Source organism: Juglans microcarpa x Juglans regia, chromosome 5S (genome assembly GCF_004785595.1).
Source record: "Juglans microcarpa x Juglans regia isolate MS1-56 chromosome 5S, Jm3101_v1.0, whole genome shotgun sequence".
Taxonomy (NCBI): Eukaryota; Viridiplantae; Streptophyta; class Magnoliopsida; order Fagales; family Juglandaceae; genus Juglans; species Juglans microcarpa x Juglans regia.
This window is the reverse complement of record NC_054603.1, coordinates 27619430-27680377: the sequence shown is the minus strand read 5'-3', so window position 1 is coordinate 27680377 and position 60948 is coordinate 27619430. Positions and strand designations below refer to the sequence as shown.

The 60948-nt window shown below is 36.1% G+C and overlaps 3 protein-coding genes and 1 pseudogene across 4 annotated transcripts; 3 read left to right on the top strand and 1 right to left on the bottom strand.

Moving 5' to 3' along the window:
- Nucleotides 1-7339: 7339 nt before the first annotated feature.
- Nucleotides 7340-7967, top strand: LOC121267269 (annotated as a pseudogene).
- A 5691-nt stretch (nucleotides 7968-13658) lies between these two features.
- LOC121267268 lies at nucleotides 13659-14084 on the top strand. The gene has a single exon (XM_041171116.1). The coding sequence runs from the start codon at nucleotides 13659-13661 to the stop codon at nucleotides 14082-14084; it is 426 nt and encodes a 141-aa protein (XP_041027050.1).
- Nucleotides 14085-19180: 5096 nt separating this feature from the next.
- On the bottom strand, nucleotides 19181-39972 carry LOC121266942 (spermidine hydroxycinnamoyl transferase-like). 2 transcript variants are annotated; one of them, XM_041170804.1, is made up of 2 exons: nucleotides 39784-39972; nucleotides 19181-20563 (listed from the first exon to the last, which is right to left on the bottom strand). In XM_041170804.1, exons 1-2 carry the CDS (start codon nucleotides 39889-39891, stop codon nucleotides 19379-19381), a joined length of 1293 nt encoding a protein of 430 aa, XP_041026738.1. In that variant the 5' UTR covers nucleotides 39892-39972; the 3' UTR covers nucleotides 19181-19378. The 2 variants fall into 2 exon arrangements, with proteins under 2 accessions (XP_041026738.1, XP_041026737.1); XM_041170803.1 differs by lacking the exon at nucleotides 39784-39972 and having other exon boundaries at nucleotides 19181-20827.
- Nucleotides 39973-60049: 20077 nt separating this feature from the next.
- Nucleotides 60050-60793, top strand: LOC121267267. The gene has a single exon (XM_041171115.1). It carries the CDS (start codon nucleotides 60050-60052, stop codon nucleotides 60791-60793), a length of 744 nt encoding a protein of 247 aa, XP_041027049.1.
- The last annotated feature ends 155 nt before the right edge of the window (nucleotides 60794-60948 follow it).

Here is a 60948-nt window from a genome sequence, read left to right as displayed (position 1 = left end):
ACTGAGTCTAAACTGAACAAGTTATAGAGCTGATCATGAACTTGATTGGCAACTAAATAAATGGTGCCATCAGCACAACAAAAGCCATTTGTTTCATAATAGAATCTTTTTGCTCCCCAATATTTACAAGATGGTACTGATAGTAAGAAATTTACTTCAAGCGGCACAGTTTGTAGTATTTGCCTAAGGCAAGCGGATCGATAATGCTGCCTTCCTAGGAAAAAAACCAACATATATTAAAGACTAAAAGCAAATTCTTACATGGTGCAAATGATTACATCAAACGTATCATTGGCCAATATATAATAAAAGGATGAAAAGGGAGGAAGAACTATCACCCATTTGTAAACTTCTTTCTTACCCCGAGAAGCTGTTGATGTCGTTGTTTCGAAATTTGGTTGGTCTCGAATAAGACAGGCAACCTATCGAATAAGACATACAGCCTATCAAGTAAATCTTTTGTCATGTAAAATTAAACAAATACAATAGTTGACAAAGAAACAAAACAAAGAACAAATGATGTACAATACACCTGTTGAATTAGAACTTGATCAAATCTATTTGCATTCTATACATTTGTAGTTCTTACACTAAGTGGTAAAGAACTTGTGGAACTACTCGTTTGAATAGCATCTTGTTCCATAATGATAGATGCATCATGTGAATAATTTAAAGCAAAAGCATCAACATTTGGACAATGATCTCAACATCAATGTCAGGAATGCATTGCCCTTGATTCTGCAACAGTTGGGAGATTTCATTGTTGTGTTGAACTTCAAGATTACCGTTTGAAACACTTGGTTAGCTAGAAGTAGCCATAGGGCAAAATAGAACTTGCCCTTCATTCTGAACAACAATCATGGTTAGACGCTTTGTTTAGAGCATATCTCTCTCTTTTCCTGCTATGATAAGCCTATTTTTGTTCTTCTGATATTAAATTATACCAACTCATTTTTTTGGATATCCTTGTTTTGAAATTTGGTTGGTCATGAATAAGACAAGCAGTCTATCGAATAAGACAGACAGCCTATCAAGCAAATCTTTTGTTACGTGGAATTAAATAAATACAAGAGCAGACAAAGAAACAAAACAGAGAACAAAGGATGTACAATTTGTTCTTTGGAGGACATCTCTCTAGCTTCAACATCAATGTTAGAAACACATTGCCCTTGATTCTGCACGAGTTGGGAGATATCATTGTTGTGTAGAACTTCAAGATTACCGCTTGAAACACTTGGTTGGCTAGAACCAGTCATAGGGTGAAATAGAAATTGAGATTCATTATGAATAGCACGCATCATGCTTAGACACTTTGCTTAGGGCATATCTCTCTCTTTTCCTTATGCGATAAATCTCTTTTTGTTCTTCTGATATTAAATTATACCAATATATATTTTTTTATGTTTTCCAAGACATTCGGGAATTTTTTGAAAAAAATTTAAATTATCAAAATATAATAAATTTCCTTGAAAAAGTTTAGATCTATGTTTATGATATTTTGAGGAATCTTACCACTTTCCATCTAGTTATTGAAGAGGAAGTATTTCTCCAACAATTAGATTATGTTGACAAAGAACTAGGAGCAACGGAATTGATGAATAGGATGTAAAAGGAAAACTTGACTCTAAGAAAATAGAAAATGTTACAAACGGATTGATGGAATTTGATTAATCATAATATTTAATTAATCATAATTAAAATTGAGATTGATGCAAATAACTTTTTTTTTTTTTAAATAAAGGGAAATATAGTCATGAGAGCTGTGGGATACAAAGAAAACAAATGCATATATGATTGATAAAATGCCAAAAATGAAAATCAACAAACACAGGATATGAAAATTATAACTGCATGCATACACTTTTCCTCAGTGTTAATAAAATCATACTTTCTTATGGAAATAAAAACCAATTAGAATATATGAAATGTTCGTATGTTTAATAATTAATTTAATTGCAATCATTGATTAAAAGTATATATATATATATATATTTATATCTATGTTAGATTTCTTGCATCTGTTAATTTTTACATTATTTAGATTCAACTTTTTTAATCTGTAGAATCTTTCACATCTGGATACACTATTTTTTATTGAAATCATTTGAAGTAATTCAATTAGGTTTTTCAAAACCTATTGTCCATAAAGAAAGTATAAAGATTGTTTCGAGAGGAGCACTTACTGAAAGAACGTCAGGAAAGCAACAAACTATAAGCAACTGATCATGAACATGTGATTTTTTTTAGTATGTAATCCATTTTTTCATTCATTGGTTTTAAGCGCATACTTTTCTCTGGCTAATTGTAATAAAAACTTGTTTATCGTTACAAATAGAAATCATCTAGCATATATAAAATAGCCTTATGTTTAATAAATAAATTCATTGCAATGATTCATTGAAGTACTATATATATATATATATATATATATATATATATATATATATATATAAATTCGATTTTGGAAGTTTTCTATGTTTTATCTTATTAACAACACACCTCTCTAATTTACAGAATTTTCACAAGTAGATATATTATTTTTTATTAAAATTCTCTGATCTGATTCACCTATCTTTTTCAAAAATTAATTTCTTTAAACATAATCAACCATTGAAGGACTATATATATAAATTTGATTTTGCATGCTTTTATCTTTTGATTGCTTCTATCAAATCAGTGTTAATCACATCCCAATAGAATATAAAAAAAAGACCAGTGAATCCATCAGGACTAGGAGCTTTAGAGGGTATTTTGGATGGCTGATTTACTCTCAATATCATTAGGAATTGATATTAGGGATGAAAGTTCAATGGATGAGATTTTTTATGGACATAGGTGGTCTAGATTTTCAGGGAGTGCTGGTTAGAGGTTGTGAAAATGCTCCTGAAGTGTTCAATGAAAGAATTTTGGATGATTGAGGGGTCTGAGGACCACATACCTAGTGAGATCTTCAGGCTATCAATGGCATTGCTCCTTCTTTTGATGGTGGTTGACATATGAAAAATCTAGCGTTGAGATCTGTAGTGGTAAGCCAAGTTAGGCGTGATTTCTGCCTCCAAAGTTGTTCTTCTCTAAAAAAGAGTTCATTGAGGTTTGATTGGAGGTGTTCTTCCAAAGTTCTATCAATAATGCCTAAGGGTGAGGATTGAACTTCAATGAGAGCTTCATTGAGGAGGTGAATCCCAGATTGGATGTTGCCAAAAGAGAGCTTGTTCCAAAATTTCAGGGCTTTTTTTGTTGCTCTCAATCTTTTGAAGAGGATGAGGGCAGGAGAGCCATAATTGAGATGGTGCCATGCTGGTTTTACAACTTCTATGCTGGATGGATCTCTGGTCTAGAATTCTTCAAATTTGAAGGGTTTCTTTTGGTTTTTTGGGATAAAGGTTGAGAGGATGATGAGTGAGTGATCTAAGTAGACCATTGGAAGGTTAGTCAAATGTGCATCAGGGAAAAGGGTTCTCTAGAGATTGTTGGCAATGCCCCTGTCTAATTTTTCACAGATGTTAGCAAGCCCATTTCTCCTATTTGACCAAGTGAATTGGTGTCCTGAAGTGCTTAAATCAATCATACCATTTCGTTCCATCAGGGAAATGAGGTCTAAGGGTTGGGATGAGCTAGCAAAGGGGCGGCCCCCTCTTTTCTCAGTTTGATTAATAATGCTATCGAAATCCCCTAGTCCTAGCCAAGGCCCTAGGAAGGAGTTGATGATTGAATTGAGCTTATTCCAGAACTCAATTTTGTATTTTTGTTGGGCTGGACAATAGATCAAGGTGAGCAACCATGGATGATATACAGGGTCTGAATACAATAAAAGAGCTATAATATTACTACAGATATTTACAAACTCCACATCCAGACCCAGTTTCCACATGAACAACAAGCCACCCTTTTTACCAGAAGGAGAGGGGGGGGGTATATGAACCTAGAAGTAAAGCCTAGACTATTTACAATAGTTTGAGTATTTACATCAGACAAAAGCGTCTCCATTAAGAAGACTCCATCAGGGTTATGATTCCTAATGTTGGCCCTCAGACTTTGCATTGAACGGGGTCGGGAGATGCCCCTATAGTTCTAAGCTAATAACTTCATTTCTTTGAGGGTAGCGGTTTTGGGCCTACCATCGTGGCCTCAAAAATTTGGGGGGTGGGGGGGATTGCATTATTGGGATATAAGGGTTGATGTCCACTGGAGAGTTGTCATGCTTGAGATATGGCTTGTATCTTGATTTCTTTAAGGATGGATGAGATTTGTTACCTGGTTTTTTCTTCTAAGAGGAGAGATATGTTGACAGAGTGAGATCATCACTGAGCGAGTTCTTTGAGCATGGATTAAGATGACCTGATGAACCTTGTTTTTCGTGTTTGCCATAGTTTTGTTTGCCTTTGGTGTTTGGGGTAATAAGTTCCGAGATCAACTTGCAGTGTATGGGAGCTTTCTCTATACGTGTATGGGAATGATCTTCTGCATGGGTAATGAGTTGTTTTTAATTGGTAGGGGTTAGGTGAAGGTCTATGGTATTGAACAGTAGGGGGATGGTGTGAAAATTGCCTTTGTGGTTGATGATTGGGGGGAGCAAGGGCAACATCGGTTTGTTTCAGTGATGGGTAGTGCTAGTAGTTGGGGGTAGGGGTTAAGGTGGGGAGCATAGGTTGGGTCGATAGTGGGATATGTTGGGTTGGGGTCTATTAGGGTTAGGGAGAGGATGGATTTTCCAGATGGGCTTACGAGCAAGGATATTTATGGTTTGGGTGATTGATTTCTGATGAGCCCAATATGTGTTCAAATTGTGATATGATGGACTTGTAGAATGAAAGATGAGTTTATGTGCGGGAGAGTGGGATTCGAGATAGTGAAGGGAGAGATGGGCATTATTTAGGTTGCAGAACATTTGTTTAGAGATGGGATTTGGAGGCTACAAGGGATCACATGGGGAATTGGTTGATCAGAATGGGTGGCTGGATTTGCAAGAGATAATTGGGTAAGGGATAAGGAATTTATTTGGATTATTTTTTGTGGGCTCGGTATTGGATTTGGGGTGATACAAGGAGACAAATTGGCAGGAATTAAATGGGTATGTTTCTTCAACAGAGTTTGGCTACATTTGGCCACATGGAATGGTACTGTTTTCCTACATGCATTATGAGAAGGAGAGGTGGGCTACAATGTTCATGTGGTGGCTTTCACGATGCAGTTCTAGGATGAGCTCCATTTTTTGCTTCCCCTTATGGGACTGGCTTTTAGTGATGATGTGGGGCAAGTTGATCACTTCGCTTGTAATGATCAAATGTGATGGGGGTTGGTTATCTGTTTTAGGGTTTATGGGTAGATTTGGCTGAAGTTGGTTCTCAAGGGTGGGAGGTGTTCTCAGGGATAGGTTTTGACTTTGACAGGGTTTGGGTTTCAACTCTCATCTAGGGGCCAAAGGTGAAAATTTCTGATGGTTTGACTGTGAAGGAGCATTGATGGCATGTATGACCTAGATGTCCACATGAGTAATAGAAATTATAGAGCCTTTCATATTTGAAGATGATTTTCGCATTGGATTTACTCGAATGTGGGAAGTGGAAACCATCTTGAATGGGGGCTGAGGCTTTAAGCTGGACTTTTAGTCTGAGAAATTTTTTTGGTGGACCCCCTAGGATTGAAGAATAGTCTACACAAAAAATGTAGTCTATTTCAAGTATATTTCCTAGAACCGTACTTATTTTTTTGGCATTTTCAGATGTCATGAGCTGTAGAGAGAGGCCATGGATTTGCAACCAGAAGGTAGAGTGCTCTAGGTCTATTTCTCGTAGACTTTGTCCTGGGAGCCAGTTTTGTAATATCATATGATATTCTCGAAAGTTCCATGAACATTGGGACAAGATTCAGTCTTTGTCTTTTGATAGAGGGAAGGTGAAAAGGAAAGTGTTACTGTCTAGATCCTCTATGGTTAGACCCTCTGCAAAGCTCCAGATGGCTTTGATGGTGGAATGGAACGTAAATCTATTTAATGGGCAAGAAGAGATGAGTCTACCTACCAGTGTGTGATTTGAAGTGCGGGCTGATGCTTCAGGTGCAGGGTCTAGTTGCAGATCATTCTAGGAGAGGGCCTTTGTTAGGGAGATACATTTGTCAATGTTAAGGGGATCCATAGGAGAAGGGTGGTTGGTTGAGGTTGATTGGGTGGGTATGAAGGGTAGTTGGGGACATCAGTTGATTAGAAGGTGGATGGCTTACAGTATTTCTCAAAGGAGATAGAGAGAACTGATCACTGGAGGAGTTTAGAGAACAAGTAACCATTCTAAAAAATAATCCTTTAAGTTACCTATTTCAATGCGATTAAGATAAGAATTTGGTTTATTTTGAGATTTGGAGGGAAATCCATCCTAAAACAACAGTGAATCTGTTTCGATCAGCTCAATACAAATTAAAGAGATTCAAAGTAAATTGACTATTGTGCCTGTGTCCGGCCCGGTTTGGATTTATAATCCATCTCAACTTATCTCACTACTATTCACTATTATTCATCAACTTTAACTCACAAATCTCACTACTATTCACAATCCATCTCACTATTATTCACAATTCATTTCAACTCATTTTCGAATCCAAACGTAGGAGATTCCAACTGTGATACCCAAAGGTATATAATTAAGAAAAATGCTAAACGTAACCGCCCCATGTAATTATCGTGCAACTGGCTCCACGTCAGTAAATAGAAGGTGGGATATAATGTTTAATGAACACACAGTTTTGATTCTTCTCCTCCCTTTCCTTCTACCTCATCCTTCTTGATGACAAAACTGTTACTCCCCTTCTCCTTCACCAAAACCTTCAAAATCTACAGAACATAAATTGCTCTGCTTCACTACATTTCTCTCCCTGTTGAGATGAGATAATGGTTAGGCCCTTGAGCTTGGGAAAGCACGGATCCGTGAAACTTGTGCTCATCTACGCGGGGCAATTTAGATTTGCACTTGTCGCTGATTCTCTCTGGGCCTCCTCTTCACTCTTTGCTTCTTCTTTTTCCTCCTCCATCCCTTCCGATTGGGCTTCTTCTCATGATCGCTTGCAAAACACCCTAATTTTTCCTAGAAAAGATTAACTGAAGGAACCCTCGAAATTGGTTAGCTTTGCTGATTCACAAGTAGTCAATTTTGAGTTGCTTAATTAACAACATTTGTTTTTTTATTTTGGTCTTTATACTTGTGTTTTTCTAATTCAGGTTTATGACCTGTATTCTTGTTAAGTAGGGAAGAATAAAGTTTTAAATGCTGGCCTTTTTTAGTCTTTTTATCAGAAAATTTGATGACCAATTTATGTTATTTGTAGGGAGTAGCTGTTGTTAAGAGTAAGGATGGCAAATTTTGCAATACATATGAACAAGATTTGTTCCCTTCCCAATTCAGTATGTGAGATGAAGTCTTTGCCCTGGTTGGATGCTCACTTCAATGAGCTCCATGGCCTTCCTCTTGCGATTGGAAGATTGACTAATCTTGAAATTCTCAATCTTAGCAGTAATTTTAGTGACCTAAAGGAACTCCTTGACACATTTGGTGATTTGAAAAACCTCAAGAAACTTGATCTCAGCAACAATCAAATCCATGCTCTTCTTGATACATTTGGTCAGCTTGACAATTTGACCAAACTCAACTTGGAACAAAATCCTTTTGTAATTCCACCAGCTAAGGTTGTGAGTGAAGGAGTTGAAGCTGTGAAAGTTTGGCTAAATGGTGGCTTGAGATACTGGCAGAGGAAGAAAGGAAAAACGTGCTTGAAATGCAAGAACATGCCCAGACCGGATGGTTAACTCGCAGTACCTCATGGGTGAAAAATTATGTTTCAAAGTGTTTCAGATTATTTGGGGTCTACCAGGGAATCTCCTAGGGATCCTTATCTTGATCAGCAGCTATGATGCTGATAAATTTGATTTTGATGTCTCACTCTCTTTTGCCCGAATGTGAAGCTGATGTTTTGCCTTAAGGTCAAAGAGATGGCCATAATCTGCTACAATCTTCTCGCTTCCTATTTTTCACTACATCCAGTCAACCTTCAGGTAGTTGAGCATCTTCAAATCTTATTCTTTTTCCAATTCAGTTGTTTGGGTATACGAGTTTTGTAGGAAATCTAATAGGTATGGCCTACTGTGACTTTTCTTTTTTTATGATAGTAGTTGATTTGGGTTTGCTTTCTTACTTCCCATCACCACGCTTGTTTGATGGTCATAATTATATATGCAACAAAAGGTCCAAGTTCCTCTCATAGCTTCTTCACCATAAACCACATGATATTTCTTTCACAAAATTTCACCAGCCGCTCATTTGTTTTTGGATTTTGGAATTTCGAGAAGAACTGTCACCTTGTCTTTGTAGCTATTTCTTGAGGCAAGACTCTTATGTCCTCCACACACTGATGCTATGACACGTCGATTCTGCTTTCTCAAACTCTTCGTCAATTCAGTATCGTTATTATTCATAGTCTAGTTCTCTTCCTCTTGGAGTGACAGTAAGTAATATCTGAACACATCGATATTAACAGGGACTATCACATGGATGATACAAGCAAGTAATAAGCAAAATCATAAAGAATTAGGTTTTAGTGATTTTTGTTTTAATTCGAGGAACCATATCTAAACACATCGATATTAACAGGGACTTATCACGTGGATGATATATCTAAAAGAAAGAAGCCTAATATATATATATATATATATAGAGAGAGAGAGAGAGAGAGAGAGATTTCTGGCCAAGCCCATATATTATAAGATTTTAAGTTATAACTCAACTTTTCACAGCTCAATCAGTAAATATTGTTCCAACTCCTTATGCTTTTTCTCCCAAGCTGAATATAGGTTTTGAAACCATGCTGAATATTAGAACAAAATTAATAGGACTCCAACATTCTAGATGAAAGAACTAGTGGGAAAGTGTAAGCTCGTGTATTGGCTATTGGCAGGAAAAAGATAGCAAAAAAAAAAAAAAAAAAAAGTGTAAACAATTATTTTAAAAAGATGTAAATAGTTATAAATACACACACAAAGCACTTGGCTTGTAACCAAAAAAAATGTGAACTGTTATGGATACTCACACAAAGTACTTGGCTGTTAAACGAAGTGTAATAACCTTCCTGCAAGAGAGCACCAGAGCACCTTTTGCATTACACCTAAAGAATACAATTTAAAATAACAGAGCAAAAGAACCTCACCCATTAGCATAAAATGCACTTGATCATACCCTACATGCTTCATTCGTATTTCTAAAATATACAATAGAAAAACAAATGCCCACAACTTGAAGGGCATGAAAGCAAATACACCCAAAGTTTCAGATATCTTATCATGAGGGGAGGGCTCACGTTATCACATTACAATATCTACTCAGCACTGCACGCTAGCAACCTTTTTTATTATTAGGATTAAAAATGGGGGCAGAAAAGGACACAGACATGTAGTGCAGGGAGAACTCTCCCTCCAGAGAGCACACAAATGGTGTGAATTTATTAAGAGAATGAACCAAAACCCATTTAAATTGGAAAGAAACTTGGAACCAAAGATGGTTATGCATACTGATCAATTTTTCTGTATGTTTTGAATTGAACCTTAAGGTTAATGGTGTTGGAAACTCAAGCTTTTCAATTGTTCAATATGATGCAATTTTTGCAAAAAGAAAAAAAAAAAACAATGAAAAAGAATTAGAACAATAATTTCTCGCATCCAAAGAATTAATTGCCTTTCTCAAAGTAGATAACTTTAGTATAAAACTCTTGAAATGGATGGTCTTGTCTTTTTTCTTCCACCCATTTTTCCAAGAAAGACCAAAAGATTTACCGAAGCATGAAAAAATAAAAAAGAAAGCCTACCTAATGATGGCGGACCTAGATTGGGAAATAGATTCTTTTTTCAGTGTTTTTCTGAAAACTTCATATGGGCTTAAATTTGAGCAAACACTACTTAATCCACTATTAAGGAAACACAACGCAAATGGTTTACAGATGAAAGAAACATTTGTAGATGGTTTACAGATGGTACCTCGCATTTTCCAGTCAGATGGTACCTCGCATTTTCCAGTTGAAATGCTGCAGTCGTCTTCTCGGTTTACAGATAGGTCTCCAAATGGGTTTGGGTTTGGGCATTTCTCTCTTCTCAAATGTCTTCTTCCCGTGCAGTTGTCTTCTTTTTTTTAATTCTGTCAGATGATGACGTGGCAAACTCGGTTACCCAGCAGTTGTGCATAGCCGGTTCTACATAGCAGAATTGTTAAATTAAAGAAAAACTTTACTTGCAACCGGTTGGGGGAACCCCCGCCTAATCAGGTGCACCTTTTGATAAAAAAATTTATTTTTTCTACCTCTCTCTTCATTTCGTTCCCTCTCTCTTTCTCTCTATGTCAATTTTTTCCTACTCTATTCTTCCGCTCATTCTCCCTTTCGATTTCGATTTCACTCATTCTCCCCTCCCCGCCCCCTTCTGCTTTCTCAAGAACCGTGGCAAGGAGATTCAGTGTTGAGCTTGCTAGGACTTCTGGGTCTAAGAGCATCATGGCAGGTGGAGCTACGGGGTGGAAGAGTGCAGGTACAGAGGTTGCCGGTGAACCGACCACATACTATGTTTACTGTGTTTTCGTCGACCTTCTTCCTTATAGCATCCATCGTCTGGTTGGCAAGAGCTTGAGCAATTTCAGATTTGATATTGGACCTGTGATGCCTTGACTCCCACGTACGGAAACGTGAGAATCGTGACGTCGGAATGATGACAACACAGGTCACACATGCCAACGATAAGTGCTCAAGTGTGTGCAACAAGCAACAAGAGCACCACAAAAGTCGCAGCGGATAAATTAAAAGTAGTCAACTAAGTACCAGAATTTTTTAATATAAATATTCAAAATAAATTACCTCTAAAAAGTTATACAGTTATTCGTAAAATAAAGTAAAAAGCCAAATACATGGACAAAAGGGAAACAAATCCCGTAATCTAAAAGCAACCACATGTCATTTCCTTCACAGAGCCGATCCCTCAGGCTCTTCGTCCTCATCTGCATCAAAATCTACATTACCATAAAACGGTACCGCAGGTAAGTAATAAATCAAACAACCCACGAGATAAAAGTGCATTAATGCTACCAACATGCATGCATATGATGAAATATGCATCAGATCCAAAATATCATTTTCTCGAAAATGAATGTTTTCCAACACATGCCAAAATCCCATTTTGGCCCAAAAATATAATCTGTTATTTTCTCAGAAAATGATTCACAAAAAATCCAACCATTTATTGGACACTGTAGGCGGGAATCGCATGCAGGACTATACTATCATCCCTGCTTACCACCATCCCTACCGTGTGCACCGTAGGCGAGAATCATAGGCGATACTTTATCATCATCCCTGCTTACCACCATCCTTACAGTCTCTTTCCTTTCTCTCACATGAAAATTCAATTTTCAAATATACACATGAACATGAATGCAATTACACGAAAACCTAATTTTCATTTACAAACATGAACATCCGTGCAAATGCATTGTATATGACATAACACAAATATTTAACAGCCAACAAAACCCAGCATAATCCAATCACACAACTCCATCCTCCAATCCAACCGACTCCCTTACTCCTTGGACTCAGTCCTGCACAACCAACCAAATCACAGTAAATATGTGTTAGAGCAAAAAATACATTTAAATCTCAAAAGTTATTTGAAAAAATACTTACAGCGTTATAACATACTTTTCGAAGGATCACGGAGGTGCAAGAGGTGGCGACATAGCAACGGAACAGTGCAAAATGCACTAGGCCGTGGGTCTTAACAACTCACTTTTGAACAATGACAAATTAAGACTCAAGATTATTAGGGAAGGGCTTAGGGATGTCGGTGAAGCTAATAGTGGTGGTGGTTGGCCGTGGGTGGCGGCGTGGGAGGTGTTTGGAGGCCAAAATGCTCAAATCTAAAAAGTAGATGGTGGAGCTTCACCGGTGGTAGATTAGAGCTGGGGATGGGTGGTTTAGGTCGCTGGGAGGTCGAGGGTAGTATGGTGAAAAGATGGTGGCCAGTGGTGGTGCGACGGCGGCGAGAACACAAAGAATGCCGCGACATAGAGTGGCGCGTGGGGACAAACGCCGGCAAGAGAGGAGATGAAATTAGAGTGGGGTGGTCGTCGGTAGGAGGGGAAGAGAAGGAGAGGGGCGGTGACGGCAATGGGTGGCGCACGGCGGCGCTGAGGGAGGAAGAAGAAAATGCACGGGGAGAGGGAGAGAGGGGCTCGTGCGTGAGGGAAGAAGCAGGGGAGGAAGGAAGAAAAAGAAGAAAAATAACGAAGAAAAAGAGGAAAGAGAAAAAGAAAAGAGGAAAAAGAAAAATGGAGGAAAAGAAATGAGGTCCAATCCTCATAACTTGGGTCACAAAATGATCCAACGAAAATGATTTCAAAACAATAAATTTAAATAAAATAATTTAAACACAAAGACTAAGTAAAATAAAATAATTAAATCCAACAACACAATAATTTTAAAACCCACAAACAACTAATTTAAATTAAAGAACAATTTAAATGCAAAACAATATTTAATATTAAGAAAGCACATCAAAATAGATTTCACAACTTAAAAATCATGAAATAAACCAACGAGAAACCCAATAAATTTTAAAACAAGAGAACCAATATTTAAATTAATAAAATTAATCTTTTAGTTAAAATACATTAAAATACGAGGTATCATAGGACTAGTCTTGCAAGCTATGGAAGTTGCTTTCTCTACTTGAGATGAATGGAAGACTCCTAACTGACTGTTTTTTTTTTTTTTTTTTTAACATAAAAGTTGATCTTGTTCATGTATCCAGGTGCATATGTTGGCATAGGATTTGCTATTTCTATCGCAATGTAGTACATATAGTGAACGAAATCTGAAGAACTTGGCAATTGGCAATGTTCGAAAGTTCTATTTTCATAGTTTTCTTTTTCTTGTTTATCAAACTTTCATCACGGGGTGGTCCATTGTAGGCTCTGCCGCTCTAGTTATGTCACAACTTGTGTATCTGTTGGTAGTGAACTCCCAGATGTTGATCCTCAAAGTCATTTTCTTTGATAACAACATGCATCATCATATAATTAGTTGCTCCTCATTTACGTATCAATATATATATATATATATATATATATATATATATTTCTTCTTTCAAGTGAAAGTTGTTAGAAATGGCTGAGAAGAGTAGAGATGGTAATGGACGATTCTCCATGGCAATTAAGTATGAGCTGGGTCGACTTCTGGGTCATGGCACTTTCGCCAAGGTGTACCATGCCTGAACTTGCAGACGAGGAAGAGATGAAGGTGGAGGGAAAGGAGATTTCAGATGTACGAATCAAGAAAAATGAGATTGTGAAATGCCAACACGTCAGTCGGTTGCATAGTAATTCCGCATGGCCGGTTGTACCTAGCAGAACTGTATAAGTAATATCTATCTGATCTGTTTTATTCTCATCTAATAATTAAGCTCCTGGAAACAGACAAAGAACTTGATAATGTCAACATTACTAACTACAACTTCTCTTAGGGAATGTACATACCCTACCCCTATGGCCTACATAAGGCCGTCTTATTCTATAAATGAGACGGTTTCTTTAAGTAATATTAAGTTCTAGCATTAGGGGATTTTAATGAAGTAATGCGTCATCATGAAAAAAAGAGGGGGTAACCCTAGACCTAAATGGCAGATTACTGCATTCCGAAATGTGGTCAATGAGTGTGAGTTGAAGGACTTGGGAATTAGGGGGCAGAAATTTACTTGGAGTAATCGTAGGAATGCAGTGCACTATGTTCATGAAAGACTAGATAGGGCTTTTGCAAATTTACAATGGTGGTCTAGATTTCCTTTTGCCTCTGTTGTACATGGATTAGTGGCATACTCTGATCATATCCCTCTCTGGGTTAAAACTAATGGTGAGGAGGTCCCTGTGAAGCTCAAAAAACTTTTTAAATTTGAGTCAATGTGGGTAGGGGAGAAAGCCTATGAGGATATTATCACGTCCACTTGGAGGAGGGATGGGGTTGGTTGTAGTATGGCTAAGGTAATGGGTTTGATAAAGGAGAGTGGTGATTAGTCAAGTTGCTAGAATAAAACTTCTTTTGGGAATGTTCAAAAACAGTTGCATTTGGTAAGACAACACTTATCTTCTCTGCATGAGTGTGACCCTTTGGAGGATGATAGAGAGGCTCATAATAGGGCTCGAGAGGAGGTACACAAGTGGTTGGAAAGGGACAAATTAATATGGAAATAGAGATCAAAATTACTATGGCTAAAAGAGGGAATTCAAACTCTAGATACTTTCACTTGAAGGCTTCTCAGGGGCAAAGGAAAAACAAGTTGGTAAGGATTAAGGATGGTAATAGGGAATGGCATTCGGGTGAGGAGAAAGACCATATTATCCTTGACTATTTTAAGGACCTGTTTAGGAGCTCCAATCCTATAGGGCCTCTTGAGTTTCTGGGCCCACTTGTTGGTAAAGTTTCAAGTATAATGAATGAAGACTTATGCAAGGAATACACTAAAGCTGAAGTCTTTGTAGCATTGACACAGATGCATCCCCAAAAAGCACCACGTCCTGATGGGATGTCACCTTTGTTCTATCAAAAATATTGGCATCTAGTGGGTCCTTCAGTCACTAGTGCAGTCCTCAATGCTTTAAATTCAGGTGTTTTCCCTTATGCTATTAATCACACAAATACTACTCTAATTTCCAAGAAAAAAGTTCCTGAATTAGTAGCTGACTATAGGCCCATTTCCTTATGTAATGTGGTCTATAAGTTGATTGCTAAGGTGGTAGCAAATAGGCTGAAGGTTGTTTTACCTTCTGTTATTGAGGAAAGTCAAAGTGCTTTTGTTCCGTATCGGTTGATTACGGATAATGTGTTGATTGCATATGAATTGATTCATTTTCTTAAGCATAAAAGAAAGAGGAAGACATGTTACATGTCTATTAAGTTGGATATGAGCAAGACATACGATCGGGTGGAGTGGTCTTTTATTAGAGCTGTTATGACTACTATGGGTTTTGATAGGGCTTTTATAGAATCGGTTATATTTTGTGTGACCTCAGTTTCTTTCTTAATGTTAATCAATGGGGAGTAAAAGGGTCCTGTCATTCCTAGTAGGGGTTGAGGCAAGGGGACCCTTTGTCCCCTAACCTCTCTCATCTTTGTACAGAGGGTTTGATTGCTTTGCTAAAGACAGCTAGGGCAAAGAGAGAGCTTTCAAGAATAAAAATTTGTAGGGGGGTCCTAACCATAAATCATTTATTGTTTACAGACGACAGCTTGATATTTTGCAAGGCTGAGGTGGAAGAAAACAGGAGATTACAAGGCTTGTTGGATGTTTATGAGAGGGTTTTGAGTCAGAAAATAAATAAGGAGAAAACTGCCATGGTGTTCATCAGTAATGTGGATAGGGAAAAGAGAGAAGAAATTGGGCTGATGTGGGGAAATGGAGAGTTTCAACAATATGAGAAATATCTTGGTCTACCTCCAATAGTTGGTAGATCGAAAAATAGAGCTTTTCATTCTATTAAACAGAAAGTATGGCAGAAGCTTCAATATTGGAAAGAAAAATTACTCTCTTAAGGGGGAAAGGAAGTATTGATGAAAGTTGTAGCATTATCCATTCCGTCATATGTAATGAGTTGTTTTTTGCTACCTAGCAGTTTTTGTTCTGACCTAGAGAGTCTTATGGCTAAATTCTGGTGGGGTCAGGAGCAAGAGGAAAGGAGGATCCATTGGGTGAGTTGGAGTAATATGTGTCAGAGGAAATCAAAAGGGGGAATGGGTTTTAAAGACCTACAAACATTTAAGCTTGCTCTCCTTGCCAAGCAAGGGTGGAGATTGCTTCAAGATGATACTTCTTTGCTCTACAAACTGCTTAAGGTAAGGTATTTCTCAAAATCTAGTTTCCTTGAGGTAGGATTGGGCTATTGCCCTTTCTTCACATGGAGAAGTATATGGGCAGCTAGGAGATGGTTAAAAGAAGGGTGTAGAAGGAGGATAAGAGATGGTATAACAACTCATACTGAAAAGTGGATACCTGGACATAAGGCTCTGATTCAAAAAGGCTATGAGATATCTGAGGAGCACAGACAGGATCGGGTGGTGAGTTTGTTTGCAGAAAATCGAAGATATTGGGATGTGGGGATTCTTAGATCTCTCTTCAATCCAAATTTGGTTACAGAAATAAGAAAGTTGCTGCTAGGACCAGAAAATACATTTGATAAGTGGATTTGGGAGCATGAAAGGAATGAAAAATTTACTGTTAAAAGCTGCTATCAGTTTATTTCAAATCAATTAAAGGCTGTTGTAGTAGAAACTTCAGAGGTGGATCGATAACATGCAGTTTGGAAGGCTTTGTGGAATTTACCTTTGCCAAGTTAGATTAAAATTTTAGCATGTAGAGATTGTCTTCCAACTAAGGAAAATCTTTTGAAGAAACAACTAGTAACTGAAGGGAAGTGCAGTTTCTATGAATATCGAGTCGAGGACTTAAATGATGTAGTTTTCAGTTGTCATATTCTGAGAGAGTCTTGGAAGAAACATGTCCCTAGATTGGCTATGAATCATACGCTAAGTTTGTTGAATTAGTCTCACAGAGAGAGCTCTGTCTACTAAAGGATCATGATAGTTTGGCTATCTTTTGCTCTTTGGCTTAAGGTTTCTGGTACCGAAGGAACAAAATGGTTTTTGAAAATGTGGTTTTGTCCATTAAACAGGTGCCTGAACATGCTTTAGGCCTATTGAAAAGTTTCAAGTCTGTAAAGGGGCAGTCTCAAACACAAATGCAGAAGCTCTTTTGATGGTATCCACCTCTAGCTGAGTGCTTGAAACTTAATACTGATGGGGCTCTATTATGTGATCTTAGGAAGGCTGGAATTGGATTGATTCTAAGGGATGACAAGGGTGAAGTGCTAGTGGCAGCAAGTATGGCTGAGAATGAAGTGGAAAATCCAGAAGCCATTGAACTGTTGGTTGTTTTGTGTGGGATGCAACTATGTGCTGGAATGGCTGTCATGAATTTAATTGTGGAATTTGATTGTTTATTGCTTGTTGATTCTTTGCAACAACTAGATATGCTTCACTCAGATCTTGGGGCTCTTTATAGTGAGGTTATGAGATTAAAAACTAGTTTTGCATCTTGCTCCTTCACACATGTGTATAGAGAGGGTAACTTAGCAGCACATTGTCTTGCAAGACATGCTTGGAATGTAGAGAATGTTGAGATGTGGGAAGATTGTATTCCATACTTTCTTTCTCAAGCTTTATAGCTTGATAAATGTCTGTAATCTTTTGTTTTATCTTCAATAAAGTTGATTTTCTATCCAAAAAAAAAAAAAAAAAAGTTCTAGCGCCAACCCATATAACGACTTATATATTGCTTATGTAATTAGAAAAAAAAAAGTCATATTCATTTGACAAAATGAAAATATTTATAACAAAACTAAGAAAGAAAATAATTCAATTCAATCATATATACATATATATATGATCAATAAATAATATTCTTAAATTTCATGTTCCTACTTTATAAGCACTCCTTACTTTTGAAAAATAAAGTTTAAAAAAACTTTGATTTGTTTTCCGCGTATATAATGAGTTTTGGCTGAAGTCCTAAAGAACAAGGAAACTCCAACAATGATAACTGATAAAGTGTCAAAAACTACATGATTAAGCTGCTAAAGTGAATGAATTGTCTAACTAAAAAATGAATTAAACACTTAATTATGTAGTAGTTTTTAGTACTTGACTCAATGTTAAATTTTGGTATTTTGCACTTGAAAAGAGTTGTAATGTAGCTGGTCCACACCAAAATTAATACCCCAAAATTTTACTCCTCTCACATCTTACTTATGTTGCAGTGCATTATGGGAAAGATGTTAAAACACGTGGGTATTCTTGAAAATACCCAACTGACACGGTAACACCCAAAAGAAGGCTCTGGAAACTCATGCATGCGGGACTAGAAGGCTGGATCGTGGCCTCACAAACTGCTCTGGAAACTCACACACAATGCTAGTGGAAAGGAGAGCAGCTCACGTGGGATGCAAAACGCAGGGGCTGGAATGTGGCTTGAGGGGCAGACCAGCTCACGCACGAACGAGGGGGCTGGAGACGCAAACTGTAGGAATCAGGATCGGGGGCCTCAAACGGTGCAGCAGCAGCTCACACATAGTATAAAAAGGAAATTTTGACGTGCGCTTTTTTTCTTCTTTGTTTTTTTCTTTGGGATTTTTGGCTTCCAAACCTTTGTTTGAGGGGATTTTATTTTCTGAGTTGTAGAGATTCTAGGATTTTTTTTTTTGGCAGTTTTGTGATGCACCTAGCTACCCTTCTATGTGTTGGAGTTTACTCGTTTTAATTTCTATTTCCTTAGAGAATGATGTTAGGCTAAGTTTTCATCTTGAGCTACAAGATATAGTTTTCTTACTCTAAACTACTGATTAGAGTGATTCTGATATGATAAAAATCTATTTTATATTTTTGCAAGTCGATTTTGTTGAGATAAGTCAAAACCAGAAACTTTTGTTCTTATTCTAATGTTGACGTAAGATACATCATAAACTTGGTAATATTTTCAATGTTTTTCATGGTTGGTATTCATAGTAAATTTATTTGCACTCTATAGATACTTTAGACTGGGAATTTGGTTTTAAATCTTCATTTTCCGATTGTTAATGTTTAGACTAGATTAACAATTGAGTTATAGAGTTAGACCTCTTAATCAGAGTTTGGAAAATGAGAAAACATTCTTGTAGCCTAAGTGTTTGACATTTTGTGTCACTGGTTTTGATATTATTGCAATCTTTACATTTTCTGCACCCATTTCTATAACATTCATGTTCTTTTCTCATTTCTTTTAATTTTCATTTATTTTAAGTTTACAAGCATTCAAAAAATTATTCAAAAAAAAAAAAAATAGAGAAAAGATGCAAACCATTCTTCATTAAGACACTCCAAATCAATACATAAATATACTCTTCTTGTTTCTTTTCTTGGTTGCATAAATAGCCCTTTCACAAACAAGTTCCTCACACAAAATACACTTCATTATATGTTTGCTCAACATGAATATTATTGTCCCTGTGGAAATGACCATGGAACTCATCCATGTACTACTTTGATAGCTTTTGCACTTGGAAGATAGATTTAGAAAGCCATCAATAACCCAAAGTAGTTGATATTCATCACTTTCTCAACTGATAAGCTCATGAAAATAAAGAAGGAAACTAAAATCAACATAATAGCAAGCAACGTACATCTTCCCTTGGTGACAATCCATAGCCTGCCACCTTTACCCACATTTATTCTATAGATAAACTGCTATGTAATTACTAAGTAGCTCGATTTTTATGGTCCATTACCATGGCATGTCCTCATAGAAGAACTTCTTAAAAGAATTCATGCATTCTGTTTGCAAACGGAGTGCTATGATTAGAGATCCATCTGCAGCTGGACTTGACATGATGTACGTCTTGCCATCGTCATCATTTAATAATGCTGGACCAACGTATATTGGCTTTCCGCACCCATAATCCATACCATAAAATGGCAAATTGATCCAACTTATAATAGAAGCGTTGGGATTTCCTAAATAATTAGGTGGATTGGTGTGTGCACCATTGTGCAAGCCACACCTCAAAGCACCCACATCCTTCTGGCTAGCTATAAAATCAAGAGCAGACCTTATATACTCATCTGTCATACGCTCGATGGCTTCCCTTAGTTTTCCAGCAGCATAACTAAGTGGTTTGGCCAATAGGTCGCCATGGACACATTTCGATGTTACGGTCTGAAGAACTGTGTTTCCAAAGTATCCTGGGGGGAGAGACGGCTTCAAGCGGCTGCGAAAATCAATCACCAAGGTAACTCTTGTTGGTTGAGAGTTATCGTTTGCTCGCGCCTTGCATATACACCTCCATAAGTGGCTGGCAATAGCTTCATATCGAGAATAAGGTCGCGTCGACACCATCTCCACGTCCTGACATGGGATCTCATTGGCTTTCTTCCTTAGTCCCTCGACTTGCTCTTTGGTGACTTCCAATATGGCGACACAAGTTTCTTTCTTCTTCTCCTCTTTGGCATCAGTGTGTCCCAATCGGAGTGGTGGTTTGGTGAACTCTATATGCTCAAAGCGTGGAGGCATAGGCGGTTCATGAAGTGATCGTAATATGGTGCGATCATGAAAAGGCATCTCATTCTCCTCCAATTCATTTCCTCGAGCCAACTTGGCCCATGCATTGAAGAATTTAGCTGCAGACCATCCATCAACCATTGTATGGGACATGACTGTTGCAACACAGAGACCACCGCAACTAAATCTTGTGACTTGCACCAGCAGCAACGGCCAGTCCTCAATCGGACTACCATAATCAACCTTAGGGACCAGATCTTCGATTGCCTTCATTGGTGCAAAGTCGCCAAGTTCATCAAGTTTTGCTTCAGAATAAGCTTCCAGTAACTGCGCACCCTTAGCATTGCAATGGACTTCCAGTCGACCACCATGAATCCAGTGTAGTCGACCAGCTAGTGGATAATAGGGAACCAATACACGACTTAGGGAGTCTTTCAAAGTCTCTACTGTTTTTGTTTTCTCGTTGTTGTCGTCGGTGGCTTTGTAAATAAAGATGAGCGGGATATGAGTCCATTGCATTCGTTGATCACACTCAGATAACCGTAATACGCCAACCGGGGTAGGCTTGCTCGGAATGATGGAGGAAGTAGACTTGACGTAAACCATTATGTTTTGAAAATATTCTGTGTTATGTGTTTTTCTGCAATTTTCTCGCTACATAATACATATAGACTGTATCTTTATATATATAAAGTGTCTATGATACGGATATGAGACGAAAATTCTTGTTTTAACGTTTTTGCCTTTTTTTTTTTTTTTTTTTTTTTTTTCTTTTGGTTAAAGTTAACCGCAACAATCTACATAATGACCGCCTTTTGTTTCTCTCTCTCTCCAACTTTTTGTACGTGCGTGTGCATAATGGGGAAAGAATAAAAAAAATATATATATAACTTTATTAAAAAAAAATGATAATCCCAAAGTGGAGGATGTATTTGTTTGGATATTTATGAATGGTTTAGATTTAAAAATGAATTGAGATAGATTGAGATGGTTTGTGAATAGTAAAATAAAAGTTAAATTATTTATTATATTTTGTGCAGTAATTTAGAAAATTTGTTTTGAAATTTAAAAAAGTTGAATTGTTTATTATATTTTGTGTGAGAATTTAGGAAAGTTATAATGATGAGATTAGTTGAGATAAGTTGAGGTGGGTTTTGAATGCAAACGAGGCCTATCGTTTGCTACCTAAACCTATCTCAATTCATTTAAACTTATCATTACAACTTTTTCAAATTTCAATATAAAATATAATGAACAATTCAACTTTTTTAAATATCAAAATAATAAAATATTAAAAAATAATATTATAATAATATTTTATCATATCACTTCAGCTCAATTCAACATCCAAACACAACCAATACTATTAATTAAAGCTTTTAAACACTTTAATTATATTTATATCTTTTCAAAGTTTTTAATACCATTTTGAAGATCGTTTGGTAAAGACACTGTAATAAAATATTTTGGTATCAATACTATTTTTATATAGCTTATATATAGATAAATTAATTATATATGTATAAATTAGATTTCAAAATAATATCAATACAAGTTTTGAAAAATTAAAACATATATTTATAAAACTTAATAATACTTTTAAGTTTTTAATCCAATTATTAAAAAAAATAATCACTTATTTTCATTACGAAAATGGGAGTAAGGTTTAATTTTTAATTCTTGAGAAAAGAGAATTAAAAAATGTTAAGAAAATAGTCTTAAGATGTGAGAAATATAGTGAAAATTATGAAAATATATTAAAAATACAAAATTTCGACCGGTACATTGAAAACTGGCCGATATTGATCGAAACGTATCGAAATGACTGATATTTAATCCGGTATGAAACACTTATCTTTCTCGCACTGGTTACTATTCCAACACAATAAATACCGGTTGGTTTGGCACGATATTCAAAACCTTGATATTTGTTGTTAAAAGTTACGAGCTGCAACATGGACCGACCTGTATTTACAAGAAAAAATTTTCAATTTAAAGATGTTAAGTTGTTAGATTCTTAGATGATGGTCTAAAATTAATACATTGATAATATTCAAAAGTACCTGTAGAACTATGCGTATGTGTCATGTAATTGTACATCCGACTAATTTAAAAATTAATGTCTTTTCTGGCAAGTATGTCGTGATCTTTGTTTTGAGCCTTAAATTAAGGTCTCCTATTTCAAATCTGAAATTTAAATTGTTTTTTAATAACCTCTTCACCACAATATATCTTATATTATTCGGATAGTGACTTAAAACTTGATATTATTTCATAATTAATTTTTTTCTTTTTTGGCAATATTTTCATAGTGAAAATTTTCATTTTTAATGTGGAGTAGTTAGGCCTGGTTTGGATAGTGAGATGAAATGAGATGATCTGTAAATAGTAGTAAATTGATTTGCGAATAGTAATAAAGTTAAGATGTTTATAGAGTTTTGAAAAATGAGAGAAAAAATTGAATAAAAATATTATATAGTTAAAATATTGTTAGAATATAACTTTTGTTTTGGTATTTAAAAAGTTAAATTAGTTTTTTGTGTTTTATTTGAAAGTTTGATAAAATTGTAATGATTAAATAATGATTAGATAAAAAATTAAAAATTTGCCATTAAAAACTGTTTACGTTTAGATATTAAGATAAAATGAGATGAAATTATTGGAGTATCTGATTATCCAAATCATAAGTTTCACAATTTAGTAATCATAAGTACCAGAATTTTATAAACAGAACCATAACAGTGAAATATCTTCAACAAGGTTATATAGTTATCCAGTAAAATATAATACAAAGCCAAAATATATAAGAAAAATGATAAATAAATCTCATTTGGCCCAAAACACGCAATTAAATACCATCATCTTGATGATGCAAACTCAATCATCTTGTTAAAGTACTAATCGTAATAATTAATTTGTTTGTTAAAATTCTTTTATAATATTCTATTAATTATATTACTTATATAAAAGTTAAAGCAATATCTTCTAAACTATATATGCCATCAATTATTTTTACAAATTTTATAAAAATACATATTAGTTTTATAAAATAACTATTTAATCTAACTAGATAAACGTATTTTACAAGTTCCTTTGACCTAATATATATATATATATAAATAAATGGGTGATATGATATGGTAATCGACGTTTTGGACGAGAGGTGCGCGCGTGCAGGATTAGTGGGGCTCACATCTTTGCGTAGGTGGGCAAGTACTCTTCATAATAATAAGAACGTATTGAAAGTAGAGAAAAGTACTGCAATCTTGAAAATGCTGGACCAAATGCTTTTTTTTTTTTTTTACTTTTTTATAAAAACAATCATCTTCATTCTTCATTCGAGTGGCAAAACAACCCATCAAACTATACGGCTTGAGAAAGAAAATCTATACTATCAACCCTTCAAACGCTGCGTGCAAGCTCATGCGCTGCCGTATTTTCCTCGCTGTGCATAAGACTGATGATAGCATGCAAGTGGCAAAACAAACCCATCAGTCTCTTAACTTCTTTGAAACAGCGCATCAAGAATCGAATCAGCCATATTACTCTGCTGCAAAGATTGTGTGGTCGAAAATCGAAACAGCGCACCAGCATGTTTCAGTGGTCCAAAATAGGGCCACTCTGAAAGGATTCTGTGATGCATATATATGCTACGTACGTCCGTCGACCGTGGCTAGCTGTCCCCTTTCTTCTTCATCTCATCATAATTATTTACTCAATTAATGTGGGGGCAGTACATGGGAGCCAATAGGTGGAGGCAGACTAGTTGGTGATCCCTAAAATCCGGTAGGTGGAGGAAGACCGAAACTCGAGTTTTAAATTTAGACTAAAATCCGGATCGATTAGCCTGGATCAAATCCGGATCCGAATCCGAATGAATTTAAATTTTAAATCCAGAATCCGGTCTACACTCTACAACCCGTTAACCTTTTTTTTTTTTTTTACCTCGTATAACAGATACATTTCTCTATAAATTCGTTAATTTTGGAATCGCTCACCAGCAGGTTTAATGCCCTGCAACAAAAATGCACCAGTATGCATACTGGATGTTAGCTTATAGGTTTACGTTTCCCCGTAAAACACCGAGTATCTTTCTAGATGGTATCATGATAGGCCAAAAGTTGCATGGTAAAACACCCAGTAGGTTTCATAGCTTATAAGTTTCCGTTTTATAGGTTTCTAGATGGTATCAAGATAGGCCAAAACTTTCTTATAAATTTGAGCGGGCGAGAAGAGATGAGTCTACCTACAAGTGTGTGCACTGCTGCTTCAGGTGCAGGGTCTAGATGCATATCGTTCCAGGAGAGGGTCTCTGTTAGGAAGACAAGTTTGTCCATGTCAGGGGATCCATAGGAGAAGGCTGGTTGGTTAAGGTTGATTGGGTGGGTATGGAGAGTGGTTAGGGATGTCAGTTGATTAGAAGGTGGATGACTTGGGTATTCCTCAGAATAGATAGAGAGACCTCACTGGCGGAGTTTAGAGAACAAGTGACCATTCTAAAACATCATCCTTTAAGTTACCTATTTCAACGTAATTAAGATAAGAATTTGGCTTATTTTGAGATTTGGAGGGAAATCCGTCCTAAAACAACAGTGAAGCTGTTTCGATCAGCTCAATACAAACTAAAGAGATTCAAAGTAAATCGACTATTGTGCCATGTCCTAAAAACCAAGGAGATTTCAACTGTGATACCCAAAGGTATATAATTAATCTGACTTAATCTTATAATCGGTCGAATTGTTTTTCCCTAACCAACAACCCTCCAATGGATGACTTCTATGTAGCCAACTCACTTTAACTACCATGTGCCCCCACTGCATGATATTACACGTTGCCCTTTACATTCTCTCCCCATGGAACTAGAAACACAAACCCTCTCCATTCTCTCCCACGAAACCCAGATGAAGACCCTCTCTGCCATGACAACGGCCCTTCTCTCTGTGAACTTTGATTATGGGTGATCTGCGCTGAAAATTAGAGATACCCAATTGAGACAAAGGTTGTTAGACCTCGTTGGAACTTCTGCCCCAACATAACACAAGTCCAACCCCACAACAACCACGTGTAGAGAGAGAGAGAGAGAGAGTCCAACTTTTTTCTTTTTCTTTGCAGAATCAACGGCGTCTCACATAAGAAAAAATCGAACCCCTCAAGCTTACTCTCCAAGAAAGCCAGCAAGAGATTGCGGGCCAATGAACGTAACCGGCTTCAACCCAAAAATCTTGAACCTGTCAAGGCTAAAAAAATAGATCTTTTGAGCAAAAATGTACTCAACCAGTTGTAGATTTCCTTGGCCAAACAAATTCTTCTGAAATAAAACCAAAGCCCAAGAATCAGGAACATATGATTTTTTCCAAGAACGTGCTAGAAGACTCAATGTCGAAGCAAAATCTAAAGAAGCGGAATATCAAAGGACTAAAATTTCACTCACCCTCACCCTCTATCTTTCTCTATCTTTTTGTTCTGGAAAACTCGAAGAAGAAGAGTGAGGGGCTTACGATTTTTGCTTCTGCAAAATTCATATTCTAGTGTGATGCACCTCTTTTGGTTTCGTGTGGAATATGTGACGTGGCAAAATTCTATTGGTGTCTTCTGTTAATGCCTCAACAACAGCCCGGCCAGTTCAAATCGGGATTGAATTAATATCTATCTTGATCTCTTTTATTCTCAACTAATAATTAAGCTCATGGAAATAGACAAATAACTTGATAATATCAACATTACTAACTACAACTGTAATACCCCGTTCCCGAAGATTCGGAAAGTTAGCTCTTGTAACCTAAAACCATCTCTCATAACATATTTATATGCTCCAAATTCTCCATCAAAATACAAATCCATTTATTCACACTAAGTATATATGTTCCTCCACCAGAACACCAAAAAATACTTCAATGAAATAATTTAAAAACTTCATAAGGATTGAAAAATATCTATAACTCCAAATACTAAATAACATAAAATCATAAACCTACTAAATAAGACTCACAATAAAAACTTGTACCCTTTAGCACTTATTCCTTTATGATCATCAAACCTTGCTAACACTTCCTACTATTGACTTCCAATTTAGACATCAAAATTATCTGAAAAATATTGTGGAGATAAGGAGTGAGTTATCAACAATTCAGTAAGTAGAGAACATATACTAGTATGTAAACATGATCATTTTCAGAATTCAGAATGCAGAACAAAATATTTACTTTCACAATGCAGAATCAAAAACATCTACTTTCAGAATGCAAAATCAAAACATGTTACCAAAAATATCAGAACAAAACTATCAGAAAACATTCTTATTCAAAAATCCTTTGGCATATCACAATTTGAGACCTCATCTTCATCAATCAGAGCATCACATTGGGACAAATACCAAGTTTAACCCCCTTTATAGGGTTATAAACCACAATTATAACCTGTGAAAGGGCCATATCTACTATTATAACCTGTGGTTGGCCCGTATGCCATGTTTAACCCCGTGGTAAGGTTATAAACCACCATTATAACTCATGGAAGGGTCGTATCTACTATTATAACTCATGGTTGGGTCGTATACCATGTTTAACCCCCGTGGTAGGGTTATAAACCATCATTATAACCCGTGGAAGGGCTGTATCCACTATTATTACCTGTGATTGGGTCGTATACCGTGTTTAACCCCCGTGGTAGGGTTATAAATTACAATTCTAACTCCTAGAAGGGTTGTATCCACTATTATAACCCGTGGTTGGACCGTATCCACTATTACAACTCGTGGTTGGGTTGTATGCCACTATTATCACTCGTGGCTGAGCCGTAACGGAAACCGAATAGAACATCATAATCAGACTTAATCAGAATGCAGAATTAGAATCTAATGCCAAGGTTTTCAGATGCCACACCATATCCAAATAGAGTACTGAGCCAATTCCGATCTTTTCACATATTCAAAAATAGTTTCAGAATATTTTCACATGACATGCACAAATTTTCATAAATTTCATATTCCTTTTTTTTCATAGATTAGAAACAAAATGCACAAAATTAGCTCATGTCTACACCAGTCATGACAGAAAATATTTTATTCTTATATAGAATTTCATGAGTAATACAGAACAAATAATTGAGGTCGTTTCAAAATTTCTTTTCAAAACAAACATGCGTGCTTTCAAAATCAACATCGTTTAATTTTATTTTTATGCAAAGTCGAGCACAGAAACCCCGTTTACCTGAACTTTTTAGCTTTTCCAAATTTTCCACAATAGTGCCGAACGAATATCAATCGTCACCTATAAAATAGTTACGTAATCTCTGCAAATTTTCCACCGAGCGTGTATTTCAATACTTAACCTAAAATTCTAAAAGAACTTATTTTAATTCCTCAAAAACCTAAAATTCTCATAACCCTAAAATACCATCCAAATACCTCAACATCCACTTAATTTCTCCATCTAATACCTTAAACTCTAAATGATTTTCTTACAAAAATAAAATAAAAATAAAATACATATCTAAAACATTTATTCAATTAAACTAAGATCCTTAAAAAAATGCACTTTCACTTAATAATCACTTAGCAAAAATTCCACTCAATAACAAGTCCATTTATCAATAACCCAACTTAAGATATATGTTCCATTTTAAAAACATTAAAAAAAATCGAGGGAATGACATCAAAACAAGTATTCTTCAAAGTTTACCTACTAAGGCAATAAGGTTAAAAACATTTAAACGTATTTGTGATACTTTACATATAGTCACACTAAAGGCTTGATGGCATTTTCTGTAAATAAAACTGCCTCTTTGGTTATACTCAAAGAAACCCACATTAGTGAAGAAATGGATGACTTTTCAAAATCTGAAGCTGTGCAACATAGGGTCTCACTCACTAGAGAGTAAATGGCAACAGCTGATCGGAGTGGTACTGGGATGAAGAAGGCTTCCAGTTGGCTGTGGCCTCCGTTGGGTGGTGTTCGGGCAGTGAGGTGTGAGCGAGAGAGAGTTAACGCGAGGGCAAAGAGAAAGAGTGAAAAAAAGTGTATTGAAAACTGATGCAGTTTTCTATACAAGCTATATTTAGTTTTCTGCTATTATTAGTCATACGATTCATTACTCTGCTTTGCAACTATATGTTATTAATTGTTGTTGCTCTCAAGATGGCATATAAGATGTATTTTGGTGAATTGTAAACGGTAGAACAATAGAATCAATCAAAGAATTGTTGGTTGAAGTTCTCCCCTGTTTTTCTCCTTTGGTTTCACTATTTTTCTATAATCTGGTTTCTAAAACCAACAATTGGAATCAGAGCACGTCTCGATCTTCTTGGGAAAAATGGTTGCCCTTGGTTCATCCACATCAATTCCTATTTTTTCTAGTGAAAATTATGACTACGGGAGCATAAAAATGAAGACTTTGTTCTTGTCTCTTGATCTATGGGATGTCATCGGGTCTGAAGTTCCAACAGCCAATGAAAGCTCAAGTAGTGGTGGTTCAGATTCAAGTCAAGTCATGCTGGAAAAACAGAAGGATGCAAAGGCATTATTCACTCTGCAACAAGCTGTAAGTGAATCTATATTTCCAAGACTAATGAGAGCTACAACTTCTAAACAAGCATGAGAAATTTTACAACTTGAGTTTCAAGGAAATAGCAAAGTTAAAACTATTAAGCTTCAAGGGTTGAGAAGGGAGCTTGAGAATCTCAAAATGAAAGATTCTGAAACTGCCAATGAGTATTGCTCAAAACTCGTTGAAGTAGTTAATCAAATGAGGGCTTATGGAGAGGACATAATTGATGAGAGAATCGTACAAAGATCCTCATTAGTTTAACTGAGAAATATGACTCGATGGTTGCTGCCATTTAAGAATCTCGGGATCTCTCTAGACTTTCAAATACTGAACTGATGGGTTCTTTGCAAGCACATGAACAAAGGCTAGATAGGAGCAATGAAGCAACTCCTAAAAATGCATTTCAGTTGAAAGTCAATCTCAAAAATCAGAAGCAAAAGGATTTCAAAAAGGGGTATAAGGGCAAGGCAAAAGATGGAGAGAGTCATTTGAAGAAGTATGCTACAAAAGGTAATTTCCAACCTTGTGGCATTTGCAAGAAAACTAATCACTTGGAGAAAAATTGCTTTCATCATGGTAAACCTCAATGTACAAATTGCAAAAAGTTTGGCTATGAAGAAAGGGATTGCAGGTTTAAAGACAAGAATCAACAAGCAAATTTCACAGAAGATAAGAAAGAGCAGTTGTTTTATGCTTGTCAAGTAGTTGCTGAACAAAAAAGGGAAAGGTTTCTTGATAGTGGTTGTAGCAACCACATGACACCAGATTCAAGTCTATTTTCTTGAATTGATAATTCTGTTAAGGTAAAAATCAAACTCAGAATGGTGAACTGGTGGAGGCAAGAGGGAAAGGCACAGTAGTTTTGGAAACGAAAGGGGAACCAGATTTATAAATATGTGGTGTTAGTTCCAAGCCTTGATCAAAATCTGCTAAGTGTTGGACAGATGATGCAAAATGGATACTCCCTTCACTTTGAAGATGATCAGTGCACTATTTATGATATAAAGAACAACAATCATGTGGTGGCTGAAGTGAAGATGGGAGATGGGAGAAATTTTCCTATTTATTGGCAATACCCGAAAGCTCTTGTGGTTAAAAATGATGAAACTACCTTATGGCAACATAGAGAATCTTTTCCAAAAGGAGAAGCATGGAGAGCCAAAACAGTTTTGGAACTTGTGCATACAGATTTATGTGGTCCTATGAGAACTCCTTAACAAAGTCAAAATAGGTACTTCATCTTGTTTATTGATGATCTTTCTAGGATGACTTGCGTGTACTTTCTCAAAGAAAAATCAAAAGCATTTGAAATGTTTAAGAAATTTAAATTGCTTGTTAAGAACCAAAGTGGCAAAAAACTCAAAACTTTGAGAAGTGATAGAGGCTCTGAGTTTAACTCTAAAAAGTTTGATGAGTTTTGCAAAAATGAAGGGTTGGAACACCAGTTGACTATTGCCTATACTCCACAACAAAATGGAGTCTCGGAGAGGAAAAATAGGACTCTCATGGAGATGGCCAGGTCTATGCTTAAAAGAACTTCCTAAAAAGTTTTGGGCTGAAGCTGTTAACACAGCTGTGTATCTCTTGAATAGATGTCCTACAAAAGCTGTGAAAAATTTAACTCCCATTGAAGCTTGGAGTGGGATCAAACCTACTGCTGAGCATCTAAAAGTTTTTGGGTTCATTTGTTATATGCATATCCTTGAGCAAAAAAGGCACAAGTTGGAAGAAAAGTCAGCAAAGGGAGTCTTCCTTGGATATAGCTCTCAATCCAAAGGATATAGGGTCTTCAACTTAAAATCACAGCAGCTAGTTATAAGTAAGGATGTCGTGTTTGATGAGTATTCAACTTGGAATTGGGAGAAAGATGAAGAATTAACTCAGCCACTTACCATACCAGTAATTGAAGAACCTGAGACAAGAATGGAACATGATGATGACAATCAACCAACAACTCTAACTTCAGAACAAAGGGTTGACAGTAACCTTGAGTTCTTAGATCAGTCTACTCCTAAAACAACTCCAAGAAGGCTGAGACCTTTGAGTGAAATCTATGAATCTTGCAACTATATTCTTTAGAGCCTGAAAGCTTTGCAGTAGCTGTAAAAGAATCAGTTTAGGTTGATGCAATGAAGGAGGAGATTAGGATGATTGAAAAGAACAATACCTGGGAGCTTGTTCCTTGTCCTGACAGTAAAGAAATCATTGGAGTTAAATGGATTTACAAAAGGAAGCTTAATCTTGATGGTTCATTAAAGAAATGCAAAGCAAGATTAGTTGCTAAAGGGTACTAATAGCAGGCTAGAATCGATTTCGATGAAACTTATGCTCCTGTGGCAAGATTAGATACCATAAGAACTGTTTGTGCACTTGCAGCTCAAAGAAGTTGGAAGATCTCTCAACTTGATGTTAAATCAGCTTTCCTCAATGGAGAACTTGAAGAGGAAGTGTATGTGGAGCAACCCGAGGGTTTTAACAAGGAAGATGGCAGGGTGCTTAAATTAAAAAAGGCTTTATATGGGCTTAACTAAGCACCTAGAGCATGGTATAGCAAGATCGATGGTTACTTTGGTGAACAAGGCTTCAAGAAAAGTGTGAGTGAACCTACACTTTATGTTCAAATCAAAGGTAAAAATTTGCTCATAGTCTCCTTATATGTTGATGATTTAATCATAACTGGAAATGACTCAAAGATGATTGAAGAATTCAAGCAAGAGATGATGAAGTCTTTTGAAATGAGTGACTTGGGTTTAATGCATTATTTTCTTGGTATGGAAGTATGTCAAGATGATGGCATCTTCATTTCTCAAAAGAAGTATGCTGAAGATTTACTTAAGAGGTTCAATATGATTGATTGCAAACTAGTGGCAACTCCTCTAATTGCAAATGAAAAACTAAAGAAAGAAGATGGGGGAAAATTAATTGATGGGGCTACTTACAGAAGCTTGATTAGCAGCTTGCTATACCTCACTTATACTCGACCTGATCTCATGTTTACTACAAGCATGTTGTCTAGGTTCATGCAAAATCCCAGTCAAGTGTATTTTGGTGCTACAAAAAGAGTGTTGAGATATGTTCAAGGAACTTTGAAGTATGGTATTTCTTTCAAACCGTGTTCTTATTCAAAATTAATTGGATACACTGACAGTGATTGGGCTAGTCCTATTGATGATATGAAGAGTACATCAGGCTATTGTTTTAATTTTGGATGTGAATTTTCTCATGGGGTTAAAAAAAAAAAAAGGTTCTGTGGCTCAATCTACAGCAGAAGCAGAGTATGTTGCTGCTGCCAATGTTGTAAATCAAGCTATATGGCTGACCAGAATACTTGAAGACATGGGAGCAAAGCAACAACTTCCAGTTGAGATCTTCTGTGATAGTAAATCAGCAATTGCAATAGGAAAAAATCCAGTTTATCATAGCCGAACCAAGCACATTGGTATTAAGTATCATTCTCTTAGAGAAGTAATTGCTAATGGAGATGTTGAGTTGAAGTATTGCAAGTCAGAAGAACAATTGGCTGATATCTTTACGAAGGCACTCCCTAGAGACAAATTTCAGAAGCTGTGCTTGATGCTTGGAATTGAAGAAAATGCATCAAGGAGGAGTATTGAAGACTGATGCAGTTTTCTATACAAGCTATAATTAGTTTTTTGCTATTATTAGTCATCTGATTTGGAAAAATATATTATTAATTTTTGTTATTCTCAAGATGGCATATAAGATGTATTTTGGTGAATTGTAAATGGCAGAACAATAGGATCAATCAAAGAATTGCTGGTTGAAGTTCTCCCCTGTTTTTCTCCTCCGGTTTCACTATTTTTCTGTAATTTGGTTTCTAAAACCAACAAGAGTGGGGAAAAGGTTCATTGTGCACTTACCGAGAGGGACACGACAGACCTGGGTGCACGACCTGCTTCTTCTAGTGGTTCACGCATGAGGCTGAACAGCTGGGTGGCAGCGCTGGGGTTCACTATGGAGGAAAGCAGGTGCTCTGCTTTTGGTGGTGCAAAATAGAGGCTTGCGTGTGGCGTTGCTGCGTGTAGAAGTGGGGTGGCTCACGGTGGTGCTAACCGTGGTGGGTTCGTGGCTAGTTGAGATGTGTTGCATTCATGTAATGGTGCTACGGTGGCATGGTTGCAGTAGTGTGGAAGGGCAGCTCGATGGCTACTAGTGCAATGGGGCTAGAAAAACTAAGGGGCACAGGGAGGTTTGAAGCTTTGGGCACTATCCCATGGTGTTGCATGGTGGAACAAGGAGGAGACGGCAGCAACAGGGTGGCTAAAGAAGGCAGCAACGACAACAACGTGGAGGAGCTTGACGTGACCATTAGGGAGAGCGCTAGCCATGCATTGGGTATGTTGCCGTGCTTGTTTTCCTGGACATGGATTGGAGGTTGTTAGTGCGTCAAGATCTGAGTGGTTTGCATGTAGGAGCTTGGTAGTGGAGCTACCTTAAGGTGGTGCGGCGTCAACTTAGTCTAGGGTTGAAGATGAAAGATAAATGCATGAGGGATGTGCGTGAACTGTAAAGTTAATGTGTGAATATATAAGTGATTAGAAAAAACCCTAGAGCTGAGGAGAAGAAAGGTGTACATGCATGGGAGTGCTAGAGTCATGTGTGGTGGTGGGGTTTAAAAAAATTTAACTGAACCGATTCTGACAGGTTGGGTTTTGGGGTGATCGGGTAGGGCCATTTGAAGTATTTGGGCTCACATATAAAAGTGTATAACAGATAATAAATGGTTTTTCCTTGAGTTTTGGACCTCAACTCATCTCAAAAGAAATTTATTTGTTCCATAAATTACTCGGCCAATAAAAAGATCTTCCATCTAACCTAAAAATATTTAAGGAAATTACTAAAATAGCAAGGCCAAAAAAATTTGATATTCACCAAAATATAATTTGGACCCGCAACCAGTATATAAGAAAATAAATACTTGAAAATTAACTTGGTTCTTCATACGTATTAACCCAAAAACAAAAATTTTAGAAAATTGCTTGTTGCTGAATCCGGGTGTTTCATCAACTTCCCTGAGGGAATGTACATACCCTACCCCTACCTAGATAAGGCTGTCTTATTCTATAAATAAAACGATTTATTTAAGTAATATTAAGTTCTAGCGCCAACCCATGTACGACTTATATACAACTTATGTAATTCATTAAAAAAGTCACATTCATTTGACAAAATGAAAATATTTATAACAAAACTGAAAAAGAAATTAATCCAATTCAATCATATCAATAAATAATATGCTTAAATTTCATGTTCCTATTTTATAAGCACTACTTACTTTTGAAAAATAAGTCTAAAAAAACTTTGATTTGTTTTTCGCGTATATAATGAGTTTTGGCCAAAGTCCTAAAAAACAAGGGAACTCCAACAATAATGATATCCCAAAGTAGATGATATCCATCACTTTCTCAACTGACAAGCTCATGAAAATAAACAAGGAAACTAAAATCAACATAATAGCAAGCAACGTACATCTTCCCTTGGTGACAATCCATCTAGCCTAGAAGAACTGCCACCTTTACCCTCATTCTATAGATAAACTGTAATTTAATTTCCAAGTAGCTCCATTTTTATGGTCCATTACCATGGCTTGTCCTCATAGAAGAACTTAAAAGAATTCATGCATTCTGTTTGCAAACGGAGTGCTATCATTAGAGATCCATCTGCAACTGGACTTGACATGATGTACGTCTTGCCATCATCATCATTTAATAATGCTGAACCAACGTACGCGGTATATTGGCTTTCCCCACCCATAATCCATACCATAAATGGCAAATTGGTCCAACATATAATAGAAGCGTTGGGATTTCCTAAATAATTAGGTGGATTGGTGTGTGCATCATTGTGCAAGCCACACCTCAAAGCACCCACATCCTTTTGGCTAGCTATAAAATCAAGAGCAGACCTTATATACTCATCTGTCATAAGCTCGATGGCTTCCCTTAGTTTTCCAGTAGCATAACTAAGTGGTTTGGCCAAGAGGTCGCAATGGACACATTTCGATGTTATGGTCTGAAGAATGTTTCCAAAGTATCCTGGGGGGAGAGACGGCTTCAAGCTGCTGCGAAAATCAATCACCAAGGTAACTCGTTTGCTCGCGCCTTGCATATACACCTCCAAGTGGCTGGCAATAGCTTCATATCGAGAATAAGGTCGCGTCGACACCATCTCCACTTCATGACATGGGATCGCATTGGCTTTCTTCCTTAGTCCCTTGACTTGCTCTTTGGTGACTTTCAATACGGCGACACTAGTTTCTTTCTTCTTCTCCTCTTTGGCATCAATGTGTCCCAATCAGAGTGGTGGTTTGGTGAACTCTATATGCTCAAAGCGTGGAGGCATAAGTGGTTCATGAAGTGACCGTAATATGGTGCGATCATGAAAAAGCATATCATTCTCCACCAATTCATCTCCTTAAGCCAACTTGGCCCATACATTGAAGAATTTAGCTGTAGACCATCCATCAACCATTGTGTGGGACATGAATGTTGCAGCATAGAGACCACCACAGCTAAACCTTGTGACTTGCACCAACAGCAAGGGCCAGTCCTCAATTGGATTACCATATTCAACCTTAGGGACCATATCTTCGATTGCCTTCATTGGTGCAAAGTCGCCAAGTTCATCAAGTTTTGCTTCCTGTAGATGTAAAAGTTTAGCTAGGACTAGGTGACTAAGTTGACAAGTTTGTTTAGGATTAGGTGACTAAAATGATAGAGTTTATCCTATCATTAAGTTGGTAATTTTGGATGAATGTAAATTATTTATTGACTTTACCTATAACAATATTAAGTTTATCTAGGAGGTATTAGAGGTTGTTTAGATAAGTCATAAGTGAAAAAATCGAGTCCCAATGAATCTGCACTTATCCAGAAAAGAGGTTGAGCTGAAATCCATTACTGCAGTGAAGAGTTATCATGAAATGTCAGCATTCTGTCAGGAGACCAATTCATGACTGTCAGCAGAGTCCTACTGCAGATTAAATTCCTACCAGACTCATTCCGTCAGTTGAGTCCTACTGTAGATCAAACTCCTATCATATTTGTTTCATCAGCAGAATCCTACTACAATTGGAATTGATTTTCAGATTGTTTATTTTAGGGATCCTTTTGGTTAGGATCAATAGAGATTTAGATCTGCATATTTTCTAGAGTAATTTCCTGTGCATATTTTGATGAGAAAATTTATTGGAGAATTTTTATACTATTTCTCTTAGAGAGTGGTACTTGAGTGTGAGAAAATTCTCTTGAGAATTTTTTAGTATTTTATCTCTCTTTTTGAGTGCTTGCATACTCCAAGTTGGAGAATTGACTGGTCGAGTTTAAGCCACTGGAGTTCTAAGAGAAAAGTCAATGTTTGAAGATCGTCAGAGGTTCTGGTTGCTACTACGGTAGAAGACAAATGGGTCATTTCTCTGGTCATGTAAGAGTGTCAATTGACAAAGATTTTGTAATTGAACTTTACTTGTAATTGATTTTCAAATAATAAAATTGACTTTTCTAGGTTTGGCTGCCTTGTAGGATTTTACCTTTAAAGGGTTCTTTAAAGGGTTTCCATTCGATACCAATTTTGGTGTTACGCACTTCGTTTATTTTATATTATTGCTTAATTAATAAATTAATTGCATGCTTGACGACTAACCAATTTATTGAGTAAATTGGTAGATATTTTCACTGCGTTACAGGGGTGCTTGGATAATTTCAATTGACATCAAAGTGTGGTTCACTCATCCGAGTGTGATCCATTTCCCGGTAGATCATGTCGTCATTATTATATGTCCCGTCACAATTTGATGAGGAAAACTATGCTTATTGAAAAGTTTGTACGAGGGTTTTCCTAAAGTCTTTAGATGAACGTGTGTGTGACATTAAGCGATAGGACTACTTCCATGTTCTTGCATTCATTGCATTTCATTAGCCTAGGACATGCATTTTTATTTAGTTTTTGTTTTATGTTTTTGTTTTTCAGTGTAAAATGCATTATTTTTCTGGTTTGTTTCTATTTTGATTTTGGGAAGTGCATGCTTGATATGTCAAAGGTTTGAGCACATGTGTTCTCACAAAATAAATTTTTGAACTTATGCATCTTTCTACTTTGTGTAGTGCACTTTGTGCATACTAACCCTATGGGTCATCTCGACAAACTTCATTTACAAAGCATTGTGAGGAACTTATATGTATGTACATTATAATTAAGCTCTATATTTATTATTGATATGCTTACTATAGAAGGAGTTCATGCCTTGAATTGACTAATAGTCGTTGAACCTAGTACAACAATAGAGAGATCTTTCCTTGCCAAACATAAATAGTTTATCCATATAGAAAACGTTAGTGTTATATCATTGCGAAAAAAGACAAACGGATCTATCAAGTCCTTATATAAAAAATCGTGACTCAAATCATTGTGGAAAAAGATGAGCAACAAAAATGTACATAAAAAAAAAAAAAAAAAAAAAAAACAGTTGTCCAAACTTGTGTTTGGAGGAGATACTCATGTATCTAGGCCCTAGCATAAATTTTGACTTTTGAGGTAAGTGACAATCTCTTGGGAGTATCTATAAGAACAAAATACTCATGAATAATATTATAAAAAATATATTGAAGAGAAAAAAAAAATAAAGAGTTAACTTTCTATATAAGTTTGCACTGTCACACACTCACATGAACTTTGACATTGATGATCTTATGCGGTGTGAACATCCATGGTGATTGTTGCAAATAAGAAAGTGTACTCTATTGAATTTTTTTGTGAGTGACACTATGTTTAAGCTAAGATGCATCTAGGCATATTACTTGCCCCATTGCTTATATATATAAAAATAAAGATTTTGTTAAATTTTTTATTTTATTTTATTTATTTATTTATTTTGGTTTATATAAAATAAATAAAATGGTGAAAATATAAAATATATTATTTTTATGGTTGTTTGGTATGTTTTATTTTTTTGTGATTTTGCATTTTGATGCATAAGTCTGGAAGGTGTGTTTCTGTTGGCATGAGAATTTAAGTCTCAGTGGGACTTTGGGTTATGATGGCTTAGCCATGTGAGTTAAATAAGTCGTGCCCCCCTCCCACCCCCCCTATTTTAGTCTTTACTAAACAACGGCTTTCTCACTCTTTTCGTGTCCTAGACAAACACCACTTCTCACCCTCACCTTGTCGTACTTCCTCATTGCTTAGAATTCGCACAGACCTTCTTGACTCCTTGATTTTGAGTCACAGTATGTATATTTCACATCTATATCCTCTCCCATTTTCATTTTAGGGCTCGGCACACATGCATTTTGGGAGTGCTTATATTTGTTTTGATTTGCGGCTTGGAGCTTTTAGGTTTTTTTTTTTTTTTTTTTAATATTTGGATGTGACGAAGTAGATTGTGTGAAGTGGGTCTATTTATGTTCATGTACTGATGAATGATTTTTGGTGATTGATTCTTTATACACTTCGGTTTTCATGCTATGCCCACCAAGTGTTTGTTTTTATGTCTCAACCAAACTACTTCATTCATTTCGTCATGATTCTACTTGCATTCATACTTATACATCAGGTACATTTAATCCATAAAAAGTTGAGACACATGAGAGTTGTTCATCATGTCTTTCTTAGTGTCTTCATCTCAGCTCACATAAGTGATATTTATTACCTTATAAGTCTTGTCAGAGTATTAAGAGGGAGAACTAAATACTGAACATGGTTATTTAGAATGACTAAAACATTATTTTAATAGGTTTAGATTACATCTAACCTTTGATTTTGTTGAGACTAATCTCAAAGAGTGTTCTATGTCATTTCTTCTCATTATTGTATTAAGATTTTCTTTACGAGATCTTGGTCTGGTAGTTGTTTTTGTCTCAAGTACATACTATATTCATCAAGTTGGTTTTATCACCAATCCGCCAAAGGGGGAGATCGTAGATGCAAGATATTCCTCAAGTTGACTTTGTTACCAATTCGCCAAAAGGGGAGATTGTATATATAAAAGTTTAGGTAGGACTAGGTGACTAAGTTGATAAGTTTGTATAGGATTAGGTGACTAAAATAATAGAGTTTATCCTATCATTAAGTTGGTAATTTTGGATGGATGTAAATTATTTATTGACTTTATCTATAACAATATTAAGTTTATCTAGGACATATTAGATGTTGTTTAGATAAGTCATTAGTGGAAAAATCGAGTCCCAATGAATCTGCACTTATCCAGTGAAGAGTTATCGTGAAATGTCATCATTTCGTCAGGAGACGATTTCTTGACCGTCAGCAGAGTCCTATTGCAGATCAAATTCCTACCAGGCTCATCCCGTTAGCAGAGTTCTACTGCAGATCAAACTTCTATCAGATTTGTTCCGTCAGCAGAATCCTACTGCAATTGGAATTGATTTTCAAATTGTTTGTCTAAAGGATCCTATTGGTTAGGATCAGTAGAGATTCAGATCTGCATATTTTCTATACCACTTTCCAGTGCATATTTTGGTGAGAAAATTTCTTGGAGGATTTTTATACTGTCTCTCAGAGAGTGGTACTTGAGTGTGATTTTCTAATATTTTATCTCTCTTTTTGAGTTCATGCATACTCCAAGTTGGAGAATTGATTGGTCGAGTTTCAGCCACTGGAGTTCTAAGAGAAAAACCAATGTTTGAATATCGTCAAAGATTCTGGCTGCTACTGCGGTAGAAGACAAATATGTCATTTATCTGGTCAAGCAAGAATGTCAATTGACAAAGATTTAATAATATAATTTTACTTGTAATTGATTTTCAAATAACAAAATTGACTTTTTCGGGTTTGGCTACTCTATAGGATTTTTACCTTTAAAGAGTTCTTTAAAATATTTCCCTTCGATACCAATTTTGATGTTACGCACTTCGTTTATTTTATATTATTACTTAATTAATAAATTAATTGCATGCTTGACGACTAACTAATTTGTTGAGTGAATTGGTAGATATTTTCACTGCATTACTGGGATATTTGGATAATTGCAGTTCTGAATAAGCTTCCAGTAACTGCGCTCCCTTGGCTTTGCAATGGACTTCCAGTCGACCAGCTAGTGGATAATAGGTAACCAATACACGACTTAGGGAGTCTTTCAAAGTCTCTGCTGTTTTTGTTTTTTCATTGTTGTCGCCGGTGGCTTTGTAAATAAAGATGAGCGGTATATGAGTCCATTGCATTCGTTGATCACACTCAGATAACCGTAATACGCCACCCGGAGTAGGCTTGCTCGGAATGATGGAGGATCATGTAGACTTGACGTAAACCATTATGTTTTGAAAATATTCTGTGTATGTGTTTTTCTGCAATTTTCTCACTACATATAAACTATAAATTAGTAGGGCTCACATCTTTGCGTAGGTGGGCAAGTACTCTTCATAATAATAAGAACGTATTGAAAGTAGAGAAAAGTACTGCAATCTTGAAAATGCTGGACCAAATGCTTTTAAAAAAAAAAAAAAAAAAAAAAAAAAAAAAAAAAAAAAAAAAAAAAAAAAAAAAAAACCATCTTCACTCTAGATAACAATTATAAACAATTGTCAAACTGTCATGTAGAATACAATCCTACCACATTTCTATACTATCAACCGGCCTTCAAACGCTGCCCTTCAAACGCTGCGTGCAAGCTCATGCGCTAGCTGCCGTATTTCCCTCCATGTGCACATGACTGATGATAGCATGCAAGTGGCAATACAAACCCATCGATCTCTCGACTTCATGAAACAGTGCACCAAGAATCGAATCAGCCATATTATTCTGCCGCTAAGATTGTGTGGTCGAAAATCGAAACAGCGCACCAGCGCCATGTTTCAGTGGTCCAAAAATATATAGTGCCAGAAATTATAAGAACGTGCATGGTCCAGCAAACGATTAACTCTTCATAATAATAAGAACATGCATGCCATGCACAAATGACTAGTGGTCGTGAAAATGGTGGACCCGCCCTGTTTCATGAACAATATATATCATGACGGGCTATGATCTGAGAAGTGTTGTCCACTTTTTCTGACCGTTAACTATGACCACAATATAAATTTTTAATTTTCCAAGTCCAAGACTCATTGAAAATTACATTATAATAGATAATTATTAATTATAAACTATTTCCGGCTATAGTTTAGTCGTTGCAAAAAATATTCTATAAATCGAGAGTACTAAAGAAAACGGTGTAGATCATATATATTTCCAACTCATTCTTCTAAAAATCAATTAAAGATCTTACCATATATGTTCCTATATTATATTTTTTCTCTTGAATAGCTATTGTCAATGTCTCGATGATCTCTCTGAAAGGATTCTGTGATGCATATATATGCTACGTAAATGCGTCGACCGTGGCAATGAATGTGGGGGCAGTACGTGGGAGCCCGTAGGTGGAGGCAGACCAGTTGGTGATCCGGGTAAACCTGGACGAAATCGGATTAGTCTGGATCAGATTCGGGTCAAAATCTGAATTTAATTTAAATTTGGATGAACAGTCCTGCGGCACATATTAAAAAAATCTTTATAAAACTAAAAATTAAAGAAACTGAAAAAATAAAATCTTAAAATTAAAAAAAATAAAAAAGGGAAAAAGCAACTGGAAAAAGTATTAAAAGTAGTGAAAATCTTGAGTAATAAAAAAAAAAAAAAAATGGGACGGTTTGCAATTATGAACACTGAATATTTGCCCTTATTAATTATAACTTCTTATCCAAGGGGTCCCTCGTGACTCATCTTGATCATGGGGTACCTACAAAAACATTAAAGTTGGGACTTTTAATGCATACTCTACCTATATTTATTTTATTATTATTTATTATTTATTATTACTATTTAAAATTTTATTATTATTTTTTATAAAATATCTAAAACTATCTTACTATTTAAACATAATCTTAATTTTTTATTTTTTCTCATAAAAGAATGGGTGAAAAATATAAATGACTTTATGTATCTATTTATTTACTTATTTAAAATTCTTTAAGTTGAATAAAATTTGAAAGGACATTAATCAACAATAAAGGAAGGTAGACCGGTAGCCTATATGTATAATAATTAGAGAATTGCTATCTCGTTTTTATGTGATGGCCCATGGCAATGATATCTTATCCCTACTCGTTTACTATCCGTACCATGTGAATTTATTTTTGGGTCTTGCTATCGGTATTGATTTTCTGAATAATTCTTTATCTGTACAGATTCATCAAACACTTATTCTATTGACACTAAAAAAGCGAGTCTGTCAATATTATCATACTTATCAACACAAACAATATTGCAAGTGTGCATCAGACTTTCAAGCCAAAAAAGTGTAGTGAAAATCATATTCAAATAGTCAATAGTCTACACTTTTCAAAATCGTTGAAGAAAACTTTAATGAGGTCCTTTTTCATGTTAGCCAATCAGTACCTATTTTAGTAAGCTACTTTTACTAGACGGACGATTACTGCTCTCGGTATTACAGAAGTTCTGATGTTCCTTGGACTTTGTGACAAAACAATCTCCTTTGTTTATTGAGAAAGGTATGAGTGAACACCTTCGAGGAAAGAAGCACAAGGCCAAAGAAACAAGGCATAGAATTTAGAGAATGGGAAAGATTGATAGCTCAAGATAACTGTCAAAGGAATGCATGCCTCTGCAGCTCACAGAGATTACTAATATGAGAAGCTCAGGATTGGAGACAAAAACTGAAAGGGAATCAGTTCACATCTTCTTGCAGAATGAAGCAAATACACACAAGATCCAGTTGAGATTAGTAGTTGACTGAGAAAAGAAAATCAAAGATCTTACCAATGTCTGATGAAGCTACCCATGAAGAGGACCCACACGAAGACAACCAAAACGAAGATCTTACTAGTTTACACCCAAGATCCGACAAGTCATACTGCAGCAAACGGGTGATCTAAATCCATGAAGCTCTTTGATCCCTAATTGTCATAGAAATCACCCATGCCAACGAATGTCGTACTGGTCGTAGAAATCATGAAAAAGATTTGCATTTTTCATCTACCCACGAAGATGACCCATACGGAGACCCAAATATTTTCATCTACCCATGAAGACGACCACCACACAAAGAGCTCTAAATGTCTTTCTTTTTATTTTCTTCTGTTTTATTTTTTTTAATATATTGGTTGGCATGGCAAAGACGATTCCCCTGTGGTTACGCACCGCGACTGTAACTAGAACTGTTGAATAAAACCATGTTTGCCAATGAACTGAGGTTTGCGATACTTGTGTCTGCAAGAGCAACCGACCGTACAAGAAAGTTGAGTAGCAACTCTCCAAACTGCTCCTCTTAAATTGTTCTAAATTTTGCCTCTTCAAAGGTGTTGAGATTTGGGTGATGTTCCATTTTGACCTATCATAATTTTTGTTCTTTTCATTTTTTGGTTTGGGTCATATCTACAAGAACTTGAGTGTAGTGCTATCACAACCTTCATGATTATGAACCCATTCGAAAGAGAAAGAAAGCCATAAATTTATCTGATCAAACCAATCTGGATAAGAGTTTCTAATAAGAAGGTTAATGACAATGTCTCTCTTGATTTTGAACAAGCTAGTTAACTGACTATGGATCCTAATAGACTCTATTTCTATGCAATCTGCATAAGTAGGGTGGCAATGGTTTGGTTCTCAGGTCCAGTGAAGGGATGATCCTCTTCCATGGACATCTCAATTCTAGGTTCATTTTTCTTTCCATACAAGAGTGGGTTAGTCTCTCTAGTGAAGTTCCATTTGTGCAACTCTTCCTTTTTAGGAGCCATGTGGAGGGGTTAATATTGGTCTGGCCCAAACCGGCCTATCATCCATAGAGGATAGCTACTCAAAGGATTCGAGTAATTTAACCCAGACCCTAGTCGCCCTGATTATTAGGAGGGAGATAAACCCTCGCATTATGAATATGGATAATCTAATGACTAAGTGTTATGCAAAGTTAATCAGTTTATCTTACTCATCCAATAATCTCCACAGCTATATATAGGGGCAACAGGTAACGTTCGAATTATCTAATTGAGCATTCTTGAATTATTATCTCTCACTTATTGTTGAATTAAGCATCAGAGGTGTAACCAGGCATACCACGTTGCCTATGTAACGATTTACAGGTTAACGAGCACGACTAGTGGTGGGACACGTCCTTTATAGTGGCACCGTCTGTGGAATACTGTAATCTGTGATTTCAGTTTTTCATTGGACTTCAACGTGATTCCCTCATGCCGACTATGACACATTCTCAAGCAACCCATGAACCCGAAACAACACCAGCAGACATAGAAACACGATTAGTAGTAACTGAACAAAAGTTGAAGATAGCGTTAGACACCATGGAAAACCTAAGGAAAGAGAAAGAGGAACTAAAGTGCCGCAACATTGAGCTCGGTGATGCTACCATGCCCAGCCATAGCGAACAGGGAAGTGAATGCGGAGGATGTGGAAAACAAAAAGCTGCATGATGAGCTACGTAGCCTCACCGGCAAGTATGAGGAGATGGTGAAGAAGATGGGAGGATCTTCCTCAATGGAACAATTGTTGAGTCTCATGGATTTGCCTTATAGTGTAGAAGAAATGGCCATGCCACTCTCGCTGAAGTTTGAAGTGCAATAGATAGAGATGTATGATGGGTCCAATGATCCAGTAGGCCACTTGGAGAACTTCAAGGCACATATCACACTCCACAGTTCCCCAGGAGAAATTGCATGCCGATCTTTTCTCCTAACTCTGAAGGGAGTGGCGAGAGGATGGTTTGGAACGCTCCAACTGGGATCGATCTGAAGAGCTAGCAAGGCAATTCTTAACATGATTTATGCTCAGCGGGAGGCATAGGTGCCTAGCAACATACCTTCAAACCGTCAAATAGAGGGAAGTGGAGAGCCTAAAGGCATACCTCACCCTCTTTAATAAAGGAAGGTTTACGAGTGATGGCCAAGACAAGAAGATTACTCTAACCACCTTGTTAGGCGGGATTTAGCCATGCAACCCGTTCATGGCTGAGTTGGCTAGAAAGACCCCCTTTACCTTGAGAGAGTTCATGGATAGGGCAGATAATTTCATCAATGCTGAAGATACATTACAAGCTCTTGTAGAACCATGGAAAGGGGGGCTGAAGGTAGAAACCAAAAGCTGTTTGGGGGACAAGAAAGTTGCACCAAACCACCAAGATAGGAGGCACGAAAGGCGACAAGAGCATAATACCCGACTCATCCACAATAATTTGAATTTGAATGTGTAAGAACCGAGAGGCGCTATTGCAAATATCATTAAATGAGCTGACACTGGACAGAGGACTGCACGAACATGAAGAAGAGAGTGAACAAACTGCCAAGCACTGGATAACTTGAGTGAATGGTCGCGGAGCGAGCAAAACCCAAATGAAGATTTCATAGAGGACATAACCCCTCTAGAAGTAGCAGCACGAATAGACGGCGCCCATCGAGGGAAGGCACTTGTAATAATGACAAGGACAGGGCCCCTATGCGAAATCAAGAAAACAATAGGAGATTTCACTAAGGGCGGCAAATCCTCGTCTAGCAGAAGGGTGCATGACCAAGGGGCAAGATACAAAGAAATTTATGTAACGGAGAGGTCGCCTAAGCACCAAAAATTTGACACCTCAGTATCTATCCCTTTCGAGGAAGATGATTGTGAAGGAGCATTGTACTCTCATGATGATGCACTAGTAGTAACCCTCCTAGTCACTAATGACACTACCAGGAGCATCATCTTTGACAATGGGAGCTCAACAGACATTTTTTTGGGAGGCTTTCATAAAAATAGGGATAGATGCCACTAAGCTAAGACCTTCTCCGAACAACATGACCGATTTTTTAGTCATCAAGGCGCCCTCCTCGTACAATGCTATATTAGGGCGACTTACATTGAACAATTTAAAAGCAATTACGTCCACGTGCCATCAAGCCCTCGACGTCATCAAGACCTGGAGAAGGCACGCATGCTGGTGAGCAATTGAGGGTAGAAGGCGGGGTACCCTGAGGTCTGTTAGCCGCAGTGGAAGAGCCAACACCTATGTCTGTAGCCCCTTCTTCACCGCAGGAGACGGTGTATCTGTAGTAGTCTAACGAGAACGCTTCCATGAAGCCTTTGGAGAAAACTCAGATGAAGGCTTAATTAGGGGTGATGGCACCATGACCATGTTAAGGAAGAGGCAACCCTCGACCTTCAAACGATTAGGCATTACCAAGAAACGATCAATAGGGTGTCAAGAGATCATCAATCCAAAGGTCATCCTGCTCGGCCTGCGGCAACCATGTCAACATGGGATTGCTCTCATTCAGATAGAGGTTGGAAAGCAGCCATCAGGCCTTTGTCGTCGGGAATTTTACTCTAGGTAGCTCTAATTGAGAATTCCTGGCAGACAGCCTTTGAATTGGAAAATTCCCAACCTTCTCCAGAGGCCAAGAAAAACTTCATTGTCCATTGTTTGGCATTTGAATGGTGGCTCTCAAAACGGGCCAACTGCAGCTTCCTAATTCAAAAACTGCAAATGTTGCCCAGAAAGCTCTTCAAATAATAAGACGCTAGGAACTCTCAAGCTGTTAAATTTGGGTGTTCGTCCCTAGCGGGTTCCAAAACCAAATGAAACACGATGCAAGTACAAAGAAGAACCCGCCACGCATGAGAATGAAGCTGCGCAGGGGCTAGTAGAAGAAGGTAAAAAAATGTCTCATACTGGCTGACCAAAAGGAAGTCGCAAACCTTGGGTTAGGGCATAGACAAGATGTGCAACCTTTTCTGTGAACCCTTCTTCTTCGACGCAGACACGGCGAGGGAGTTCCAAGAGTATTGAGTTTGGGATCCCGTAGGCATTGCGTAGATTCACCAAGTTCCTAGCAGTGAGGGTGGAATGCCATCCATAACCTTTGAAGCATGGGACGCCTTTAGCATAAGAAGATTCTGGGACAACAGGGGTCTGATATGTGTTTCGTTGGGCCGTGAGGATGACAAAGAGGCAGAGGAGAAAAAAGAAATGGGGGAGATTAGGGTCGCAGATAAAGAAGTCGAGATAGTGGGGTCTCAAGAATGTAAAGAAGACAGGAAGAAATTGTGAAGAAGATGAAAAATGAGAAGGTATAAGGAAATGAAGAGTAGGCGATAACTATAAATCATCATTACCTAACTAAATGACGTGACTGAAAGAGAACATGGCGAAAATTACTAGGTAACGTATACAAGTTCCCCAAGTTTAAAATTCCTGCCCCTTAATAAGTGGAAATGACGAGTAAAGTAATAAATGGGCTAGCGGGGTAGTCCATAAGTCTAAAATCCCTAACGGGGTAGTCTAGGGTCTTAAACATCCTCAACTGAGTAAAGCAAGATATTTACAATTCCTTCATTGGTGAATTCCCACGCTTACATGCGAGAAGAATTAGCAGGGTAATTGATGGGGTTAATATTGGTTTGGCCCAAACCATGGGCCTAGGCCCATCATCCATAGAGGATAGCTACTCAAAAGAGTCATGTAGTTTAATGCAGCCCCTAACCGCCCTAATTTTTACGAAGGGGATAAACCCTCGCATTATGAATATGGATTACATGGTGATTAGATAACTCAAATACATAAGGGATAAGCCTTACAATGGCTAAGCATTATGCAAAGTTAATTAGTTTATGATACTCATCCAATATTGTCCACTCCTATGTATAGGGGCAACAAGTAACCTTCGAATTATATGATTGAGCATTTTTTAATTATTCTCTCCCACTTATTGCGGCCTTAAACATTGGAGGTGACACAGGCACACCGTGCTGCCAACTTAACAATTTGCAAGTTAACGAGCATGATCGGTGGTGGGACACGTTCTTTACACCATGTTTCCTTTTTTGTAACTCATCAGAGCTTCGGCTTTCTCCATCACCTAGAAATTGCACAAACTGCCCCAAGATCTCTCATTCATTGCTTTATTTCCAAATTGGAAGTTATAACCTCATGGCTTTGCTGCAATTTTTTAACTTCTTCAGCAAACCCTTTGTTTGAGATTGAAAATTGGTTTTCCTGATCTTTTTGACTGCCAAACTAAGAATTATACCTCCTAAATGTTGTTACTGATGATGATTCAGTTAGAATGCCTTTTCTTGAAGATGATTGTCGGCTAAAGCTCCCAAAACCTTGAATCCCACTTGATACATTCTGAGCTTTGTCAAGCAGCTTCTGTATTCTTTATGATTTCTTTCTAATAGTAAGGCCCCAATCAAATATGTGTGTGGGTATTAGGATCTTCTCACAACAATATATACTACCAATATGAGTTTTTTCTGGTTGGTTCACGATGGAAAAGAGGGTAAAAAGGAGTTCTTGTTGTTTACGATGAAGAGAAGGAGAAAAACGAGTTCGGCCTAGTTGGTTCGCAATGGAGAGGAGGAGAAAAAGGAGTCTGAGATGTTTCCTTTTGTATTTCAAAATGAAAACGAAAGTTCAAACATCGGGACGGACATGACTGACAGCAAATTACATCACAGAGCTCAGAAGATAGAAGGCAAAGGAAGACGTTCAACATTCGCAGGGAAGAAAAGGAAACGAGTAGGTTTTGATGGTAAGGGTATTGTAGGGAATTTTCCCCCCGACCCATAGAGTTTCCTAGGCCCAACCCATTGGGGGAGAGACGCACTAGAAGACAAAATATAAGCAAATGAGAGGGGACAAGAAGAGCCTAAGGAGTGAGGGTGTCAAGAAAGGAAAATAGGTGATTTAACATAAAGTAAGGAAAAACAAGGCTTAAGGTGTTAGGAGAGAAAAGTAGAATAGTGACTTAAAGCAAATGGGTAGTAGGAGATAAGAGGTAAGGGAAACCTACGGATTGGAGACTTTTGGGGGGGGGGGGGGGGGGGGGGGGGGGGGGGGGGGGGGGACAGAGAGGCTTCTGGGGTTTTTCTTCATCGACTTCTTCTTCAACCTTTTGAGAAAGAACATCTTCTCTAGCTAGTACATCTCTATTGTACAATGAGAAATAAGGGCATATGAGAGACTGTAAACAAGCATATTATATTGGAATCTCCCCTCTCCAAACCTACGTGGACGTAGGCCTAGTGCCGAACTATTGTACTACAACTCGATTTTTTTAATTTTTTGAATTTTTTCATAGGAGGACGTGACAAGGCAGTTGCACATTGTCGATTCTATATAGCAAAATTGTTAAATTAAAGAAAAACTCTACTTGCAACCGGTTGGGCAAACCCCCACGTAACCGGGTGCACCTTTTGATAAAAAAAAATTATTTTTTCTGCCTCTCTCTTCATTTCATTCCCTCTCTCCCTCTATCAATTTTTTCCTACCCTCTTCTTCCTCTCATTCTCCCTCTCGATTTCGATTTCACTCATTCTCCCCTCCCCCCTGCTTTCTCAAGAACAGTGGCAAGGAGATTCAATGGTGAGCTTGCCAGCGACTTTTGGGTCTAGATGCATCACGACAGGTGGAGTTACGGGGTGGAGGAGTGCTGGTACCGAGGTTGCTGGCGAACCGACCACAGACTGTGTTTACTGTGTTTTCATCGACCTTCTTTACCGCGTCGATCTTCTCCCTCATAGCATCCATCGTCTGGTTGGCAAGAGCTTGAGAAATTTCAGATTTGATATTGGACCAGTCTTGCAAGCTATGGAAGTTGCTTTCTTTGCTTGAGATGAATGGAAGGCTCCCAATTGATTTTTTTTTTTTTTATTTAATGTAAAAGTTGATCGAGTTCATGTTCCAAGTGTATATGTTAGCATAGGATTTGCTATTTCTATCACAATGTAGTACGTATAGTAAACGAAATCTGAAGAACTTGGCAATTGGCTTTTGGCAATGCTCGAAAGTTCTATTTTCATGCTTTTCTTTTTCTTATTTATCGAACTTTCATCACGGGGTGCTCCATTGTAGGCTCTGCCGTTCTAGTTATGTCACAACTTGTGTATCTGTTAGTAGTGAACTCACAGATGTTAATCCTCAAAGTCATTTTCTTTGATAACAACATGCATCATCAAAGAATTAGTTGCTCCTCATTTACATATCAATATATATATATATATATATATATATATATTTCTTCTTTCAAGTGAAAGCTGTATGTTTTATAATATTTGTATATTTTTCTGTCCATGGAGATGGATTCTTTATTAATCTTTTAAATAATAGTTTACATAATGTTATGCAAATGCAAATAAGATAGACAATTTAGTTAAAAGAAGAAAAAAATGGTCTGCATTGAATTATGCAAATGTAAAACAAAATGGCTTTCTGCTACTGTAAATCAACTCTTGTAGTTATATTTGACATTCAATGTAGCTCAACCAAATCTATTAAAAAATTATTTTTCATCTGAATACTCTCTCTCTTCTCTCATTTTTCTCTTTATTCTACCAACTCTTTTTCTTTCCTCAATCAGGATGATTCATCATAGCCTTTTTTTCCCTGATTATGTGACTGCAGTAGATCAAGAAATAATTAATGGTCCAGATAATGATGGTGCAGTACCTTGGACCAACTTTCAGAACAACATATTCCCAAAAACTGTGCACTGTAAATTTGTAGATTTATGGAGTCTTTGTTTGTTTTAGTTTACTGGGTCTTGTTTTTTTAATGCATGAGAACATCAGTATCTTTAAGCTTGTCCAAGATTGTAATTTATAAAAAAAATAAATAAAACATCACATAAATGCTACTAGTCTAAAAGAGAAAAAAAAAAAAAAAAAGGAAGCTAGTATAACATTAATATTTCCATACAGCTCTTAATTTAGGAAAAAAAAAATTAATAGAACAAAAACGATTGAAAAAAATATATTATTAAATTTATAATATTTTATTATTATTTTGACTTGTATATGGATAATCCAATATAGGAATAAGTTTTAAGTAAAATAGTCAAATGCAAAATCATGTTATATTATGCAAATTTTACATTTGCATTTGCACAATCCAATGCTAATGCTCTGAGAGATTGATAAAAATCTGTAACATAATTGATGCTTCCTAAAAATCTTTGTAGTTGTTGCTTGCCTTTTATTTCATCTGAAAATTTATCAGCAAATTCTCTTACTCTACTAATTGGTGTTATAGTTCCTTGATAAATTTCATATCCAAGAAATCTAATTTTGTCTTGAAATAATTTTATCTTCGGTAATGAAACGATTAATCCATTTTATTTAATAATTTAGATAAAAATATTTAAATGTTTCCAATGTTATTCAATAAATGAAAAAAATATTAATACATCATCTATATAAACTATCGAAAAATGAGTGAAAGGGGTAAATATCTCATTCATAATATTTTGAAATTCACTAAGACCATTTTTTAACCCAAAGGATATAACATTTCATTCACAATGTCCAAATGGTACTGTGAGTGTTGTTTTATAACGGTCTTTTCCAGCAATTGAGATTTGCCAAAATCTACTTTTCATGTCAAATTTTGAAAAGACCGTAAGTCGAGATAATAAATCTTTTTTATTAGGAATTGGGTATCTAATCTATTGTAATACTTTATTTAAAGGTTTATAATTGATGACTAGACGAGGAACTCCTTTTTCTAATTTTGCCTTTCTTGAACATAAAAGGCAACTCTATTGCGACTTACTTTTTCTAATTAATCATTTAGTTGATAAATCATTAATTTCTTTTTTACAGAATTCTAATAATTCATTATTTATTTGAATCGGTCTAACCTTAGTTGGAATATTTTTCTTAAAAAATTCTTTTTCATAGGATAATTCAATTATATGTTGTTTTCTATTCCAGAAAGCATTAGGCAGGTTAGAGCATAATTCATTTTCAATTATAGTTTTAAGATCATCAATCTTTTGGGTTAATAAGGGCTCTTTTAATTGTTCTTGAATCCTTTTATATTTTAATTCTTGTTTGAAGAAACTTATCTATTTTTCCTTTCTTCTAATTTTATTTTTTGTTAAAAAATTAATTTCTTTGGTTAATGAAACTTCCTTTAAAGAGTTAATTTATTTTGATACAGGGAAAATAAGAATTTAAATTGAATTTATTGTCCAAGTATTTTAGTAGAGATTCATTCTTTTGTTACAGAGAAATAGTAAAGTAAGGCAAGAAAAAGATTTCCTAATATTACTTTGGTATTTTAGTAGAGATTCCTTCTTTTATTTTTACTAAAATAAATGTTGCGTTAAAACAAATTCCATTATTATAAATATGTGCATTACATAATTTATAATTTATATTTAATTTTATTTCCTTGGCTTGGGATAATATTTCTTTTGCTTTTTCAAAATATTTAGAAGGTATTAATCTCTCTTGTATACATTTTAAATCTACTCCTGTATCTAATAGGGCAATTCTGGTGGAAACAAATTCTTGATTAATTGAGGTTGTTACTTCAGTATACCATCTTTTGAAATTTATCTTGTCAAGCATATTAATGAAATTATCTATTTCGTCTTTTATAACTATTGTTGAACAATCTCTTTGTTCTTTATTATATTCTTTATTATGAAGATTATTTACATTTTTATCTATTTTTAATAATATAATTTTTTGTAATAATTGTTCATTTGAAACTTCTAGTTTAAGATTGGATGTTTTCAAATTTTTAATCTCTTGTTTTATCTTATTAATTTCTTGTTGTAGATCTTATACTATAATTTTTTGTTTTTCTGTTTTGAATCTTCTAAAATTGTAAGGTGTTGAAGATGTTACTGAAGTGTTTTGACTATTAAAAATATCTTTTAATTTTTTAAGTAATCTTTTCTTTTTTGAGAATCACTGATTTTGTCTATTAATTCTAATATAATATCTTCTTGTTTTGAAAGTATATTAATGTTTTTACTACAAATACAATTATTCTTATCGAAACAATTGCAGACCTGTACCTCATATTCTTCAGATTTACTATTAGAAGATTGCTCTAAAAAACTTGATTATTTTAATTGATATATTTCTTCTTCTTCTGAAGAACTTTATTCCTTTTCACTTGAATGTATTATAAAAATACCTAAAAAGTTTTCTTTTAATGTTTCAGATATATCTAGTTTATTAATTTGGTGTTTGACTTTACAATTTGATTTATAATATCCAATTTTTTCGCATTTATAATAAACATTTTGTTTTTTCTTTCTATTAGTCTTTTAAACATTTTTTATTGGTTTATCATATATTTATTTATATTTTGTCTTTTTATAGGTTTTTTGTATTTTCCTTTTTTATTAGAATAATTCTTATAAATTCTTTTTCCCTTTTTGTGTCTTCTTGAATGAGCTTATATTAGGTATAGCCAAACTGTTCCCAAAAGGTACATAATTCTTTTTTAGCAAACTTATTTTCTTTCTCCATTTGCTTTTTTAATCTTAAATCGCTGCACATAGTTAAACCAGTTTTATTAATAGTAGTTATTATATCACCATATAAGAGATTATAAAAGTTAATAGTACCATCTAATTTTACTAATGATTCTCGTACCTTTTGGGCAAACTAATATTGAAGTTCGGCTATAAACTTTTTATTCTAGTATGGCTGCTGGCAGTCATTTCTGATCACAACCTTAGGTAGAAATACATTTTTATACCAAAGAAAATCAGATAGTTGAGGACATTTTAAATTAATCAATAAATCACTGGTTCTTTCTTTGAATTGAACAGAATCACTAACAAAGTGTTTAGTTAATGCATATATTAAATTATTTACAGCATTTTCTAATGGTAAACCATTTTCTGTTTTAATCACTCACATGTTTTCATCATATTTATATGCAGTTAATATTTGTATCCTTTATTCATGTGAAAGATAGTGATCACACCAACCTTTTAATTGGTCAGTAAACCCTGTAACAATAATATGTACTACTTGGTGATCAATTTTTCTATTACTTTTATTGACGTTAACAACCATAATAATTTATTGGAAATGGTTTAATATTTCATACTTCGATAATCCATCTATCTTCCATTCCTACAATACATCTAGTACGAAATGAGATCTTACTATATGTTCTCTTTCTTCAAATTGTATATCCAGTGGAGTAGGCATCGGATACCAATTACGAGTAACAGGAACATGATGTTTAGAATCTCTAGTTGAAAAACTATTAACATGATTTTCTCTAATCATATTTATTTGTAAATCTAAATTTTTAAATTGGTTTTCAATATTACTAACTTTAGAATCAGATAATACAGGTGAGTCTGTCTTGCTTAATACATTAATATGTGGTTATTTTGAAGTATATGTAGTATTACTAATAGTTAATTTTTCTAATTTATTAGAGATTTGTTCCAATAAATTATTTTTAGTTTTAGAAAAAATAGGTTTTAAATGAGATCGAATTTCATGAGGAACAAATAAAGTGGTTTCTTTTACTTCTTTATAGGAGGATTAATGGGAGATATTTAGATTTCAATTCTTTCTAATTGTTTACTCATATTTTTTAGATATAAATTGGTGTAATTGTTTTATTGGATTATATTATCAATATTTTTATCAGTGTTATTACCTTTTATTGTATTATTGTGTTTTTTAATCGGTGAAACCAATATTTGAGTATTTCTCTTATTGAACTTAATGGCTTCAAAAGGGAGGCATTCTTCTTAAACAATTTGATTATTCTCTTCTTTAATCCATTGGTTAGTAGTCCTGTTTATGGTAGACAATTGATTTGATTTATAAATCTCAAACCATGCAAAGAAAAGTATATTAATCTATATTTTCTCTAGATACTCATAATATTTTTCTTGAATATAATTTCTTTCTATTTTTGTAAAAGTTGAGAAAAATACCAACCCACCAGGCCTCTCCTTCTCAGCAGACATCTCATTCTTAGGGTAATTCAGTTGCCTTTCATTCTCAAGATTACTCACCCTACCATCCAGTACATTTGATTGGTTCTCAAAATCCATTTGATTTGGAATTAGCAAATTATGACCCCCAGATTATGTGATTCTAGAAGATTACTAATTTCTCAATTAGTCAACATAACAGATGGAAGTTGTCAGGAATATTATCTCCTCAGAAGATTATTATATTATTCATGTCAGATTATTGTCGCTGCCCAAAATCATTGTTCAAGAAAACAACAAACGACTTTGTACATACTGTTCTAGTTCACGTGTTCTATACTGTGCTAGAGTCGGTTTATTTTTAGTCTTAGCTGATACTGTTCATGTATTATTAAAATTACTATTTTGTACTGTTCTAGTATCTATATAAAGAAGTTTCTAAAGAAAGAAGGGCATTCAAAAACTCTCATCTGAAGTCTCTTCCTTTCTCGCCCAAATCACTCTAGTCCTCCTTACTCCTCACTCTCAAAATCTATCTTTTGTAAATCTTCATTTCTTCATGTCTTCTACTTCCAACACTTCTAAGAATTAGTCTTCTTATAAATATTATGTCTTTAATGAAGAAGTTGATTTTGTATATATTTTCTATATTATTTACTTTCTCATGCATATAGTTAGTTATACTGTCTGTTCTATCTGTTTTCATGCGTATGACTGGTTATACCACCTATTATTATCACTAAACTATTATTACTTATTTATTACTTGCAATTCACGTCTTTGGTATAAGAACTATTGGTGATTATATTGTTATATTATTATATTTTATCATTATATTGCTATTTTATTATATATATATAAGTATATTATGTAATAGTTATAAATATATAAGTACACAACACTTTATAGTTGTATATTTCACTATAATATAACTATATAAGTATATTAGATATATAGTAGTATATAATTATATAGTTGAATATATAATTATAATATATTGCAGTATTATAAGTATATATAAGTAGTAGTATAAATATTAGTATATAATAATTAAGTAGTTCGCATTATAAGTTGTATAAGTATTATATATAAGTAGTATAAGTATATATGCTATATTATATAAAAAAATATAATAATAACCAAAGCAATTTTTTTACCGTTGGAACGGTACTAGTAAACGTTCGAACCAATAAGATATTTTTGGAATTCGTTTAGATAGAATTAATAACCGTTCAAATGGAAAAAAATAAATATAAGCCATCGTGTCCAGATCCAGTTACGTTAGAACGCACCTAACCCATAATCGTTCCCTCTGCCGCTCTAGTGCCACCTGCTACCCAACACCGTCGTCGAAGCTATCGTCAACCACCATTTGGGTAAATCATGTAAATGGGTTGAAAATGGGGTTTTGATAAATACCTCATTTCAATCTCGTAGTTCACTGGACATGGAGGACGGGATGACTATAGTCATCCCAGACTCTTATTGTTATTGTGGGAGGAAAAAACAATGGTTTTAAACGGTAGATTTGTAGTTTTGCAATGGCTGAGTTGACTCAGCCATGGGCGATTTCAAACCAAAAATCAACGTTCGAACGTCCACTACAACGTTCGAACGAAACACGAAACGACAACCAAGGGAAAATTTGAACGCCCGTAAATGGACGTTGGAATGTGTTGTTAAGCATTTGAATAGGCAATTTTAATTTTTTGATAGATATAATTAGCACTCACTAATTATAATTATGATATTTGTAATCATTGTCCTTAATTTTATATCATAAATTTAGCATCATTCAATGTCTTCTTGGGAAAGAAGCGGGTGTGTTAGGACAATCATCCAACGAATTAGTTCGAGAGAGGACTATTTTGTTGGAGAGGCATGTGAAGATAAATGATTTTAGGGATCTTTTGTGAGAGGGACATTCTCTTGCATCTGTCTTTCTGGATCGTGGTTGGACACTGATCATCGATCAAAAGGACAAAGGGACAAATAAGATAGTTTCCTAAATCAATATTGTATATGAGTTCTATAGAGAACTTGGTCATGCTAGTTAGGAGGTTGACACTTACAATTTCTCCATCAGAGGTGTCACAGTAAGCTTTTCAGTTGATGCAGTTGCTGATTTTCTAGGTATTCCTCGACTGCCCATAGCATATCCTACCGTGGTGCCTAGAGAGTCTACCCTTGCAGACAAAGGGGAGACTGCAGAGGAAGATGATATTGTGATGCCTAATGAGATCGATGGCCTCGTTGATCATGAGGTTTGTCAGTTGGTTGTGGGTCCAGATGCTACTTCCTATGATGAGAGCAAGATCATCAAACAGGTGGACTTATCTAGCTTTTTCAAGATCATGAAAATTATAATAGCCAACAACATCGATCCTCGACTGCGCAAGACAGAGGTGAGCATGAACCGGGCATGATTTATGTTACGATTCGCTCGCAAAGTGCCTATCAACCTATATATTTGCTAGGATTTGATTAGAAGCCACCTATATTACGACCTGTAGAATTTTATTTTATTTAGTGTACTTAGTTACTCCTTTTGATATCTATAATACTTGTACTTATCAAAAAAAATTTATGACAAATATATTGCTGTTTGGAGTCATGCTCACGCGATTGCTTTTAGCAAAAGAAGTTAGGCCAGATGAGTTTGAGCGTCTTTGGGAGTCAATTGGACCGATCAACTCAACGACCTTGTCTCGTAGCATCGGACACTCCAGATTTCATATTCGTGCACCCACTACAGAGGCGGTCGACACTCAGGGAGGTGCATAGGGCGTATTTGTCGAGGCATCTACACAGGGTGCATTACACAGTGCTACTTGTGAGGAGATTACAGATATCGTGTGTGTAGATATGCGCGCACAAATATCAGAGATCATTGATGCAATCCGAGTCACCCTCGCAGAGACTAAGTCGAAGCTCATGTCTTGAGTGACTGATATTGAGGCACGCATTGCTAGAGCGAAGGCACTACTACACGATATGAGCTAGTAGTGTATATATTTTATTAGCATTAAATATGCTTTTTTGTATTGACAATCATGACTATTTGTATTTTGTATAATTAATTTAAATATTCAAATAGTCATACATTATATTTTTGGGATGCAATTAATGTAAAACATGATACTATAAGTAATATTTATTTAAAAAAAATACTAAAATATTTTTTTTTCATTAATTACATAAAGTTAATTTATGAATTCGTAAATATTTTATGTTTCGTTCGAACAAGGGTTAAACAAAACCCTGGCAATTTTAATTTAATTTCACACCTAATGATCTGTTCAAATGCATAAATGTCATGTTCGAATAAGCTTGCAACCTTCCTACCATGGTTTCCCACTAAATCTTTATTGTTCGAATAGATTTAAACTTTCTCCACCAAAATAAATTAATTCTCCGTCAATATTACCATTCAAACCAATTACATAAAATTTGAACATACACTAATTCCATGTTCAAACGTATTTCTTACCATTCGAACGGTTTTGACGTTTTGTGACGACCTAATTAGTCACAGAAAATGTAGTTTGAACGGATTTTAAGCCATTTGAACATTTTTACAAAGTCATCCTTTTTTTGAGATGTCTCTAATAATTACTTTTAGGGACGAAATTTATTTCTTCCCTAAAACTTAAATTTCTTGTAGTACCTACCCTTATGGCCTACAAAAGGCCATCTTATTCTATAAAACGATTTATTTAAGTAATATTAGGTTCTAGCGCCAATAATACATGACATGGGTTATACAACTGTTTAAGGGGAATTTTCGTTTCTACCCTTTTTCTCTCTACGGATGAATAGGGTTTATGTTCTCTAGTCGCGTGTTTTGGTCCTCCTAAAGAGGCTGCATGGCAGCCGCTGATGGTGGCACAGGTCGGCCTTCTTTAGTCGACCTGGTGGCTACTGTTCTGCAGCCCATCCCTGAGATGGTGTTGCCATCACGTCCTTTGAAGATGGTAGACGGTGAGGTCTACTTTCAGTTCGCCAAAGATGAAATTGAACGATCTGTCGAGCCCTTCCGATTTTCTGTGGTCCTCAATTTTTTGAAGCAATGCCCTTCGCTGGACGTCGTGTGCACATTCATTCATAGTCGCTGGGGACTTTTGGCTATACCAGTGGTTTCATCCATGCGGCATCCTCAGAAGGTGTTCATGCGAATGGCTAATAAGCTGATTTTACAAAGGCCTTATTGAAGGACATATGTGAAATTAATGGAAATTTCTACCGTGCTTTTCGCCGGTCCCTAGAATTTAATGAAAATGATGAGCTGTCAAGGGTGCCATTATGGCTTTCTCTTCCGAGTCTTCCTCCAAATTACTATCGTGAGGCTTTTCTGAAAATACTCATGGCGCCTATTGGGACATTCATACGTCGGGACAATCTGACGCGCTGTGCAACGAGAACGGATGGAGCACGTCTATTTGTGGAAGTAGATGCAATAAAAAACACCCCTGACTCATTTATGGATAGGGGCTCCGGGTTTGCCTGCTACTCGTAAACAAGAAGTTGTATACGAAACTCTTCTTGCATACTATGTTATGTGTAAGATGCAGGGACATAACTCATGGACTTGTAGAGCAGGAAAGAATGGGCAGTCTTGGGTTGGAAAGAAGAGTCATCAAGAGATTGTCAAGGCTATTGAAGAACCTAAGGCAGAACCGGTGCAACTAGTCTCTGTTATTTTGAATAAACAGGTTCCCGCTGCGGAAGAAACATTGGTGACGGGCTCGGAAGCAGTGGGTGTTGTGGTTGAAGAGTCGATTTCCTCTAAGGAAGTTCGCCAGTCTGAGTCAGTGGGTGGTGATGTGGTGTTTCTTGAGAATGAAGGGGCTTTGGTTTTGTTGTTAACAGAAGGAGATGCTGCGCTAGGGGGTGAAGTTGTTTCCCATGGTGTTAGCATGTTTTCTATAGAAACAGAGGATGGTAAGATTACTGAAATAGAAAAAATTATTCTCATTCGTGATGAGAATGCTACGAGTGCTAGCATGGGGAAAAACTCATTGGTGGGTTGTACGTAACGGACTCTTGAATCCCCGATGATGTTGCCTAGTAAGGGGGAACTGTTTGAGGTGAGGGATATGTGCGTCGTGCAGAATAATCCACGTGAGGAAGAGGAGTATGAGGAGGTCTCTGTGGCAGAGATGCTTGTGTTGGAGAATACTGTATTGGAACTTGAACCAAATTTTAAATCAAAGGTCTTGCCGTAAGATAAAGAATATCTCATAGAGTCTGAGGCTAATGAAGGTAAGAAGAAATATAAGAAAAATATGTTCGTTAAAATGCGAAGCTCATCTCAGGTTCATGCTCAACTGTCAAACCTTGCTTAATGATTGATTCCATTTTTGTATGGAATATTAGAGGGATTCAGACCTCTAGGAGTAAAGTAAAGAAGTTGATTGGTAAATTGAAACCGAAAGTTGTTGCTTTATTAGAACCTTTACAAAATTTAGAGGAAGCTCATAAATTGGCGCGTTGTTTGAATTTTGATGGTGTCATTGCTAATGAGAATGAAGGGGAAAAAATCTAGATTTTCTGGAATAGTACCTCTGTGGTGCATGTGGTTCGGATGGGAATACAATTTATTTATATGCTAGTAGATGAAGGGACCGAGATGTTCTTGCTCACTGTGGTTTATGCTAAATGTACCATTGCGGAGAGAAGACTCCTTTGGGATGATCTTAGTTCTCAAAATTTGGGATCACATCCTTGTGTGTTTGTGGGTGATTTTAACATTATACGTAATGATTCAGAAATGAGGAGAGGTAGGCCTCGGCCTAGCATGGCTATGGAGGATTTTAATAATTGGATTCACCAAAGGAGTTTGATGGAAATGGCTATGACAGAAAGTATATTTACATGGTGTAATGGGCAATTGGGGCATGCCCGTTCATGGGCACGTCTTGATCATGCTCTCATGGATAGTTCCTCCCTTGCATTGTTTCCTAATGCTTCTTGTTTATATTTGCCATGTTCTACTTCAGATCATGCTCCTATGTTTATTGCTCCCAAGAAGGATCCTTTTGTCTATGGCCCGGCCCCTTTTCGTTTCCAACAAATGTGGGTGGACCATCATAGTTTTTTGGACTATGTTCACGTAGGTTGGGACTTGCGGGTGGACGGCTCGACTATTCAGATTTTGACAAGAAAATTAAAGCAGACTAAGGTGGTGTTAAGAGAGTGGAATAAAAGGGTCTTTAGGCATACATTGGGTCGTATTGATGCGCTGGAAAAACAGGTTGAGGAGATTAAGCAACATCTTCTAGTTAATTGGGAGGGAAATTTGGAGAGAGAATCACATATGGTAGTCTCGAATTTGGCAAGCTGGCAGAGACGGGAAAAGATACAATTGGCATAAATGGCAAAATTAAAATGGAAGGTGGATGGTGATTGAAATTCTAAATTTTTTCATGCTTGCCTTACTAATAAGAGGAGGAAAAGAGTGCTAAAAATTAGATCAAATGTGGTGGTTTATGAGATGCCAGAAAGCATACATCAAGGGGCAGTGGAGTA

Bases quoted from the DNA above. Each gene is read 5' to 3' on its own strand.
- LOC121267268 (XM_041171116.1), top strand. From the start codon at position 13,659: ATGAAAAAAAGAGGGGGTAACCCTAGACCTAAATGGCAGATTACTGCA.
- LOC121266942 (XM_041170803.1), bottom strand. From the start codon at position 20,758: ATGGTTTACGTCAAGTCTACTTCCTCCATCATTCCGAGCAAGCCTACC.
- LOC121267267 (XM_041171115.1), top strand. From the start codon at position 60,050: ATGTTCTTGCTCACTGTGGTTTATGCTAAATGTACCATTGCGGAGAGA.